The sequence below is a fragment of the Perca fluviatilis genome, chromosome 17 (assembly GCF_010015445.1).
Source record: "Perca fluviatilis chromosome 17, GENO_Pfluv_1.0, whole genome shotgun sequence".
Lineage (NCBI taxonomy): Eukaryota > Metazoa > Chordata > Actinopteri > Perciformes > Percidae > Perca > Perca fluviatilis.
The window spans coordinates 1444110-1505551 of NC_053128.1; the positions used below are offsets into that span (position 1 = coordinate 1444110).

Genomic DNA, 61442 nt, shown 5'->3' on the forward strand with positions numbered 1-61442 from the left:
AAACAAATACAGTGGCCCCCAATTTTTGTTGCCCCTGAGGCCCCAAGCTCCATCTTTGAATTATGAGTTGTATTCAAGCTCATACTGTAAATATTACAGTGCATAATATGTTCCTGCACGGAAAACTAATTGGTATGCAAATTGTTTAATTCCTTCAGCCATTAGGCTACTGAACACGTTGACCTTATCTTCCTTTGTGTTGGCGTTCTAATCTCTGGTGGATTTGTGAGGACTATGGTTAACTGCTCCTCAGATCTCTGCAGGGTAAATCCAGACAGCTAGCTAGACTATCTGTCCAATCTGAGTTTTCTGTTGCACAACTAAAACTACTTTAGAACGTACACACGTTCCACCAAAACAAGTTCCTTCCTGAGACTATTTAGCAGAGGCACCGTGGCTCCGTCTTGTGCTTAGCCCCGCCCAAGACGATTGTGATTGGTTTAAAGAAATTCCAATAAACCAGAGCACGTTTTTCTCCCATCCTGGAATGCTGTGTGGACTAGTCTGGACATGCCAGACTGTGCTTGTACCTCAGGTTTCCGAGCTCGAAACTCAGACAACCTCCGAGTACCCCGAGCTAAAAATCCAACATGGCTGCCCCGTGCATCAACAGTAGAGAAAGCTGTAGTAACGTACAGTTTATTAGCACTTCTGTCTTATTTGTGTCTCACTAAATCCGTCGTACACACAGTCCTGTCCAACTTCTGTCTGTGGACATGTTGCTACGTTGTTTGTATGCACAAAAAACAGCCTAATGCGTTGTTATCAATTGGTATTGCTAACAATGGCTAACCTGGCTAGAGCTACCCCCACAAGAATCCGACGGGTAAATGGAACTCATCCAGCTCGGTGTGACGTCATTCCCAGCTCCGGCTTCTGAGTTCCGAGGGAAATGGAACGCACCATTTGACATGCATGTAGCCAGCAGGGAATTGTGGCGGACTGAGCCTACAGAAAATGTGTATTGTATTCTGATTTACAATTTGTTTAAAATTAAAACAACATAAACTAATAGGCTAATGAATGTGATTTTTTATTTAGCAGAATTACATTATGTTGTTCTATCCTATCCAATATTTCTATTAGGGCTGCACGATATGAGGAAAATATCTGGACCTGGATCTGGATATATGGACCTTCAACAATTAATGTTAAAGGCTCTTCAGCCAAGCCAACTACCTGTCTCTTAGACCCTATTCCAACGAGGCTACTTAAAGAAGCACTACCTGTGGTCAACACCACAATATTAAATACGATCAATTTGTCTTTATTAACAGGTCATGTACCGCAGTCATTTAAAATAGCTGTGATAATACCTATTCTGAAAAAACCTACCCTCGATCCTGAAGTCTTAGCCAACTATAGACCTATATCTAACCTTCCCTTTCTCTCCAAAATCCTTGAGAAGGTAGTCGCTAACCAACTATGTGACTTTCTACATAGGAACAATCTATTTGAAGACTTTCAGTCAGGATTTAGAATGCATCATAGCACAGAGACGGCACTGGTGAAAATTACTAACGACCTTCTAACTGCTGCAGACAAAGGACTTGTCTCCATACTTGTTTTATTAGATCTTAGTGCTGCTTTCGACACTATTGACCATACCATCCTGTTACAGAGACTGGAACACTTAGTTGGCATTAAAGGAATCGCACTAAGCTGGTTTAAATCCTATTTCTCTGAGCAATCCCAATTTGTTAACATTAACGATAAACCCTCCATGTACGTTAAAGTTAGCCATGGCGTTCCTCAAGGCTCAGTGCTTGGACCAATTCTATTTTCCTTATATATGCTTCCTCTAGGTAATATTATTAGGAAACACTCAATTAACTTTCACTGTTACGCAGACAACACCCAATTATATCTGTCAATTAAGCCAGACGAAAGTGGGCAGTTAGCTAAACTTCAAGCGTGTATTAAAGATATAAAATCCTGGATAACCCACAATTTCCTGATGTTAAACTCAAACAAAACTGAACTTATTGTGATGGGACCAAAGCCCCTCAGAACTTCATTATCTAAAGATATAGCTACTCTGGATGGTATTGCCCTGGCCTCCAGCACTACTGTCAGAAATTTAGGAGTTATTTTTGATCAGGATATATCCTTCAATGCCCACTTAAAACAAACCTCAAGAACAGCCTTTTTCCATCTTTGTAACATTGCCAAAATTAGGAATATCCTGTCTCAAAATGATGCTGAAAAACTAGTCCATGCATTCGTTACTTCTAGACTAGACTACTGCAATTCCTTACTATCAGGTTGCTCAAATAAGTCCCTTAAGACTCTCCAGCTGATCCAGAATGCTGCAGCGCGTGTTCTGACGATAACTAAGAGAAGAGATCATATTTCTCCTGTATTACCTTCTCTGCATTGGCTTCCTGTGAAATCTAGGATCAAATTTAAAATCCTCCTCCTGACTTACAAAGCTCTAAATGGTCAAGCACCATCATACCTAGAAGAGCTCTTAGTACCTTATAGGGGTGGGAATCCCCAGAGGCCTCACGATACGATATCATCACGATACTTGTGTCACGATACAATATTCTGCGATATATTGCAATTTATTACCTTTTTTCCAAATTCAAATTTTTCCCAATTTCAAATGATGTCCCCAAAAGAAAACTTTGTCAACATCTGTTTTATCTACATTTCTCAGTTTGTTCATCTCACTTCAATTTTATTGCTGCAAAATGAGATTGTCAAGCAGACAGACTGACCAACACATATATAATAAAAGATCGATACTTGGCGTCTGTGTATCGATACTGTATTGCCACGGAAAGTATTGCGATACTATGCTGTATCGATTTTTTTCCCCCACCCCTAGTACCTTATTGTCCTAGTAGAGCACTACGCTCCCAGAATGCAGAGCTACTTGTGGTTCCTAGAGTCTCTAAAAGTACACTGGGGGCCAGAGCCTTCAGCTATCAGGCTCCGCTCCTGTGGAACCAGCTCCCAATTTGGGTTCGAGGGGCAGACACCGTCACCACATTTAAGAGTAAACTGAAAACCCTCCTCTTTGATAAAGCTTATAGTTAGGGAGTGAGGAGTTGCAGCGCCCGCCTAACCCGGCCCACCTGCTTCTCTTCGTAGTCATCAGTTTTATTTATTATATAATCAATAATATAGCAAGAGTAGAGGGAGGCAGGCCAGTACAGCCCGATCCGGTTGGGGAGAGTTCTAGCCCGACCAGGCACCTCTCTTTAACCTGCCTCTCTTAGTTATGCTGTTATAATTCTAGACTGCCGGGGAAGTTCCTTCCTTCCTATGACACACTGAGCTGCTCTCTCATCTCTGTTTTCACTTGTTTCCTTTTGTATGCATCCTGTCCCAGAAATGCTTGTTACTAACCTAGCTCTGGGGAGTTCACTCCCCGGAGTCCTTATGTTTCTTCTTCTGCAAATTCCCGGCCGCGTCCTGCTGCATCCTGCTGCGTCCTGCTGCGTCCTGCTGCGTCCGCCGCATCCACCCATGCTCTGCAGCGCCACATTACATCCCGCAATGCCCTGCTGTGATGTTCATACGCACAGAGTAGTCAGGATCCGGTATAGGAGACTGCACTACTCAGTATGACACAATGTGCCCTGCTATGACATGAACTTCCACGATGACCTTCAAAGTCACTGTTCCATTATCTTTAATGTGACTATTATTTGCCACTGTTCATCACACCCCCAACCGGCCCGTCAGACACCGCCTACCAAGAGTCTGGGTCTGCCGAGGTTTCTTCCTAAAAGGGAGTTTTTCCTCGCCACTGTCGCAATAGCCACTGCTAATGCTTGCTCTTGAGGGAATTACTGTAATTGGTGGGGTTTTGGAATTTATAGAGTGTGGTCTAGACCTACTCTATCTGTAAAGTGTCTCGAGATAACTCTTGTTATGATTTGATACTATAAATAAAATTGAAGTGAATTGATTTATGCGAGGATCTGTACCAAACAAAGATGTTTTTCTGTAGTCTGTAGAATAGGATGTGTAGGCCGGGACGTCTCTGCAGCACCACGGTACTTCATTCAGAATGGTTTGACACATATTTTGCCTTTAACAAATATTGCGCCTCTCTGCGATTTGGATATTGCACTAGTTCATATTGCAATTTCGATAAAATTGCGAATAATTATGCAGCCCTAATTTCTAAACAGATTTTCTATGCTGCATTCTGATAAAAATGCCCCAAACCCCAAAGACTATGCCATAAAGGCTAATCTTCATCTGCAGTCCCTTGGCAGGTTGATGGCTTATAACATTAGATAAGCTATACAACAATACAACACACATGCATACACAAGAACACATAGGCATAAATAAGTCAAATGACACAACCACTGTTCCAGATGAAGACAGCTGGCAGCTTGATGGCATGAGAGAAACAGAACCTAAGTAGCATAAACAGTAGACAGGTCAAAGTGCATAGACACACAATAAGACAGAAGCACCAAGCACAGAAGCACACCCAGAGACACTACTAGAGACTAAGACAGACCTCTTTAAGCATCTCTGCTGTTTCCTATGCACTGCTTAATAAATGATAAATGAGATGTGGCGGAGAGTGTCCCAGTGCTGGGGTTAAATGGCTCGGTATTCACTCACCCTGCTCTCCTCTGCATGTCTCCCAGGCAGCCGATCTCTGTCTCCCCGTGCTCCGTGTCCCGTGTTCTGTGTCCTGTAGGCTCGCTTAACGTCCCACCTTCCCCACCGTGTCTGAGAGGGGAGCGGGATCCTCGCGGCTCTGCAGCATCCTGTCAGCACTGCAATGTTCTGTTCCGGAGCTGCTGGATTCCCTGGCTCACTTCCTATTGGTCCACAGCCGTAAACAAGGAGCTCATTCAGCCGACCAATGAGGCTCGCTCAAACACATCCCCACGTTGTCAACATTTTAAATTAGGCCTGGATATTGTCTGTTTTCATTATTACATACATTTGTGTTCGCATTGTGCATCCATTATCAATTTACTGTGGTTAAAGAAGCTCGGCCTTAATATCACACTAGACAATATCAGATTAAAAAGGATGTAGCTTTTTTTTTTGTATCATGTGTTAAACGTATATCACCAACAGATGGTGCTGCTGCTAACTACAGTTGATTCTAACGAACAGAACCAGCTGCTCTGCTCTAGGGCTGGGACCATATGCTTCGGTCCTGATTCGATTCTTTCCCGATACATGGGTGCTGATTGGATTTGCATTGCCATTCTAGAAGTATTGTGATTCGATAGCAGAGTATTGGGATTTTCTTTTCTTTCTTTAACAAATACAAAAGTTGAATAATACACTTCTAGAGACAATATGTATCATGAGACATTGTCAGTCAGTCTGACATTTATTTACTTTGTGAAGAAGAACATAACATGGATATTCTGCATTTTATACTGTCACTCTGTTCTGCTGGAAACAGATGTGATGTAGTCGCCGTCAGCGGTACTGAATAAACAGGAAATATTTAGCTCAATCATTGGTAGAAAAAATAAATACATAAAAAAGAGTAGATTTTGAAAAAGACGATATGTACGATGATTTTTATTTTTTTCCCCACCCCTACTGTACACCTTGTCGCCTTTATTTCAGTTCATTTCAGATGACACATATAGCCTATATAGTACTACCACACATCACATTAAAGACCCACCTGCATATACATGATTACAAAAATCATCATGCATCAACAAACTTATTGCAATGAAGGCTTTATGTTTGAATTCAAATAAAGTGCACATGGTCCTGAGTAAAATAACAATAACTTCTTCTTTATTAAGCATCTTTATTGCTACTAGAAGTGCTGGGAGGTTTGGCTGTGTGTGTTTGTGATAGATGAGGTGTGTATGACAAAGTGCTGGTATCATCAGTTGCATCCCCTACATTTGGCATTGCAAAACGAGATTTCCTGTGAATATTGCATAAGAAATGACATTTTAGTGTTAGTTTAATACAACTGTCTGTATTGTGTATTTTTTATTTTATTTAGTTTTATCAATCATACTTATGTTACAGGCAGTGTTTTCGTCTCCCTGATGCTTGGACATTGTTCTGTTAGCTCTTTGGTTGTGCTAACTTCCTGCTTTTCTAATGCAGGCTGTTGAGCCGAGAGGGGCGGCTCTGTGACTATAGCATATTTATATCTTAACTAATAATCAAACTTTAAAAATAACTTTGAAATGCTGAGATATCAACAACTGTATAATGTTTGTTTGATTGAAGTTCATTTTGAACATGTTAAAAACAATAAAAGATAAATAGGAACATACAAGTTTTTAGTACAAGCAAGAAAACCAATAAAAACTAAATATTCAGCAAACATATCTTTCAAAATGATTGTAAATGATTCAAACAAGGATTTCATCTTGAAAAAGGAGTAGAAAGAAGTTAAAAAAATATTTTGTGGTCCTAACTACTTTTTCTATTTTTCTACTTTAGTTATATACAAACAATTTAATTCTTCACTTATTTATATTCTTTATGTATACATACACAAACATGCATATATACCTTCTTACAGGCACATGCATACACATACACATACATATACACTTTTTCAGCTATCACCTACTGTGTGTTTCATCTGTCAGTTAAATCAAACCAAATAATAACCCATCCAAAAAACAATAAAAAGTTGTCTTACACCATAGGCTCTCCGGTCCTCCGCTCAGGGCTTTCTGAGTGTACCTCGGACACGTTTTAAGACCGGAGGAGACCGTGCCTGTCAGTCGGTAGCTCCATCAGCTGTGGAATAGTCTCCCAATGAGCCTAAGGTTGTTAGACTCTGTGGGCTCTTTTAAAAAGCAGCTAAAAACCCGTCTGTTCGGACAGGCATTTAGGTAGCATGTGTTAAATGTGTGTCTCCTTATATATTTTTGTATTATTTGGTCTTTTATCTTTCTTTTATTTTATTATAGTAGCCTTCTTAATGTGCTTGTTTCTATGTGTCTATACCAGGGATGCACCAAATCCAGGATTCAGATTCGGACGAATATTGGGCTTTTTGACGGGGTTCGGTTTCTGTCGACTCTTAGAATTTTTTCCCACCGAACCGAACCCTACGCTTGCACTCCGCGCGCTACACTGGTCGACATAATGACGGCGCCGTTGATCACGGGAAGGTGTTTACCTAGGTGGAGCGTTCAATGCAGTAGGCTGTGAGAAAGTGGAAATGGAACTAGTGAGCAGAACAAGTTGTTGTTTGGCAGAACTTTCAGTCAAAAGAAGGCCATTCAAGTCCAGCTACATGTTCAATATGTTCAATGCTGATTGGTCTGGTGTTGGCGAGGACCCTAAACTATACACAACATGGCCACTGTTACAACATCTGGTATGAAACATCTGAAATAATACGAGTTGTGCATGAAGGAATCTCCAGACAGCAGCCAGAATGCAGCAACTTCAGGTACGGCAAAGGAAGGACAGCTAAAAACTGGTGTTAACCAGACGACCATTACCTTTTTTTTACAGTTAAAATACAATAAAATGAAAATTACACTGCTGTGGACGTTGCTTACTTCATTGATGTGTTTACTGTGTTAATGGACTGAGGATGGGAGGAGGATTCGGTATTTGGTTTCGGATTCGGCAGAATCTTAACCAGTGGATTCAGTGCCTCTCTAGTCTATAAACCTGTCTTTATGTTATCTGTTCATGTATTTGTCTGTGTATATTGCCACGTGCATGAAACAGACTGTGAAAACAAATCTCCCTCATGGGACAATAAATAGCCATCTATCTTATTTAAGCCTACATGACTGTATTAGATGGTATGTCTTTGATTGTGAAGCACTTTGGGACTAGTGTCTGTGAAAGGGGGTTGGGAGCCCCAGGTTGGCAACCAGTGCAATAGGCTACACAGGAAGACATCATCAGCAGACTATAAATCTAGAGGACTGCAGTACTATTCATGGCTAGTGAACATCACAGAGCAGGCCGGAGGGGGCCGTAGCAAGGATTTAAGAAACACTGAGATATGATGGGGCAGGGAATAAAAACCTCTGTATGTCATTTTATACTGTAATAGTGATCAATGATTATATAAACCAGATATCTTCAACAGGGGGTCCGGGACCGATAGGGGGTCCTCAGAGTTACTGCAGAATTACACCAAATACGTATAAGTTACACCAAATTATTGTTAATTTTTGAAAGTTTCCAAGAAAATTAAAATGTGTTAACATGAATCCAACATAATATAAATTAGCCTATTTGTGAAAAAACCCATTGACAATAGGCTGACTGGCCTATAGGTAGGTAGCCATCCACAGACACAGTTAATAAGAATTCAATGTGCCACATGTATGTTAAAACATGATTCATAAAATCATGCCAGCTATTATTATTTTAATAGCTTAGTAGTCTATACAAAACAGGTATGTATAAGGGCTTCAGGCAGCCTTACACGTTATTTTGTAGGCCAAGTTTAATATGCAACTTCATTTTCATACAATTTAATACATTTTCAACAATGTTGAAGACCCCTGATATAATGCATTAACAGATGGAAATATGTTTACTCGAAATCGGAGAATCATCCTTACTCTTAAAACAAAGTGAGCCCTGTTCTTCTTCTTGTGATGCGTATTGCAGCTGTAGGCCTGGAACAATTATGACATAATTGTAAAAAAAAAAAATATGTACATAATGGCGGTTTCTTTGTTTAACCGCAATGAATTGCTAACATGAGCTAAGGTCTTAAGGAGTATGACTATGATGGATTGTAATTTTATAATCTGGACCCTCTACAGTTTGCCTACCAGCCTTGTCTGGGAGTGGACAATGCTGTCATCTATCTTCTGCAGCGAGCTCATTTGCACCTGGATGGTGGTGGCGACACTGTGAGAATCACATTTTTTTATTTCTACAGTGCATTCAACACCATCCAGCCACTGCTACTGGGTGAGAAGCTGCAGATGATGGTGTCGGTGCATCCACAGTCTCCTGGATCACTGACTACCTGACAGGCAGACCACAGTTTGTCCATCTGGGCCGTGTTCTGTCTGATGCGGTGGTGAGTGGTACGGGGGCTCCACAGGGGACTGTGCTGTCTCCTTTTCTGGCAATACAACTTTTTAATACTTCATCACTGAGTGTTAGATAAGACTCAGCACAACTGCACTCAGTGCACCTTGCACAATAGGTTTATCTACAGCTTTATCAATACTAGTTAAACAGTTGTACATTTTTATTCCCAACTTGTATATCTTTTAAATTATTTGTTCTTATATTCTATCCCATTATTATTTCATGTATATTCTGTATGTGTGCTGTGTGTCTGATATTTTGCTGCTGCAACACTGGAATTTCCCATTTTTTTGGATCAATAAAAATCTGTCTATCTATCTATCTAAGTGATTATTGGTCAGACTATATGTTTTTATTATTATTACAATTGTTAGTTGTTGGAACTTGAGCCTATACACGTTCATAAAAAACAAAAATGACAAGGGGAAGGGCTATATTTAGAAGAAATGTTTTATGATAATAAAGAGGCGTGGTTTACTTCATAGGCTGTGTATTTGTGTTATTACATTATCTGGGTCACATGACAGTGATATTGTCAGGAATGCGGGGCTTGGACCCAAAAATGCAGAGTAGAGGAATTTTTATTAACAAAAGACTTAGAAGATAAGGTGTCCTGATGAGGGTAGGCAGGCAAGCACAAACAAAGATAAACAAAAAAAAAGACACAAAAGGGAAAAAACTAGCAGGAAGAAGGGACACAGGGGAAGCCAGGGAGGGAAGACAATGTACCGACAAGAGACACAGAACGCACAAAGACTAAATACACAAGGTAACGAGGGGAAAACGAGGGACTGGTGACATGAGGGCTGAAGAACAGGTGGAACACATCAGGGCGGGGCAGTCAATCACAAGGAGGGAAAATACAAGGCAGGAAGTAAAAAAGACATGACAAGGGAGAACAGAGAGACTACAAAATAAAACAGGAAACTAAGCATGAAACAAACAATAGGAAAAACAGAAAACAGAAGACATGAGACGTAAAACAACAAGGAAACAGAGAATAAATATACACAATAAAACAGGAAAAACTACAACCAAAACCACAACCATGACAGATATATAACTGAAAGATGTATCCTGGGATTCACTAAGAACTTTAATTTGTTTAAAGGTCCCATGACATGGTGCTCTTTGGATGTTTTTATATAGACCTTAGTGGTCCCCTAATACTGTATCTGAAGTCTCTTTTTTATAGGCCTTAGTGGTCCCTTAATACTGTATCTGAAGTCTCTTTTATATAGACCTTAGTGGTCCTCTAATACTGTATCTGAAGTCTCTTTTATATAGACCTTAGTGGTCCCCTAATACTGTATCTGAAGTCTCTTTTATATAGACCTTAGTGGTCCCCTAATACTGTATCTGAAGTCTCTTTTATATAGACCTTAGTGGTCCCCTAATACTGTATCTGAAGTCTCTTTCCCGAAATTCAGCCTTGGTGCAGAATTTCAGCCACTAGAGCCAGTCCCACAATGAGCTTTCCTTAGGATGTGCCATTTCTGTGTCTGTAGCTATTGAGGAGGAGAAAGGGGGGGCAAGGTGGATGGGGGATGTGGCCTTGACCAACTGCCACTTTGCTCGATTGAAAGCCATGATGTCTCTCTCTCATGGGGGGGCCAAATTCTCTGGGCGGTCAAAGCAGAGAAAGGGGAGGTAACCTTGCTCCTTATGACCTCATAAGGAGAAGATTCCAGATCGGCTCATCTGAGCTTTCATTTTCTCAAACACAGAGCAGGATACCCAGGGCTCGGTTTACACCTATCACCATTTCTAGTCACTGGGGGACCATAGGCAGGCTGGGGGAACTCATATTAATGTTAAAAAACCTCATAAAGTAAAATGTTCATGCCATGGGACCTTTAAAAAAAAGTAATAAATAATTGAAAGCGCTGTATTTTATGAGATTATTTTCCACTGTATGTTGAAGTTCATAAATAAGTGTTTTGGCATGGCTGGTCTACTGGCTCTATAACCATGGTATTAGAAGGGGGATTTCATTGTATGATCAAAAAACCTTTTCATGTGTGGGGTGTATAGCTCTGCAGATTTGCCCAATATTGTACCAATAATTGCTTCCTTCTTAAAGAGGTGTTCCCCCAACTTCCCCCTAAAGTGCTGACAGCACCGTCGACCTGACTGTCCCACAGCACAGCACCGAACACACAGCCTATCCAAATCTACAACTCATCTGTTTAAAGCAATAAAATTATTTTATTTAATTTATTTAATTTATATTTTAAAGCAATGTATCGGCTCCACAAGCAATGCCCGTCAAGCATCTCATCATGATATAACATTTTTTACATTTATCTTCTATATTTCCAATATGAATGTAACCATATTTGTAAAAAAGGGTTCATTTTTCCTAATCTTTGACATAAAGATCCAGACAAACATCCTCACTGACTTTGTTTCTTGCAAAATAAAAATAAAAGACAGTTGGAGATTTTTTTTTTTTTTACAGATGATTTAAATCCTTGCATCAGAGACCATTTTTTCAACTTTAATGATGGCTTCCTGGACTTTCTGCAGAATATATTCCTTCCTCTTTTTTTAAATTGCCCCATTATCTGCAAAAAGTGACTTGTCAGACTGCAGGCATGTCAATGGAACGTTTTTTAGGCCAATGACCCCTTAGCAGTAGGGGCCCCTTACTACACATATCTTATAAAATTGATGCACCAAATTATTGTTGTCTTTACATGAATCCAACATATTATTAGCAAATATAAATCCCCAGTGATGACAGGCTTACTGGCCTATACTGTAGGTGAGGTAGTAGCCATAATGTCAGATGTGAGTGGGGGGGTTTTCACATTCCACCATGGTACCATCCTAACTCTCTTTTTGCTACTGCTTTTCCCAATTGTTTGGACATCCCCGCTATTACAGCTGCAGTAATGGTTTCATTCATCTATAATTCCTGATATATCTATCCAACCAAACTCTGACTCACAAAAATGTGTACATTTTTATGTTATAATGTGACACCTAAACTAATTAGCTGGAAACCAGGCTAGGATCAATAGCTGACTTTACTCTGTTGCTAACATGAAGTAAATAGTAAATTGCCCATTATTTGAACAATCCAATCCATTTTAATGCATCAGCTCCTTTACAGTTTGCCCATTGTAGCCTGTTGTCCTTCCTCTCAATATTGTATTGAGCATTTACATCACCACGTCATAGGCTATAACTGGATTTACTTGTTCAAGTCCATCTGGCTGTCACTTGTTACTGGAATGTTCTCTAAACTCAGCCATTACTTACCAATACACTCTCATCTCAATTCACTGTGACTTCATACTGAATTAGTCCCCTCTCGCACCCTTCAATCTCACTTTGGTCCATTCTCTTTGATCTTCTTCCGATTCACTTGCCACAGATACAACTGTTTCGAAATCCAGCGGGACTCAAAGACGCCATTCTCTTTCCACCTGTCCTCCTGCAATCCCCTCGTTCGCAGCCACGTCCATTACCCTATTGTTGGGGTTGAAGTTAACACATCAGTGTATTATTCCATTTCGCTGCCAGATGTTCGCTGCTGATGCGGAGTAGAGAGGCGCACAGTCGTTACGTCACTGTCCGGGGTTTCCTACTGAAGTGAACCCTACGGCGTCATGGCGGAGGCCGGTTGTCGGAAGACCCTGGATTGAAATGCCAGCTTTCTACAATCGCATTTGACCAACGAGGGCTATTCTTGATTACATCTCAATCGGGAAAGGGGACTTACTTGATTTTTTGAAGTAGAGGAAAACCAACATTGCCCCAGTTTGTACCGAACTCAATCGTTCGGGGCTGCTCTCCCTATCTGGGAGATAGCTAGCTAGCTAGCTAGCTAGCGTACGGCAGCGTTAGCTAGCACATCTGCTAGTTAAATAAAAGAAGAAAGGACCTGTGAAGTGGAAAGGCGGATTTTAACAACAATTTCCTTGGAGTTTGCGAGGTAACATATAATAACACCAGGTTACATACAACGTGCAGTTACTTATCCCCTAGTTGAGTGTGAAAGGAAGCAAAAGTTGCATGTTGATGTGGTAAAAGCCGCGAGAAGTGAGCGGCGAATGAAAACAAGATGGAAGAGGTTGAAGTTAGGTTAGCTAACGTTGTGGGTTTAATAATGAGTACTAAATAAGTTAAGCACTCTACTGTGTTCCACTATTTGCACATCCATTTGCATAGCTAGTTAAATACTGGTGACGGCTGAACGCCGAGTAGCGGCTGTAACCGGAAAGGGCTCATTACAGTGGTTCCCTGCTAAGATGAACTAGCTAGCTAGCGTAAAGTTTTGTCATTTTGTTAGCTTCCGTGCTAGCCTCGTGCTTTATAGCGCTAGCCAACGCTACTTTCCTTGGCAACCTCAGTAAACGCTGGGCTATCACCCTTCTCACTTCTTGTTTATTGAACCCACGTAAAACAAACCAAACTTGGCACGGCATAACACTTTTGACCCACATTGTTGCGGCACGTGTTGAATTATAACAGTTGCTTTTAACGTTGCATTGTTGTGATTTTGTAACGCAGAGAATCATAATACTAGCACAACACATAAGAGCTAGCAAACAGTAAATGGTTATGGTTATAGGGGACAGTCCTCATAATCATGTAGCAATAAAGTGGCCATCATTAATCATTTCAATCAAACCGCTGGCGTTAACACGATTGCTCGAAGATAGAATACTGGCTGGCGCCTTGGCATGTCTGCATACATTAACGTTACTGCCAACCTACCCCGCCAATAGCTCGTCATTAGCCGATATTGGCTAGTTAGCTACAAGCCTAACTGCAGCAACACTAAGACTAGACGACACCGAGGTTGGCATGAGTCCGTTTAACGTGAGATGTGTTTGGGGCTTGGCTATGGTTGATGTGGTTATTTAGTGTTTAGAGTGGTCACGGGGCTTTGTGTGGCTGTGAAAAGCCGCTGCTGCTCCGCGGGCCTGATAGGCCTCTGCGGTGAGGGAACAGCTAAGTTCACAGTCCGTTAACGTTACATGTAGCTGCAGCCATTCGCACATCTCGTCTGTTCTGGTTTCAACTTGACATATCCATAAAAAATAAGTCTTTTGGTGAGCTACGCAGACAGTTAACCTCTCCTAGAACTAAAACGCAGAGCATAAATAACTTTTCACAAATGTTCACATAAAAAAAATATCTCGTGCGCAAGTGAATTGACAGCTCCACAAGGACACTTCATTGGTTGAACTTTGATGCAGGGGCTAAAGTTGGCCAGGGATGGTGTACTGGGGCTGTACATGCATCTTACTTTGTAAGCATGAGTATTTGTACCTGCAGTGGGATATTGTCCTTGTAGTGCCGAATTTTAACAACCACACTTGTCTGATCCTCTTAATACATATTGCTGGAAAAGCATATTGTTGCCGAAATTAGTCAACGTTGAAGGTACAGACCTGACATTTTCACAGACAGTATTGTCTAATGTTGTTACTGTGTATCATCTCATACAGGTTAACCACGTGGAACCTAATACTACAGGTTGTCAGGGGGGAGTCTAACTGTTGGACTTCAACATGGCTGGACGAAGCGAGGATGAAAGTGTAAGCAACAGTAGCGGAGAATCCAGGTAAATCAACTGTTTATCTTTCCCAAAAAGACATCAGCACAGTTTTGATGATATAGTGATTCAAATTGTTTGTTTTTATTGAAGTGTCATCTCAGGTGATAATATATCAGTATGTAACTTTGTATCTGGCCCCTTATTTTTACACATTAGACTGGAGCAAAATACTTCCTACCTCCTGTCTCCCATTTCTGTGTCTGGAACACTGCCATCTTCAGTTTGTTTACAATAAAATGTGTCATTTATAAAGTTACACACTGATGGTCTAATGTATCTAAGTATGTCACTGCTGTTTACAGTATTGTTGTTTCACACAAGACTGTTGTGTACACCACACAGCAGTATATACTGCATTGAGGCAGAATTGTACTGTTCTGAAAAGCTCCTGATCGTAATGGTTGTAGGTTAAACTGTGTAAGTAGCCCAATACCAGGTCATTTAACTCAAATCTGCACTTGCACATGTTTATACTTGCCTAACACATTGCATTGCCAGATGACATTGGGTTGCATTGTGGTAGAAGTTGTGCAAGGCTAAACTTCCATGCTGGACATCCCTTCCCCTTTGATGGCACTCCAGCTGCATTAACACATTGTCTTATATAATAAATAAATGATAGGGCCTCCTGTCATTGGCTAAATGAATAAGCTACATGCATGCAACACTTTAAGTGTATATGTGCCATTGTGTTTATCTGTGCACAAGGCCATATAATATTAACTACAAATAATGAATGTAGATGCATAATGAAAAATGAAGGATTGCTATTCTTTATTGCATGGGTGATTTTTGGGGTAATGCATGTGTAATAACTTTCAAAAACCAAGAACAGTGTTTCCCACAGATTAGAAAGCAATTTGTGGTGGTAACAATCAAGTATTAAAAACTGAGGAGGACATGCTGTTGGATGCTGTCCTCCTCTCCTACTCTTTCTTCAATGCCTCTTTCTCTCCCTGACCCTGTCTTTCACTGGTTGAAGCCTGAAAATATTGTAAACAAATTCATAACATAACTAATTACACTGGTCGGACTGTTCAGCTCTGTTTCAGACTGATACCTCCGGTTCAGGCTGGTCCTCATCCTCAACACGTGACTTTTTCAGCGAAAGAGTAACAACATTTATTATAAACGTTAATTATAATACGTTTATTTGATTCACAGCTGCTACATATAGTGTTTTGACCTCGACAACCCAACTGCATTTTACCGCAAACCTGCGACTAGTTAACTTTCTAAAGCAGGCAAGCAAGCATCGCTTGTTTGCTAAAAGTCGGGTCGGGACTCCAACATTAACACACTGACAACATTGTATTCAAAAAATAAAATAATTTTATAGCACTTTTTATTGTGTGAAGGTGTTCACGAGATACCAACCTTTTGTGAAATGGAGAATTTCGCCGGTCGTTTTGAATACATTTGAATACTGACTTTGATGTTGTTTACCATGGCAACGGTCAAAGCTTCGAATCATTGGGTCGGCCCTAGAGTCCAGTTTGCAAAACTGATTTGTGGATAATTCACTAATTATTATTAACTCTTCTCTTTACATGTGACAGTAATTCAGATGATGAATCCGGTTCTGGATCCGGCTCTGCATCAGGGTCCGCCTCAGGCTCCAGTTCCAGCTCCTCGAGCAGCAGCAGCCAATCAGGGAGCAGCGACTCAGGTAGTGGCTCAGACTCTGGCAGTGCGTCAGACTCTGACACAGAGAAGTCCAAGCAGAAGATGGAACCGCCAAACAAGTCTAACATCGACGGAGCTGAGGTAAAGAAATGTGATTTCATTTAAAATAACAAAGATAATTGTTATTAGGGCTGCACGATATGAGGAAAACAATGCAATAACATTGTTGAATATCCCGATAACGATATTACTTTTGATAAATAAATAGATATTAAAATGAACTCAGTTCTGCTGCTTTCAGTATTCTGCTGAAAAACAACAAACTGCTTGTTGGATTTTAAACAAATGATTCTTTTATTGAATTAATTGGACATTGAATTCAAGGCAATGAATTAGAAATTGCAGTTTTCCACTGATAGTTTCTTTTAACTAATAAAAAAAACATCTCAGCTTGTCTTTGGCGATATGTCCCAGCCTTTCGCGATGTTTATTGCGCCAGTTGATATTGCGATGATTAAAATCGATATCTTCCGCAGTCCATAATGTAATTAAAGTGGACGTGGAGAAATTATTCTGACATGTAGATATTTGATCATTATGTGTTAACTGTAAAGCAGCTGTTATATACAATATAATCAGCATCAGAGTGCTTAACACGGGGGGACTGCTTTAAACACGCAATACTAAGAGTTCAGATGGTTTGACCTTTGACCTAGTTAGACACATTGTTAGTGGCACACAGTTGTTTTGGGGTGTTTTAACACAGTGGTCGAACCGGTTCGTGTGAAATACTTTTTAACCTGTTGAGATATTCTTGGCTAACCTTCCGCTACACTCTTTGACCGCAGTTCTGGAAGTCCAACCCAAGTATCCTTGCAGTGCAAAGATCTGCTATGCTCAGGAAACAACAGCAGCAGCAGCAGCAGCAGCAGCAAAAGAGACAAAGCTCCTCAAATAGTGGATCGGATGAGGTTTGTTTAAAATGATCCCCAATACACTTTTTTTTTTCTCTGTTCTGTTTGACTGGGAACTAATCAACACCCATTAGCGATGTCATTAGTTTCAGGGTTTCTGCCTGAGAAGTTGTAAGGCCCAGTGCAGAGCAAAACTCTGATGAGCGGACTGTCGTTAAAATGAGAATAGCTAGTCCTACTTGAAGGTCAGTTCACCTTAAGTAAGCCTGGCTCTAAGTTGTCACAAACTTAGGGGCCCACCCCCTTCACTATAATCAACAGGTGGCAAGCAAGACACACACGGAAACTTGGCTTGGGTCTATAGGAGTTGAAGCATCTACTACCGAATAATAGCCTAAACTGTACACACACTGTACTGCAAACTGCAAGTTTCGATAACAATGTTGCCAAAGCGTCAACATACAATCTGTCCGAATATTTGGACAAAACAGTTACATGAACATTAATGCAATATTAGGATGATTTATATTAATTATATAAATCTATTTGTTTGGCAAATATGAAACACAAATATTAAAACAAAAGTTATTAAGCAATATGAAGGAAACACAAAAAACAATAATAAAATAAATTAGATTCTAAGACATCTTTACTATATATACAAACTATGAAAATAAACACAATATTAGGATTGATTTATTATATAAATAAATATCTAATAAAATAATCTCTCTCTCAAAAATATATCCCTGCTTAAGCCCAGCGGGGAGTCAACCAGTTACAATGTACTGGCGTAAATCCTGAGTTTACATAACTGTGACATCTGTAACTGGAGTTGCCCAATGAGTTGGTGCTATCTGATTATACATGAACTGTTTGTCTTTGATAATAATCTACTCTAGGACTCGTCAAGTAGCGATGGATCCGACTCATCAAGTGGATCCAAAAAGAGAAGAAATTCAGGCTCCTCTGACTCTGGGTCAGGTTCTGGATCTGGGAGTGGTTCTGGATCAGACTCATCAGCGGAGGACAACAGTGACGAAACGGCATCAGACTACGAGCCTAGTCACAAAATCAAAAGCAGAAAGCCTCCAACCAAGTAAGTGGACCGTAGCCGTTTAATGGCTGCCTGGGTACACAGGGTTACATTATTCTCTGAACTATTTCCCTTTTGTAGTGGTCACTCACCCCAGCCGTAAAGTTATTGATCATATGACATATGATCTTTTAATGGAACACAGAGAGTGGCGAGAGTTTAACTCGGCACCTATATTATCATTCTTCATCTCTTGTCATGTCTCAGGATGAATTTTCGGAATGGGAAGAAAAGCAGCAACCAGAAGAAGAAATCCCAGAAGTGTTCCTCTTCTGATGATGAGGATGAGAACTACAAGAAGGCGGCGTCTGCGGGGCCACGGCGACAGGCCACCGTCAACGTCAGCTACAAGGAGGACGAGGAGCTGAAGACGGATTCAGACGACCTGGTGGAGGTCCTGGGTGAAGATGTCCCGCAGCCTGAGGAAGATGAGTTTGAAACACTGGAGAGAGTGATGGACTGCAGGATAGGAAGGAAAAGAGGTAAGGAACACGGGGCTCAGACTGATGATTTAACCGTCGCTATAGACAGGTATATAGCCAGCTATTCAATTTCAGGATTGTGATTACATTTTAAGAGTTGTAGGGAGGAGGAGGAACTAGTCGGGGTATGAATCTTCACTGGTCTCACGATTCAATTGGATTACGATTATCCTGTCGATGATTCGAATTGATTCGATATCACGATGCCTCACCTCTTCAATAATAGTATTGCTAGACATGGTTTTCCATCGACAAATTCAAGCAGTCAGATATATATGGGTTATATATGCCCTTCTAATTGAATCTGCTGTTAAAAAAGACACTTCCTGAACGTAGAGTCTGACCACAGCAGAAACCGACAAAAGGCAGAAACAAAAAAAGCAGCGACCGGAAAAATCAGTAAGTACCATCAGTAGGCAATAATCGATTATGGTCGGTCTGTCACTGCATCCATGCAGAATCGTCCCCTAGGGATTAGGCCATTCTTTTAGGGGAAGTCAGGAGATACCAGGAAGATCGTTTAGTGCAGTGTTGTGACCAAGTCGTCTTTGCTGAAGTCCCAAGTAAGTCTAAAGTCATTTAGTCCAAGTCACAAGCAAGTCTTAAATAATTTTTTGGGGGTCAAAGTTTGAGGTTTTAGTCTGGCTCTCCGAAATATTTGATGATCAGGTCTTGCATTCAGCAGTTTGCTTATTTTCTTCTTGCGTGAAATGTTTAAATCCCAAAGTGATTACTCGTGGCACAGACTCAGCCATTGTTTTGGTCTGGTCCGCCAAATGAGGCTTCATCAGGGGGCTTTGATGGTATGTGTTGCCATAGCAATGAGTTTGACTGACAGCTAGTCATCCAATCATGACAGTTGATAGTTAGACAGAAAGAGACAACGTAAAATTATATTGTTTTATATTTAACAGATAACATTCAAACTTATGAATACACGCAAGTCATCATGCATCAAGTCTCGAGCCATTAACTTACCAAGTCCGAGTCAAGTCTCACGTCATTTATTTTTTTGTCAAGTCATGAAAACAGTGACTCGAGTCCTGTCCACATCTCTGCTTTGGTGTGATAAAAACAGATTGAATGTCCTGTTCCTCTGTACCTTCTTTTAGCCCAGTTCTAAGGATGAAAAAAAATATATATGTTACACAGTATTCTTTTATTTCTTCCTAACAGCAACAGGAAGTATAACCACTGTATACGCTGTAGAAGCAGATGGGGACCCCAATGTTAACTTCAATCCAAACAAAGAGGCTGGTGATATCCAGTATCTGATAAAGTGGAAGAACTGGGCCCATATCCACAACACATGGGAGACAGAGGAGACACTTAAGTTACAGAACGTCAAGGGCATGAAGAAACTGGACAATTTCAAGAAGAAGGAATCTGAGAAAAAAAGATGGTGAGAGCTTCCTGCTTTATTCAATTTTATCACAGTCTTACAAAATGCGGTGTTACCTTTTTCAGCCCTTCTGAGTTTGCAGGTATGAATATTCTAGTCCCTTCAGGGAACTAAACATCTAAGTCATCAAATTTTTTTATGATTTAAAAATAACAATTTGTCAAATGTAAAATTTTATTTAGTACCCTCTGAAAAATAGTTGGTTGGACTCAGATTAGAAATGGAATACAGACCATCGCTTATTTTTAAATGCTATTTGTCCTCTCCCCAGGTTAAAGGCGGCTTCACCAGAGGATATAGAGTATTTCAACTGTCAGCAAGAAATGATGGATGACCTGCACTCTCAGTACCAGCTTGTTGAGCGAATCATAGGTACCTTTTCTACAGGATGCATCACTTGTTGTGTGTATGAAGCATTTTAATCTGAATAAATTTGATGCTATATTTGTTTGACTAAATATGGGTCTGAATTCCTTTGAGCAGGACATTCAAATCAGAAGTCAGCGGCCGGTTACCCAGACTACCTGTGCAAGTGGCAGGGTTTGCCATACTCAGAGTGTAGCTGGGAAGATGGTGCTCTGATTGGCAAAAAGTTCCAGAAATGCATTGACGACTATATGTGCAGAAACCAATCCAAGACCATTCCATCCAGAGACTGCAAGGTAATACAATGCCTCCATTGACAGTGGCAGTATGTTTGTAATGCGTGAGAGTGATAGTTTTTAATTTAGTCTAGCTTGGTGAAGACTTTATCGACTATGGTTCATTTACGGGATAGTTCCGGTGACGCCGGAAGTTCTGCCAGATGGATCTAAATTTCCGCTTTCTTTGTTTACTTTAAAGTTCGGTCAGATCGAGCGACATTAACCGGAACCTCTGAGCAACGTTACGCGCTGAAAAAGGTTTTAAGGAAAGAATGATTGTAAAGATTTACAAAGAATACGTTTAGGGCATTTCCTCTCTAACTGGGACGTTTTGGGAGTGATTGGTGGCATTTGCTATGGACAAAATACACACTGCGATACACTGGTAAGAGCCAATGAGATTTAACCATGTATCAGCTAATTTAAATAGATCACGTTACTGTATTGTGTCAACAGTTAACTTCATTTAAAATCGTCTGAGGCGTTTTCTTTTGCGGGGTGCGAATGTTCCAAGAAAACAAGTTCCTTCCCGAGACTATTAAGCAGAGCCACATGGCTGCATCTGGTGCTTAGCGCCGCCCAAGACGATTGTGATTGGTTTAAAGAAATGCCAATAAACCAGAGACCGTTTTTCTCACATCCAGGAGTGCTGTGTGGCCACACCCTCCTCAGCAGTGCTGTGGAGGTCCAGTCTTAAATAAACTGAACCGTTATTTTTGACTTAAACACTGCTCTCATCAACTGCTGTTCTTTCCTGTAGGTGCTCAAACAGAGACCCAGGTTTGTGCCTATGAAGAAGCAGCCAGCGTACATAGGAGGTGATGGACTGGAGCTCCGAGACTACCAGTTGGACAGTTTGAACTGGATGGCCCACTCCTGGTGCAAGTATGACTTGACTTAAGCAATCCTTAATTCTCAACTGGAAACAACTACCATAGTAATCAGGGTTTAGCTGGATCCCAGCCAAGCAATAGTGCATGGTTCCTACGGGTCCTTAAAATCCTTGAAAGCTTTTTGTTTTTGAGAGGGGGAAATCATGGCCTTGAAAGTGCTTGAATTTATATATTTTGTGCAAGAATAGAAATTGAAGTTCTTTTTTTTTTTATATCTTTTTTTACTTAACGTTAGTAAATAATGTGTTGTTCTGCACTGCTGTATTAGAGAAGGCAATAGGCCAGATAGTCTGCCATAACAGAGACAGGTGAAATCCTTGTCTGTGAGCTTTTGTTAAGCCAGCTAGTTCTCATAAAAAATATTGGTGTTGTAATGTCTCAAACTATACCATGTTTGGTCCTTGAATTCGAGTGAATTTGAAGTCCTTGATTTGATGTTTAAGATGGTGTGGGAACCCTCATAGTGGCATCTAATATATAAAGTTGATTTATCCGATGGTCATATGCTGCATGATCCATCGTTTAGCAGTGTGTAGCAGGCCCACAAGCTGAGCTTATGGGTCTTCTCTCTTCCGCTCTGTTTTCATTCATAGAGGCAACAGTTGCATCCTCGCTGACGAGATGGGTTTAGGGAAGACCATCCAGACAATTAGCTTCCTCAACTACCTGTTTCATGAGCACCAACTGTATGGGCCCTTCTTGCTGGTTGTGCCCCTCTCTACACTAACCTCCTGGCAGAGAGAAATCCAGCTCTGGGCCCCTCTGATGAATGTTGTGGTCTACCTGGGAGACATCAGCAGCAGGAACATGGTATGGTGCTTCCAACACCTGTTACACATCAGGGTTCAAAATTAGCACTGTTTACCAGCCAAATGCTGGTGAAATATGCAAGTGGCTGGTAGCTTTGCTTCACTCACCAGCCAAAAAACCCAATGGTAATCTATTGAGTGGCTGGTAATATGTGAACATTCACTAGCCATTTTGGCTGGTAGACGAAAAAGTTAATTTTGAAGCCTGTTACACATACATACAGATAGGCCTGTAACAATTATTACATACAGTGGTGCTCATAAGTTTATGAACCCATGCTAAAGTTGACTAAAAAGAGGAATACAAAATCATCTTTTGGAAATTGATCTTAATGCCTTAATTAAAAAAATTTGGAAAAATCCAACCTTTTAAGGACACAAATCTTTGTGAATGAATAATGTATCGTAAATAAATAAATGTTCTTCCTTAAAATACAGGGGGCATAAGTCAGTACACCCCTATGTTAAATTCCCATAGAGGCGGCAGGTTTGTATTTTTAAAGGCCAGTTATTTCATTGATCCAGGATACTATGCATCCTGATAAAGTTTCCTTGGCCTTTGGAATTAAAAAAGCCCCCCCACATCATCACATACCCTTCACCATACCTAGAGATTGGCATGGTTTTATTTCAGTTAGCCTAAAAGCTGGTTTGATTTGCATTGAGAGATGATCTTATGGAAAGTACCCCATGCCTTCACCTATGGTGAAGGGTATGTGATGATGTGGGGGGGCTATTTTAATTCCAAAGGCCAAGGGAACTTTATCAGGATGCATAGTATGTATGACTGTAAACTTATGAGTACCACTGTAAATGTCTAATTGTCAATTTTGTTCTTTTTAATTCTTTGTTTAACTGCAAGGTTTACTTCATAGGCTGTGTATTTGTGTTATTATATTATCTGGGTCACATGACACTGATAGAACCAAAAGATGTATCCACTCAAATTTAATTTGTTTAAAAATAATAAATAAATAAATATTTTTAAATTTGACTGAAAGAGACAATTATATTGTTAATCACAATTGTACAATTGAGACAATTGTACAGCAACATTTGGAATTGTTACAGCTCTAAATAAAGCAGCAAAGGCATCAGTTTGTTAATGTCTAAACATGTTTTCCTTTTTTACCTGTTTTCTTTTAATAGATCAGGACACACGAGTGGATGCATGTCCACAGCAAGAGACTGAAACTTAACATCATCCTCACAACATATGAGATTCTTCTCAAAGACAAGGTCAGCAGCTACTTCACTTTATCATGGGCTGTGGGCTTTGCTGCGGTTTATCACTAGGGCTGGGTATCGTTTGGGTTTTTTCTTGACCTGCACATGTATAGTTTTTTCGTTTGTAGGTCCCAAGAGTTTTTATTTGGGGGCGGGGTCCGAGACCCGGTGCTAATACGGTACCGGTGCCTTAATGACTGTGATCTACTGGACCGAATTGCAATGCAGATTTCGGTGCCTTATTTAGATGCCACTTAAATGCCTGCGCTTCTCTCCGATGCTCCGAAATGGACATTAGTGGGAACTGAAACATCGCTGCATGTCACGCTAGTTAACACTACACCTGACAGCAGGTAACGTTAGCCTACCTTTAGCTAGCAGCTGGAGTAAAAACGATTAAAATGCTGACAGCTAAACGGTGTAAAAGTGTGTGTATTTCACTGGAGAGGAACGTATAACAGTGTGCAGCTGCTGTTGTCTGAAAAACAACACAGATGGTGCATTCACTTGAAACTCGCCTCGTGCTGCATTCAAAGTTATTGTAAAATACCCTTTTCCCATCCAGTGGTTGTTTTTGTCGTTTAACAGGAATTTACTGGTGAAATAAGTTATTGTTATTAAATTTTTAATAAATTATTTAATTTTGACCCTGTGGCCTTAGCAATAAACAAGCCATTTTTTAATGTCACCGACAATTTTTAATAAAAAAAAAAAACAATATATATATAATATAAATATAAAATCTATATCTCGGTTCAGGCACTGTTTTTGAAGTATCGTTTTATTTTCTTCTCCGGGGGGGCGGGCGGGGGTGTATAAAATGTGTCATCTTTTTCAGCCCTTCTGAGTTTGCAGGTATGCATATGAAATGGTAAAGGTCCGTTCTAAAACTGTGTAGTACATGTGAAACTTGTAACGTGTGTGTCTACAGTCATTTTTAGGCAGTGTTAACTGGGCCTTCATTGGTGTGGATGAGGCGCACCGACTGAAGAATGATGACTCCCTCCTCTACAAGACCATGATGGACTTCAAGTCCAATCACAGGCTTCTAATCACAGGAACGCCACTGCAGAACTCCCTGAAAGAGCTCTGGTCCTTGCTGCACTTCATTATGCCCGAGAAGTAGGTCATATCAGTTGTTATACTCAAATACTAACTCACTGCATGGTACTGTATGGCTCGGTTCAACTTGACTCGCTTTTCTCGATTTCGTTTCCACTGCAGATAGTACCCCCTCAATTAGCTGATCTTCCTAGCGATGCCACTTGAAACTGCTGTGACATCATCTTCAACGTGACACAAATGCAGTGTGCATCCAAACAGAGGAACGTCTGTACTTCATCAATTGATTGGTTTTGCAGGCCTCCATTTTTTAAAATCTGGGTAGAGAGATAGAGAAACAAACAAAAATACTGTAATGTAGACGTGATACAAAAACTGTCTATGATCATGAAGCTGATTGTTACTGTGCAATTCTGTAGTTTATAAGTCTATCAACTACACACCGGACTGGATTCTCTACTAACAGCGACAAACTGAGTGACGGCTGCCCTAACAGGGCAATTACAACTTCCGTGTGTGTCACATGATGCCATGGAGCCCAAAAACACTCTTTCCCATAGACTTAGATGGCAAGAGACGTCTGTAAATTAGTAGATAAATGTTTTTGAGCGTCACAACCCCTGCAAAATGACTCGTTTAACTATCAGAATTTGATCCATTCGTTCAACATTTGGAAACCACGAAATCATTTAATTCCCATCAAGTTAGCCGAAGCCTAAACAAGAAGTAACCTGCTTAGCCGGCGGAGGTCTCTAGTGTGCCTGCTCTATGCGTCACACAGTGCGGAAGCAGCGCTGATCCTCTGGGTCATATATGTGGAAAGTGAACCAGCCTTTATTTTATCGCCAATTGGATAATTAAAAATCCCAATTCCAATAATGGTAAAAATGCTGAATATCACAGCCGACGATCATCCTGGCCGATAATCGTTCGACCCCTATTCAGTACTCCTGAATACCACTGTCGGGTGTGGTTACAGGTGCAAAGTATCCCATTTCACCACAGAAAACATTTATGCACCAGAAGAGGAAAGGAAATAATGCTTTTCAGCTTGGTGTTGAAGAAGAACTCCATTGATTCTACAGGTCTGTATAGCCCTTTGTTTCTCCAAAGGGAGCTGTGTGAAGTCTGATTAAAAATGCCTCAGTTGAAGTCACTTGAGTCTCTGCCCAAACTGTCGGCATTCTAGTTACACTGGGGGTAAGGCATGCATCATTTTTTTTGGCAAGGAAGAATTATTCGTGGAGTAAAAGAGTCTGGTTCTGCTGATTCAATTTTTAGACTTTTTAACTAAGAAGAATGAATAGCTCTCCTACACAGATTTGTATTCTTTTTATTTTGCCTCTTTTCTTGGATTTTTCTCCTGTAAAATACGGGACAGTTTTTACTCTTTTAAGCCTAAATTATTTAAATGAGAATCTGATAAAAGAGATGGAGAAACTCATAGACACATGCAATGTGAGACCTGGGTTGCTAGGAAACTTCATTTTAAAGGGGTCACTGGCTAAACGTTTGGCAAATACTGTGTTAACATCTTTTTTCCAAAATGTATATCATGAAATTATTTATGATACAAACAAACCTATGAAGCACTTTTTACAACATAAAAATTATGAAACCTAATTAGTTTTTGCACATTTTGCTTCTTGGGGGAAATGAATAAGGAATTTTGTCCATTATCATGTGCCATGAGTTGACTGTATTGCTACACCACCATTAATGTGTGTTTGTCTTGCTTCTTAAGGTTTCACTCTTGGGAGATGTTTGAGGAGGCACATGGTAAAGGCAGGGACTCCGGCTACACCAGTCTGCACAAAGAGCTGGAACCTTTTTTACTGCGCCGAGTCAAGAAGGATGTGGAGAAATCTCTTCCTGCCAAAGTGGAGCAGATCCTCAGAGTGGAGATGAGTGCTATCCAGAAACAGTATTACAAGTAAGAGCTGGACACTACCATTTAAATCAAAAACTAAAAAACTAAACAATGATTTCTTGTCTTTAGGGCCTGATATGGGCTTTTGAAGACCAATGCAGGTTATAGAGGGGAAAGCGGCACCGATTACCGATATTGCGGCCGATATAGTGAATTTTGGAGCTGGAATGAAAATAGAATAACTTTATCGAAGAATATTTAACAATAATATACATTATAATTACATGTATTGTATTGTCAACCAATTCTAGAAATGAACACAAAGAAAAGAAAGAAAAAATTAGATAAACTAGTACAGTGCCCGTTGAAAATGTGCCTGTTTGGAACAGGCCGATTGCTGCATGTAGAATTCTTCAAAACCAAATTGTACCCCAAAATTACTTACAGAAGGACCCCAAACCACTTAATATGCAACTCTACTGTATACCCTACTACTGACTTACAGTGTAGGCTACTTCTACATCAGAGGAAGACATTGTATTTACCTGACAGAGAACGGGGCAGATTCAGAATGTAATCACAAAATATCACAATGACAATGTGGAGTAATCAGACATTAGCCTCATGGACTCATGGCAGTGCGCTACCCACCTGGCCCGTTATGAGAGCTAATCAGCACATGCCTGCGTTAATCAACCACCAGAACCGGAGCGAGTAGCCTACAGAGACAATCTCACATTTAGCTCCAGAGAAAACATTGTAGTGTTGTCTTTTTGGTCAACGATATTGCATGATATCGCCATAGTTTAATGATGACGGCGTTGTCTCGTCTCTCGTAGGATGTCCATGTAATCAATCAGCTGTTGATCTGGGAAAGTGAAGAAAAGTTTGGTTGTTAACGTTGTATCCAGTAATCATGCCGCAAAACTGTCAAAGTCAAAGCCGTTGGGAAAGACATTAAAGTATTCGATGTTGTGTAGAAGTTTGTTCCCCTGTCGAGTACTTTATTGTGATTGTAGTAATCTATTGGCTGTAATAAATATATTTGCCAGGTTTTCGGTTTTTGTGAGGAAAATATGCGATATAGGCGTAAAGTTACAGGTACCCTGGTAATAGGCGTATGATTCGCTTTTTTTTTTTAAACGGCGGTATTAATGTAATAAGTTATAAGTGGTGAAAGTTAGAGGCAAACTTACACAACAGTTGCGATGTTCTTGTATGCTATCTGCTCGTGCTCCAGGAAAGTGAAGACAAGTTAGTTTGGTATATCCAGCAATTAAATCATGTAACGTTGGAGGCGTTCTGCAGTTGGCGTCTGCCTGTGACATGCAGGTTACTTTCCCTTCAAACACACACACACACACACACACACACACACACACACACACACACACACACACCTACATGTACACGTCTCGCTTTATTAGATAGATGGCTAGATAAATATCATATTCATTTTCAGTCCAGTGCTGAAAAGTTAAGCCAATGGGGAAGTCCCAAAAACTGTTTGAATGGCCACTTGAGGCTGGCTCTGATCCCCATAGATCACCATGTTAAAATGCCCAACTTTATAGCAGAATTACATGTTTACAGCCTGGTACAAAAAACGGTTTTAGTCTCCATAGCCAAGTTAATCCTTCATGTTCCAACTGTGGGCGGTGGTGAATTTATTTTTATAACTCACCCTTTTAAATTGTATTCAGGCTTTGGGTAACAGGTGGCTGCCGTCACAGGGAGCCAACATAGACTGTAGGCTTTATTCAGCCCGCCTCAGCTCCATCCACGCTCCACCTCTCTGCCCATTTTTGGATTAGCCGAAGTCAGGCACTGCCAAGATGGCGATGGCCGCGGAGAGCCACCCGCTTTGAGCTTCATTTTAGCTCTTCAGAAACCTATGGTTGACATCACGGAGGCTACGTCTATATTTTATAGTCTATAGTCTCAACACAGCCTTACGTCCCACATCATACTCAAAAATCCTTTTAAAGTGCCCTGCAGCATCTTCAGTCAATCAGTTAATTCTTGTTCAACCCCTGCTTGAATGATATGGAGGAAATATTTATTCATAATTCAAATTGAAAGTCCAAAGAGAAAACGAATCGAGATCAAATAAAAAATATTATTATTTTACTACTCTACTAGGAAAAATCATGCCATAATTAAATTGAAAAAGGAAACTGAAAAAGCAAAGTTGAAAGTTCAATGTAAAAAGTCAAATTTAAAATGCAAAGCTTAAATATAAATGCTTAAACTGAAATCTTTTATTGAATGACAAACATCAAATATGAAACTCAAAATTTGAAATGGAAAAACTTTAATAGAAATACTTAAATTAAAATCTCAAATAGCAAAAAATAATTAATAATTTTCAATTTGAAGTTTTATCTTATGAATTTTACATTTGGTAATTGCCTTTTGACATTTTAAGATTATCCATTGCTATTTCTATTTAACATTAAGGCTTTTCATTTTGAAGTGACACTTGTCAATTCAAATGAGGAGGCGTGGCCCAACGGCTGGTGGGGGGGTTGACAGACTTCCAGCTGACAGTGGAGTCTCTGAGCTTCATTGGCCGGCCGGCGAGTAGGCAACGCCGGCCGCAACTAGCTGGCTTGTCACGTTAGACTGGAGGGTCTCAAGTCTGACAATTTTCGTCTGTCATTTCTCCCCCAAATTCACTTCTGAGAACGTTTTAGGTAAGAAATGAACTGTTTAGTGTTTGAGTTTCTGTGATTCAATAAAAGATTTCAAAGATTTCAGTTTAAGCATTTATATTTAAGCTTTGTTTGACTTTTTACATTGAACTTTACATTTTCAAATTATCATTTTACATTTAAACGTTTCCTTTTTCTTTTTTCTATTTAATTATGGCATGATTTTTCCTAGTAGAGTAGTAAAATAATAATATTTTTAATTTGATCTCGCTTCGTTTTCTCTTTGGACTTTCAACTTGAATTATGAATAAATATTTCCTCCATAGAGTGATGCAGAGATGAGTTTGTCATTAATGGAAGCTGACATTTCTAGTTAATCTAGTTCTGCTGCTAGACATTTGCGCATCATTTATAGAGTAGTACAGTAATATGTGTGTGTGTGTGTGTGTGTGTGTGTGTGTGTGTCTTGTGTGTGTGTGTCTTGTGTGTGTGTGTCTTGTGTGTGTGTGTCTTGTGTGTGTGTGTCTTGTGTGTGTGTCTTGTGTGTGTGTGTGTGTGTGTGTCTTGTGTGTGTGTCTTGTGTGTGTGTGTCTTGTGTTTGTGACCAGATGGATCCTGACCAGGAACTACAAGGCTCTGAGCAAAGGTACCAAAGGCAGCACGTCGGGCTTCCTGAACATCATGATGGAGCTGAAGAAGTGTTGTAACCACTGTTACCTTATCAAGCCCCCAGAGGACGAGTTCTTCAGCAGAGCTGAAGCCTTGCAGGTCGGTTTACTTTATCTTACTGTGTTCAGGAATTCAAGTTCTGCGTCGCTAACAACGGATTTCCGTCTGCTGGATTCCAGACAGGCCATGTATGAGATGAGTGTAGGCTAGGGCTGGGTACCGAATTCAATACTTCGTAGGCACCGACCGAATTGCCTCTAAAGTATTGAGTATCGAGAAATGCTTCCTCATTCAATACCCAATTTAAACCTAAGGAGTAAATCTCATCAGCATCAGTGAGCCTATCAGCATGCAGCATGCTTCTACCAAGATCTAATAATGTCTGTGATTGGCTGTCTAACATTACACGTTGTAGAGACACACAGGAAAAACTCTGTTACACAGAGACGGCTCACGTAGTCGGAGCTGAAACATAAATACAAAGATTTGTGCCGTAATGTATCGAAAAAAAGTATCGCTAGGAACCGTATCGAATCTCACGTTGTTGGTATCGGTACCGGTATTGAAAATCTTACCCAGCCCTAGATGCAAACATTATACATGTTGTTAAGATTATAGTCTGAGGAATAATCACGGTATCACGATTATTATGTATTTATTAATTTCACAACACTTCTTATGTATAAAAATCACATGAACACTCTTTAAATTTAGATAGATGTGTTATGTATTGCTGCCTTTTGAAACTTTTGAAGACCACAGTAACAACAGTTCTAGTAAAATGATGAAACTGAAAACATCTCTCGTGCGGTACAGTAGTAGCTTCCGTGTCTCTGATAAGCAGGGCACTTTAAGCTGCTGCACCACTGGTGTAACTTTGTTTTTGTTTTGTGCAAGTTGCAACAATTGCAATGATTGTGGAATGTTTTTTTTACATTTTCATTTGTTAGAATAATTGAAAGTGATCTTTAACAAAAATAAGACATAATAAAAATTATTGTATGATCAATCATCAACCTTTTTTATTTAAATTCATCAGAAAAGATTAGAGACTAGTGAATAATCTGTCACACCACAAACCAAGATCAAGATGGCAATAACAGTGCTGTCCTTCTTAAGAAGAAGTTGGCCCTATCAAAAAGCTAGGAACGGCCCTGCTAGCTGCTGTGTCTGAAAACTGCTGGACAAAATGCATCATGTCATGGGGAGATGACGCGGCATGTTGCCAAGAGAACTCTTTGCAGGTTTGAGCTATTGAAGAGTTTTGACTCTTAACGTAATGTTATTGTCCGCTCACTTACTGTAAATGGCAAACGTTGGCTGGCACGCTTAATAGTGACATCGGTTAATTGCTGTATCCCTAGATGAGTGTAGATAAAAAATATATTAACTTTAAAGGGGTGATAGAATGATTATATAGGGTATTTCACACTGTTCCTTATGTTCTCCTAATAGGGTATGTAACATTGGTTGGGCTGAAAATGGCCCAGGTGATATTTTTTTTGGCCCTTATGCACCCCTGTGTTTTGGCTCTATTTGGAGCAACAGCTTTTCTTCCAAATATGGTATGTTCATGAATATTTAGATGAGCTGCGCGCTGATTGGTTGAGGAGAATCCCAATACACACACATTAGAGACACGCGCTGATTGGTTGAGCGAATCCAATACACACACATTAGAGACACATACACACACACTGCTGCCCTGCGCACAGCACACACACACAAACACAGACACACACACACTCACACACCGCTGCACAGCACACACACACACACACAGACAGACACACTCACACACCGCTGCACAGTGCACACACACAAACACAGGCACACTGTCTGTTACATGCCCAGACATGCCCAGGCGAGAGCCGCAGTGGCTAAAACAGCCGAGACAAAATAAAAAAGTTTCGACACTTTCATTATAACTATAGTGTTGTTCTAACGTTACTCTTGCGACATAAAAAAACTCCACCAAAGAATTAACTCACCTTTTTAGCTAGTAAACGTGGGGAGAGGAGAGTGAACCCCTGCAAGCCTGTCCTCTGCCAGTGCCTCTGCAGCGCTGCGTTAGATCCACAACTCCCTCTCGTCCGATATACTCGTTCTAAACCCTTTTCTCTCGGCCAGTAGGCTATTCCGTTGTACAGTCTGGAACACTGCATTTACGACCATGGTTCATTTTCAATATCCTTGCAAAACCTCCAAACTTTCTTCTTTTCTAAAGTACACAGCGCAGCTCGTGTGGGAGATCCTGACACAGCTGACACAGCTCCAGCTCAGTGAGTCTGTGCCGACAGGGAAGGCAGCAAACCCGGCCAGCAGCCGCCGCCTGTCTTGGCAGATTGTGGAGCTTGTGAAGTCTGACACTGACTTACCAAATTTGCAGTTAGCCATCAATTTTCATAAAACGGCCCATATTTGAGTTTTACATTGAGTTGATTTCTCACATAAAAGTCTCAGAAGTGAATTTTGTAATGGAATAGCAGAGATCTGCACAACCTAGATTTAGAAGACTAACTGACCTCAGATCAGTTAGTGGCCTATGTAAATTTGGGGGCGTTGCAAAGATAGAAGGTTGAGCCAAATGAGGGGGATTTGGGAGGTTGACGTCAACTTCCAGCTTTGTTCAGATTCGCCCGTTTTCAGAAGCGAAAGAGAAAAGAGTTTCAAATTGTGAGATTTGCAGAGGAAAGGGGTGTCAATGGGATTTTGAGGTTCTATGTATGTCCTATTTACCCTCCAAACTGTCGTTACTCAACTATGACAGGGTAAAATCGGTTTTGCATTCTACCCCTTTAAAGAAAAATAACAAAACAGAACCAGCTTCCTAGAACGTAATTATGTCAGTAGTTGGCTGTAATTAGCTGTGAATTCGCTCGGGACTGGAGTCAGTGGGTACGCGTCCCTTACGTTTCTGGTATTTGGCTTTTCTGCATCGAGACATACTCTTTCAAGAGAGAATCGTGATGCATCGACGAACCCTTTTTTCCCCACCTCTATTAAATATGTGGCCCGTGTTGTGTGATTTTAGTGCCTCTGCTTGTTTTCCCTGAAAAAATTATTTACTTTAGTCGGATGGTCTTCATTCAGTTGGTGTTGTGCGGTTGTTACATTTGTATCAAACCTACAATAACTGATTATTTGTTTGGCCACCTGGAGGCAGCAAAACAGGTTGTCAAGACATTAACAAATCATCACCTTGATCATAGCCGATCACTTAGCTGCTTTAATTTCAAAATTGTAGGTGCAGGAGGTCACAGCAAAGGTTGTGTTATGTGGGTGTACACTACCGGTCAAAAGTTTGGGGTCCCTTACAAATTTCCATTCCACACCATTCTAGGCAGAATACCAGCTGATCTGAGTGGGTGGCTGATCTTTAATGCAATATCTACATTGCCCATTATCAGCAACCATTCATCCAATGTTCCATAGGCACATTGTGTTTACTAATCTGATATCATTTTAAAAGGCTAACTGAGAAAACATTGGAGAACCCCTTTAATTATGGTAAGCCATAATTTTTTTTTTTTTTTGTAATGTGATATTGATTTTTTTTTTTTTTGTTGTTTTTTTTTTTTTTTTTTTTTTTTTGTGGGGGGTTTGTTTTTTTTTGTTAAAAACACAGTTTTAAGTGTATATTGATTTCATAATATCACTTGGAGAGGACAGACCAGTACCTTTTAACACTGTGACCCTCTTTTCCTCCCACAGCAACTGGTCCGCTGCAGTGGGAAGCTGGTTCTTCTGGACAAACTGCTGGTGCGTTTAAAGGAGCGAGGACACAGAGTTCTCATCTTCTCCCAGATGGTGCGGATGCTGGATATCCTGGCTGATTACCTGAAGGGCCGACAGTTCCTTTTTCAGGTAGCTCCACACTGTTCTCATATAACCATCAGACATATACTGTACACACAGACACAAATATGCTCCATAAAAGCTCTCCGGAATTTAGCTCCAGCTAGAAAGATGAAATGCCATCTACATATAAATTCCTGAATTCTAAATGCTGTACGTTTGTGCAGAGATTAGATGGCTCCATCAAAGGGGAGATGAGGAAGCAGGCGTTGGATCATTTTAATGCCGAGGGCTCAGAGGTAAGTTCTACCTTTTATGTATCCAGTAAATGCTGTTTGTGTTTCGTTTGAATAAGTAAGGACTTTAACATAGCGAACCTCCATTTGCGCCCAGGATTTCTGCTTCTTGTTATCGACGCGTGCGGGTGGTCTGGGTATCAATCTGGCATCAGCTGACACAGTAGTCATCTTTGACTCGGACTGGAACCCCCAGAATGATCTCCAGGCCCAGGCCAGAGCCCACAGGATCGGACAGAAAAGACAGGTAGGCAACAACTGTCATAAACCTCTGCTCATCTTTGCTTCACTGTATTTTGCGGCCGTATGCCAGCTGTCACCTACATCCACGCACCAATTAGTAACACCATGTTGACTGTGGTAACAGGAAGCTGTAGCTGCTTCACAATAAAAGCCTTAGAATAGTTAGCCAGTGGAACACGGAAATAGTGACGCAGTGGCAGGAAATGTTATTTGGCATTGCTAAAAACTGCAGCTCCACTTGGCAGAGAAAACTGAGATCGTTACCATTAGTGTTGCCTAGTTACTGATGAAATTGTTTGGTCAAGATTGCGGAAAAAGACGTTAATGACTAATCCCACGGTAGGATACTATTTTAGAGGAAGAAACGGTCCTTAGATACTTTACTTTAGGTGGGGGAGTCATTTTTCTTTCTCCATAAAATTCTTTCAGCATATAATTCAAGTGGTCTGAGAGAAAACTATACTTCTTGACCACCTCACTGCCTCAAATTTTCAGGCTTTAATAAATCTAGTCGTCTCAGGAGACTTTGGCCAATCACAGGTCATTTCAGAGAGGGAGAGAGCGTTTCTATTGGCTGTTCTACCAATGCAGATTCATGTGCACGTTCTTTTGGTGAAAGTACATCATCCCTAGTAGACTTAAATGATCTACCTTATCTAAATGCACTGCCAGAATGTGTTCAAATTTGATTCCTGATATAAAGTATACTATATACAGCACTGTTTCCTTGTGGTTGGCAGGTGAATATCTACCGTCTGGTGACAAAAAGCTCAGTGGAGGAGGAAATCATTGAGAGGGCCAAAAAGAAAATGGTGCTGGACCACCTTGTCATTCAGAGGATGGACACTACAGGGAAAACTGTCCTCCATACGGGTTCTGCTCCCTCCAGGCAAGCAACACATGCTGCATTCTGCTGCTTTCATCCGTTTGGCTCGGCCCCTCTTGAACTAAACTGTCTGTGCTTGTTGACCACTAGGATTGGGCATCGAGAACCGGTTGCACCTAGGGATCGTTTTTTTTAATTATTATTGTAATCGATTGGAAAAAATAGTATTGAATCCAATCATCGGTTCCAAATTTAAGATTCGCAGGTTTTGCTTTCCGTAGCGGCCGCCGTGCTTCCAGGTGCTTATTGTGTTGCGGCCATGGAGCTCCGTAAGCGGCGCTCTAGTCTGGCTTTATTTTATGTTGAAAAAGCCCGGTAAAACTGTACACCACCACTGGAAATGTTCCTCTTATTTGTAAAATGAGCAGTGAACTGTTTCAACTCCAGCCCTCAAAGAATTGAGAATTGATAAGAACCGGAATCGAAAGGAAGAATCAGGATTGGAATCAGAAATGTTAAAATCAAAACGATGCCCAACCCTATTGACCACCTTGTTATTGACCGATGAGTTTGTCGTTTTTTCACCCCAAAAAAAAATCAAATCAAGAGATTTCACCCGTAGTGCTTGTACCCCCTTTTAAAGGTTGCTGCTACACATTGTGGTCATCTCACTTCAGTGTGTTTTATTGCATACAGTTCAGCACCATTCAACAAGGAGGAGCTGTCTTCCATCCTCAAGTTTGGTGCCGAGGAGCTTTTTAAAGAGCCAGAGGGTGAGGAGCAGGAGCCTCAGGTATGTAGTTAAATACTGAACTAGGGCTGGGCAATATATCGATTTTATATGGACATTGATATACTGTATGAGGCTAGATATTGTCTTAAATTTTGGATATCGTGATTTGACACAAGTGTTGTCTTTTCCTGGTTTAAAAGGCTGCATTACAGTAAAGTGATGTCATTGTCTGAACTTACCAGACTGTTCTGGCTGTTCTGTTATTTGTCTTTACCCACTTAGTCGTTATATCTACATAATTGGTGATTATTTATCAAAACTCATTGTGTTAATATTTTGTGAAACCACCAATTGTCAGCCCTACAATATTGCCGCAGTATCGACATCCATGTATTTGGTCAAAAATATTGTGGTATTTGATTATCTCCATATCGCCCAGCTCTATACTATTCCTACTAAATTATATATGTACATAATTACAACATTTTCTCTGAAATACATTGGAGAAGCATGTCATGGCCTTTTCTTCTCTGTAGGAAATGGACATTGATGAGATCCTCAAAAGAGCTGAGACCAGGGAGAATGACCCTGGACCCTCCACAGTGGGAGAAGAACTGCTGTCTCAGTTCAAGGTATACAAACGAGAAATATTTTTCTTTCTTTTGGGAGCAATATCCAAATGTGTGATGCTCTTGTTCAGCAATATAACATGTACAGTTGTTTATGACCTGAATTGTGCAGGTAGCCAACTTCTCTATGATGGATGAGGAGGAAATAGACATTGACTCGGAGCGTAGTCTGCGGAGTTGGGACGACATCATTCCCGAGGAGCAGAGGAGGAGGATGGAGGAGGAGGAGAGACAGAAGGAGCTAGAGGAAATCTACTTACTGCCACGCATGAGGAATTGTGCCAAACAGGTACACAACAGTCATGCCAAATACAGTCTATATAAACAAACTTTAATTTACGGGATAGTTATGGTGCCGCCAGAGGCTCCACCAGATGTCTCTGTGTTGGCATTCTAACCTCTGGTGGATTTGTGAGGACTATGGTTAACTGCTCCTCAGATCTCTGCAGGGTAAATCCAGACAGCTAGCTAGACTATCTGTCCAATCTGAGTTTTCTGTTGCACGACTAAAACTACTTTTGAACGTATACATGTTCCACCAAAACAAGTTCCTTCCTGAGACTATTTTACAGAGACACCGTGGCTCCGTCCAGCGATTAGCACTGCCCAAGATGATTGTGATTGGTTTAAAGAAATGCCAATAAACCAGAGCACGTTTTTCACCCATCCAGGATTGCTGTGTGGACTAGCCAGACCCTCCTCCGCAGAGCTGTGGAGGAAGGTCTGACAATGGGAGACTATGCCAAATACAGTGGCACTCATAAGTTTATGAACCCATGCTAAAGTTGATTAAAAAGAGGAATAAAAAAATCTACTTTTGGAAATTGATCTTAGGGTCTGAGGAAAAATCCAACCTTTAAGGACACCAATTTCCTTTGCGAATGAATAATAAATAAATAAATGTTGTTCTTTAAAATACAGGGGGCATATGTCAGTACATCCCTATGTTAAATTCCCATAGAAGATGTTTATTTTTAAAGGCCAGTTATTTCATGGATCCAGGATACTATGCATCCTGATAAAGTTCCCTTGGCCTTTGGAATTAAAATATCCCCCCCACATCATCACATACCCTTCACCATACCTAGAGATTGGCATGGGGTACTTTCCATAAAATCATCTCTCAATGCAAATCAAACCAGCTATTAGGCTAACTGAACTAAAACCATGCCAATCTCTAGGTATGGTGAAGGGCATGTGATGATGTGGGGGGGGCTATTTTAATTCCAAAGGCCAAGGAAACTTTATCAGGATGCATAGAATCAAGCTCAAACTGGCTTTAGAATAAACATCTGCCGCCTCTATGGGAATCTAACATAGGGGTGTACTTACTTATGCCCCCTGTATTTTAAGGAAGAACATTTATTTATTTATGATACATTATTCATTCACAAAGAAAATTGGTGTCCTTGAAGGTTGGATTTTTCCTTTTTTTTTTTTTCTTAAGGCATTAAGATGATTTTTTTTATTCCTCTTTTTAGTCAACTTGAGCATGGCTTCATAAACTTATGAGTGCCACTGTATAATAAGGACTCATGATTTAGGTTTTTTCTGGGAAAAGAATAACATCATTTGTGTGCTATTTGCACTTTGGGTTCTTGAACTTCCTGGCAATTTTCTTGCTTTTTGTTACCAGATCAGCTTTAACGCCAGTCAGGGCCGGCAGAGCAGGAACAGGAGGTACTCTGGGTCTGAGAGCGACTCCCCCTCAGACCGGAAAAGGCCAAAGAAACGAGGACGGCCTCGGACCATTCCACGAGAAAATATCAAGGGCTTCAGCGATGCTGAGATCCGGAGGTTGATACAATTTTATTTTATAGAGACGATGCAATTTTACACAGTTCCAATACAGAGCATGAAACTGATGTGCTGCACAGAGAGTTTATAGCTATTGCTAATTTTCAACTCTTGTCCCTAGTTGGGCATTTCATGTACAATGTAATTAAAATATACAGCTTCCAGTATCACAAAACCACAATACACTATAAATATGGAAATACATTAAAGTACACATCACACTTTGCTGCATGTCGTCCTTTCATGTTTTCAAGCTATTCTGTCAATTAAAGGCCATAAAAGCCCCAAAAACAATCTTAAAAAAAAAAAAAACATACACATCAGACAATACACATAATGTGGCTATCTATCCTCCTCACATATTCCTGTTAACATCTCTGTGAACTACTTACAGGTTTGTCAAGAGTTACAAAAAATTTGGAGGACCACTTGAAAGGTAAGCTGCATCAGATTTTCTTATCGTTTTTAACAGTTTAACAAATCAACATGCCACACGTCTGCTCAACGTCTAATCGTCACTCAGGTTGGACGCTATTGCGCGTGATGCTGAACTCGTGGATAAGTCTGAACATGACCTGAAACGCCTGGCAGAGACGGTTCACAACGGCTGTGTGAGAACGCTACGAGAAAACCCCTGCGGACCAGAGAAAACTTCAGGTAACCAAACCCATCTTTTTATCGCTTCAAGATTCCATCAGCCCCTGATGAGAAAGTTTTGTACATATATATTTAGTATTAGAAAAAAAGGGGCAGTGATTGGACTCAGGGCAGTTTCTCCACTGATGATTTGGGGTTGGAATGAAGGTGGGAGGGAGACGACGTCTGTTAAGTAGGGCTGGGCAATAATTCAATATGAAAATGTATCGTCTTTCTATGACGTGTATCGTCTTTCCTATCGTGATGAAATCATACATCGAGATATTGTGATACATAATTACATCATCTGAATTGATAATGACAAGCCCATACTTGCTCAGTTTTCTCAGAAAATCTGTTAACTGCTAACTTTTGGGGAATTTAGGAGAAATCTACAAAGTGTAGTAAAATAAACATCTGAATGTGTATTTAGGATTTTTTTTTCATGCCTGCCGTTACAGTTCAATGCATTGTGGAGAATGACAACGTTAGCTAACGGTATAGCTACACTATTGGTAGATACCTGGCTGGGCTAACCCGTAACTTTAGGTAATTGCTGACAGAAAGGTCTTCTTGAATCTTGTAGATTCCTTCGTGCAATGTACTCTGCTTCTGTAGCAATGAGTGACAGCGGCAGGTAAATAAACTTGCGTGATTGTCATCGAAACCAGCTTCCTCGGTAGCCTAGGTAACATCAGTCCGCCGTAGCCTTTTTCCTACTACCAACTACAAGGAACAAAGTATAACTATTGCAATGCGATACAAGGTAGTTTTATTTCTAACATTATTCTATCAACACAGACATTTACATTGATAGTCTGGCGTTATAATTTATTTGCCTCGGGTGTACTGTGGAGTGGGTAAGACTGTTTTTAGTGGCAGGCTAGTAGATACTGTTGACTTGCGCTAGCCTAGCACCAGCAAACTGCAACTGGAAGGACTGGATGAAACGTGTTAAACGGTCTCCACTGATAAACAACACACTGGCTAACTTGGAAATGAGGTCCTATGTCCAAAATTCTGAACCATCCCTTTAAAGAAGAATTTGATAACACACAGATGATCTGTTGATCTTTACAAATTCAAGACTCCTAAGTCTAACCATGGCATAGTTCAGTGCTGAAAAAAAGATTGAATTGAGAATTGAACCATGACACCCTAAATCGGCTTTGGACATTGACATTGCCTTTCTTTCGGAGGATTAAATGGGTGATACTTGATGAAACTGCACTGTTGTTTTTCCACTTGTTTGATGATCAGGGGGAAGAAGAGGGAAGGTTAAGGGCCCTACCTTCAGGATCTCAGGAGTTCAGGTGAACGCCAAGCTGGTTATCTCCCATGAGGAAGAACTGGCCCCGCTCCACAAGGCCATTCCTGCCGACCCAGAGGAGAGAAAGAAGTAAGCTTCCCGACACTGCATCATTTCTGTTGGACAGGATTGGCCATCACAGCTTATTTTTTATTGGTTTGTGTTAGGGCTGTCGCGATAACGGCAATATTAAAATACTGCACTATTGACATGCCGACCGCAGGGGATAGCAGCAATCTCCACAACCGCAATGTTCCCACCTACAGTGCCTTGCGAAAGTATTCGGCCCCCTTGAACGTTTCGACCTTTTGCCACATTTCAGGCCTCAAACATAAAGATATAAAACTGTAATTTTTTGTGAAGAATCAACAACAAGTGGGTCCCAATTATGAAGTGGAACGAAATTCATTGGCTATTTCAAACTTTTTTAACAAATAAAAAACTGAAAAAGTGGGGATATTATTCAGCCCCTTTACTTTCAGTGCAGCAAACTCTCTCCAGAAGTTCAGTGAGGATCTTTGAATGATCCAATGTTGACCTAAATGACTAATGATGATAAATAGAATCTAGCTGTGTGTAATCAAGTCTCCGTATAAATGCACCTGCTCTGTGATAGTCTCAGAGGTCCGTGTAAAGCGCAGAGAGCATCATGAAGAACAAGGAACACACCAGGCAGGTCCGAGATACTGTTGTGGAGAAGTTTAAAGGCCCGATTTGGATACAAAAAGATTTCCCAAGCTTTAAACATCCCAAGGAGCACTGTGCGAAGCGATAATATTGAAATGGAAGGAGTATCAGACCACTACAAATCTACGAAGACCCGGCCGTCCCTCTAAACTTTCAGCTCATACAATGAGAAGACTGATCAGAGATGCAGCCAAGAGGCCCATGATCACTCTGGATGAACTGCAGAGATCTACAGCTGAGGTGGGAGACTCTGTCCATAGGACAACAATCAATCGTATACTGCACAAATCTGGCCTTTATGGAAGAGTGGCAAGAAGAAAGCCATTTCTTAAAGATATCCATAAAAATGTCGTTTAAAGTTTGCCAAAAGCCACCTGGGGAACACACCAAACATGTGGAAGAAGGTGCTGTGGTCAGATGAAACCAAAATCGAACTTTTTGGCAACAATGCAAAACGTTATGTTTGGCGTAAAGCAACACAGCTCATCACCCTGAACACACCATCCCCACTGTCAAACATGGTGGTGGCAGCATCATGGTTTGGGCCTGCTTTTCTTCAGCAGGGACAGGGAAGATGGTTAAAATTGATGGGAAGATGGATGGAGCCAAATACAGGACCATTCTGGAAAGAAAACCTGATGGAGTCTGCAAAGACCTGAGACTGGGACGGAGATTTGTCTTCCAACAAGACAATGATCCAAAACATAAAGCAAAATCTACAATGGAATGGTTCACAAATAAACATATCCAGGTGTTAGAATGGCCAAGTCAAAGTCCAGACCTGAATCCAATCGAGAATCTGTGGAAAGAACTGAAAACTGCTGTTCACAAACGCTCTCCATCCAACCTCACTGAGCTCGAGCTGTTTTGCAAGGAGGAATGGGCAAAAATGTCAGTCTCTCGATGTGCAAAACTGATAGAGACATACCTCAAGCGACTTACAGCTGTAATCGCGCAGAAAGGTGGCGCTACCAAGTATTAACTTAAGGGGGCTGAATAATTTTGCACGCCCAATATTTCAGTTTTTTATTTGTTTAAAAGGTTTGAAATATCCAATAAATTTCGTTCCACTTCATGATTGGGACCCACTTGTTGTTGATTCTTCACAAAAAATTACAGTTTTATATCTTTATGTTTGAGGCCTGAAATGTGGCAAAAGGTCGAAACGTTCAAGGGGGCCGAATACTTTCGCAAGGCACTGTATAACCTCAAAACTCTGTGTAAAATTTGCTTTGGTGAATGGTGCATACATGAACAAACATATTAAACATTGATATGAAATGAATAATAAATACAGAAAAATATATACATACAAAATAACAAAGAAGAGAGAAAAAAAAGGCAGTTGCTCTCTTCAGACGCAAATGAATGTGTGAAACAAGTAGGCCTATGTAATTTAAAAAAACAATGACAAACAGCAGTGACACAAGGCTATTTCTAAATAAATATAGTATATGGGCAGGTTTTGATATTTCATCATGTAAAAATTGCCAGAATTAAAATTCCAGGAGAACAGCAGGCAGGAAAATCAAAAGGGTTGGTAAACAGGGGAAGCATATTTGATAATTTATCAGAATTGGATCATTTATATAAGTGGTTCCCAACCTGGGACTCAACTATTCTTAGACATAAGTAGGGGGGGCGCCAAGGAAAAAAGGTTGGGAACCTCATGTATGTATGTAGGTATGTAGGTATGTATGTAGGTATGTCGGTCGGTCGGTCGGTCGAATAGATTATCAGTGGGGTTTCATGGATGATTCGCTCGCGCCTCGCAGGAAAAAAATCGACTGCTGCAACAGCACAATTGTTCTAGCCTAGAAATCTAGACTCACCCTAGTGGCAGAACATTTAATTTGCAGCCAGGGAGGTCTAGCAACTCTCCGTTGGCTTGCAAGCTGGAAAAACCAAACTCTGGTCAGGCCAATCACATCGTGTATAGAGTCGGTGGTCTTCTGGAAGACTTGGAGTTCAGCTTTTCTTTGAGAGAAGAACAAAAAACGCCACTGAAGTCATTCTTAAAAAAGGAAGATGTGTTCGGAGTTTTGCCGACCGGATACTGCAAAAGTTTAATCTATCAACTAGCTTCTCTTACTTCTTTGTTGCTCTGCCTGGTTGTAGCGCTATCCTGTTGCATGCAGAGGGAATTTGAAAGACAACCGTTTGTCCCGCCCCTCGGATTGAGCACTGTCAATAGTGAGTTCCCAGACCCAACATCTTAATTGTCAGGCTATAATTCTTCAACATGGAAAGGAAGCAAGCAGCGGCCCGTGTAAACCCACTGAAAGATAAACTACTCTAATAACTAAAAGCAGTGTGTTCTTTAAAATAGAACCATCTGAAAGTAGTTCAAGGATGCCAGTGGGACTTAAGTTTGACTTTCACTTTCCAGTTGAAACTACATGTTTGTAAAGCAGCAGCAGCAATGTTTACAACAGCGAAGTCCCTATATAAAGTCGTACTGAGGGAAGGTTAGAAAGAATGAAGAAGACCGACATCCGTCAGCATCAGTAATTTCTCCTGTCCTCCTCCCTCTGCTGAGGGCCGATGACCTCATTGCATAATAATTAGCCATGTGGATTTACCACTAAACGAGAGTAGAGCCTAAATCAGATCTGCCACAGCGTTCGACGTAGGTAGGTTTAGGCATGGCGAGTGGGGATTGGTTAGAGTAGGAATACCAGGGTAAGCCAGTCAGATGCAGAATTTCGGCAGGCCACGAGGCACGGCCTTTGACCCTGACGTGTCTAGTGGATCCGATCTAGCATATACCCTGAAAGAGGTGGTTTCGGTTACCATCCCTAAAAAAATTATTTTCTATTTTCATCAGGTATCAGGCGGCCTTTTATGACCACACATATCGCGATAACAATAAAAATACTGTCATCACTAATACACATGAACATATAATATCTATATTCACATTATAGACACCACCGCTGACTATTCCTCTAAGAATTTGGCCAAAATAAAGCATATTGACCATACACAGTCCAGCCATATACTAGGTTTTGAAGGCAACACAATACCTAATAATAGCGTAACAATAAAGCTTATTTATATAGCATTAACAGGAAAAAGTCATTTGCAATGATGTGGAGCCACCCTAAATTACCGCAGGGGAAATCCCTGTCCAGCGGCAGGCCTTGTCTGTGTATATCCAATATTTTTTCCACAGTACCAGTCAAAAGTTTGGACACGCCTTCCCATTCAAGTGAATGAGAAAGCATGTCTGCACCTTTGACTGGTACTGTGTATATAAAGCAGCCTTGTTGCTAAACATGACATGACCAAATCTATTTTAGTGTCTAGATTTGAATTGTGTGTGTTTGAATAGGTATATGATTCCATGCCATTCGAAGGCAGCACACTTTGACATTGAGTGGGGGAAGGAGGACGACTCCAGCCTCCTCATAGGAATCTACGAGTACGGTTACGGCAGCTGGGAGATGATCAAGATGGACCCGGACCTCAACCTCACACACAAGGTCAGTTCAGGCACAGTACTTTTCCAGTCTTTTTGTGTGATCATAGAGGGGATCATGTGTATTATCCTGTTGTAGGGCTGGACGATTTGACCTAAAATCAAAATTCACAATTAATTGAACATTTTACCTTGATTACGATTAATAAACTTTTAAATTTTTTTTATTTTGTTCACTGAAAAGCTTTGTACTATAAATATGCCTATGTTATTTAGAAAAAAAACTATCACAAACAGCAGTGACACAAGGCTATTTCTAAGTAAATATAGTAAATGGGCAGGTTTTGATATTTCATCATGTAAAAATTGGCGGAATTAAATCTCCAGGAGAACATCAGGCATACGGGCAGAAAAATCAAAAGGGTTGGTAAACAGGGGAAGCATATTTGGTCATCATTTATATCATATATAATATGTCTTCTAAATCGTTTATAATAGATTAGCCGAAACAAGCGAGAGAGCCTCCTTTTCAATCGTGAAATACACACGTTGATGCTGGTTAAATTTCTTGGAGAAATATGATACCGGGTGCTCCACACCATTATCTCCATTTTGAAGGAGGACAGCACCCACCCTGCATCACTCGCATCAACAAATAGTTTTAATGGACGGTCGAATGCAGGCGCAACCAGGACCGGGGCGTGAGTCAGCAAAGCCTTCACACAGTCAAATGCCTGCTGGCAGGACGCACACAGCAGAGACGCACCTAACCGTGTCCTCCATGTTGCTTCCATGCTGCAGACTGGACGGGGCGGAGTTAGTGACTGAAGTACATGAACGCACACAGTGGGGAACGTATTAACAGGATTAAAAAACTGAAATGACATAGAAAAATGTGTGTCGATTAGAGGTTCTGAATAATTTTTCGATCAATCGTCCAGCCCTATCCTATTGTCTTGTTTTTAACATTACACAAACACTATATACTTTGGAGAACTTTATTTGTGAGGCCTCAAGTTCTGCAGCTTTATTGTTTTAGTTAACAGAGTTGTACTATACATAAATACATGTTTCCCAAAGTCACTATATTTGGGCAGGTCAGGCCCCTGCCCAAAAATATTTAATTCCTATTTTGTAATGTCTTCCTCTTAAATGTCAGTACAGAAGCAAGTGCAAACTAACATAACAGTGTGATGTGTTCAGGGTTCAAAATTAGCACCATCTATTAGCCAAATGCTGCAAAAATGTCTAAGTGGCTGGTAGATTTGTTTCACTCACCAGACCAAAAAACAACGGTAATCTATTAAGTGGCTGGTAAGATTTAAACCTTCACTAGCAGCTTGGCTGGTGAACGAAAAAGTGAATTTTGAACCCTGCATGTATTTGTATGCAGCCATTTCTAACTGTTCATTGTGTCCACTGTTGATAAGCTCCTACCAGACGACCCAGACAAGAAGCCCCAAGCCAAACAGCTCCAGACCCGAGCAGACTACCTCATCAAGTTGCTAAGCAAGGACCTGGCCAAAAAAGAAGCACAGAAACAAGCAGGGACAGTAAGTCTACATCTCAAAAAAGTCTAAAATTTCACAATCTAAGTTTTAGGCCTTAAATAATTTTAAACAGGTCTACATTTCATATATATATTATTTATTTATTTATTATTAATCTGTCGCTTTTATTCAATTGTTTTATATACCTTGCAGGTACTTTTGTGACTGCATTTTGTCATACTTCTATGGTGTGATATAGGTCTTAATTTTCATTCATAAAGGTCTTAAAGTCTTAAATTTGACTTGGTGAAACCTGCAGGAACCCTGATGTAATCTATAATATAGATATATTAGAATGTACACTACTGGTCAAAAGTTTTAGAACACCCCAATTTTTCCAGTTTTTTTATTGAAATTCATGCAGTCCAATGTCTTATTGTACTCTGAAATGAAAGAATGGAACAAATGAACAATTTAAGTTAAAGAAATCATGGAATCAATCAATTTATAAACCAAAATGTATTCTAAATTTTTGACTCATCAAAGTAGCTCCCTTCGGCAGATATAACAGCTGAACACACTCATGGCATTCTTTCTACAATGGAAATCAAATATTCTTCAGAAAGTTCTTCCCAGCTCTGTTGCAGAAGTTCCCATAAATGTGTGCCACTTGTAGGTTGCTTTGCTTTCACTTTTCTGTCCAGTTCATCCCAAACCAGCTCAATGGAGTTTAAGTCTGGTGACTGTGCTGGCACCTCCATGTTTTTAAGCTTACCACCTTGTTCTTTTTTCCTATGGTAGTTCTAGCATAGCTTGGACTTATGTTTTGGGTCATTATCTTGCTGTAGGATGAACCCCTGACCAACTAGGCGCATACCAGAGGGTACTGCATGGTGCTGCAAAATGCTGTGGTAGCCATTTCACTCTGTACAAATCACCGACCCTGGATCCAGCAAAACAGCCCCAGACCATCACGCTTCCTCCTCCATGTTTGACAGTTGATGTCACACACTGAGGAACCATCCTTTCGCCTACTCGACGGCGTAAAAAAATCCTGCTTGATGAACCAAAGATTTCAGATTTTGATTCATCAGTCCATAACACCTTCTTCCAGTCTTCAGTAGTCCATTGACGATGTTTCTTGGCCCAGGCAAGCCCTCTTTTCTTATTCTGACGTCTTAGCAATGGCTTTCTTGCTGCAACTGGACCTATCAAACCTGCAGCTCCAAGTCTTCTCTTTACAGTTGAAACTGAGACTTGCTTACGACCAATTATTAAGCTGTGCTTGAAGCTGTTGTCCTGCGAGCTATACCGCAAGCTGTTGACTCTCAGAAACTTGTCTTCTGATTCTGTTGTGGCTTTTGGGTCTGCGCAGACCTCTTCCTGTCAGAGTTTCCCGTTCTAAGTGCCTTGTGCCCTTTGATGGTGAAGAATACTGTACTCACTAACACCTTGACCTTCTTCGCAATTTCTCTGTAGGAAAGACCAACATTCTTAAGTGTTATGATGGTCTGTCTCTCTTTCATTGTTAATTGCCTTTTTCCCGCCATTTTTATAGCAACACACTACTTTCTGCAGTACAATACTGTTCAAATAATACTCACGAGGGTATGGTACCACAGTGTGTTCCAACAATACTTTTATACAAACAGAGGGGGTTGTAAGTAATCCAGACAAGTGTGAACACCTGTGGGAATTGGTAGCACCAACTTTCAAAGCTTGATCAACCTCCATTGCTGCAGAACAGCTTTACATTGTTTACCCATTTCTTGTTCCCTGAAAAAGGCCTTTTTGTAAAATTATGAAATGTACATTTTTCATTTTGGGTAACCTTACTTTTTTTTTTTACTTCAGGCAGTTCACCACTTACCTTTGTACCATTTCGAGCTATTCATTGGACTTGAACTGCTAAAATTTCAATAAAAAACTAAAAACATTGGGGTGTTCTAAAACTTTTGACCGGTAGTGTATGTCGACCAGAATCTACCATGCCCACTCTGTATGTATGTAGGCCAACTCACGGAAGAGGAAACCAAGAAGTAAAAAGAGCAAAACTCTGAAGCCAGCAAAGACCGAAGAGGTGCTGAAGAGCACGTCCTCCGATCCCCCATCGGACAAGAGGTCAGACGATGAAGACGAAATTGAGGAGGAAAAGGTACATTTAGATGCCACTCGTACTGCTTTTGTTGCCTAGCATGAAATGAATGCTTCCTTTTGTCAGTTTGGAGTGGATGTGTAGCGTGCTTTTTTTTTTCTCTCTCTCTCAAATATTTTTTCATTGTTATTTCATCACACAAATAACAGAGAAGATGCTATGAAAAATGACAGCCCATGCCTGTATATCCCTCCCCCAAACGTCATCTAACAGCCGGTACTTTAACACACACAAAGTCTGGAGTTTAAAAAAAATGGAGACAAGTGCTGGAAGTCAGGTTAAATAGCTAGAAGTAAAATAATGGGGGAACAGAATGTAAATGCATAGATGAATAAATAACTGATGATAATCCCAAAATAAAGACCGAAAAAGGCAAGTAAGAGAAAAGGTACATAAAAAGGGACATAACAATTTAAACAATGTGACTGAAAATTATATTACAGTGAACTAATGTAGAACAGGGAGAGAAGGAGAGTGCTTCTCTAAATTGACTGGAGCAGGGGTCCTTATTGGTTTTTAAGCCAAGGACCCCTTTACTGAAAGAGAGACAGAGCAGGGACCAAAGGACAAGTAAAGTTGCATATTAAACTGGGCCTACAACCTAAAGCCTTTACACATACCTTTTGTAGTACATAGAATACTAAGCTATTAAAATAAAAAATATGGCATGATTTTATAAATCATCTTTTAATGTTAAACATACGTGTGGCTAGGGCTGGGCAAAATGGAGATAATCAAATATCACCGTATTCTTGACCAAATACATCGATATCGATATTGTAGGGTTGACTATTGGTGCTTTCACAAAATATTTTCACAATTTGGTTTTAGATAAATAATCATCAATAATGTTTCAAGTGTAATGTAACAGTTTCAAGTGAAATTATAGAAAACAAAATTCCCAGCTTTGTACTGACTATGTTCACATGCATGCACAAAAATAGTGTGATCTTAAAACAAATTTGCAAATCTTCAAATGATATTCCCTCAAAATGTTTGACAACAGATTTTCTGAGAACATTGAGTTGGTTTACAATAATTTGGCGGCCCTCCTGCAGTAACTCTGAGGACCCCCTAGGGGTCCCAGACCCCTTGTTGAAGATCTCTGGAATAGAGATTGGGAAAGTGTGTGTGTGTGACGTGTTTGGACCCTTTCAGGAGGCGGCGCCGGTGAAGACAGCGAGCAGACGGGGCAGAGCGGACAGGGTGGCGCTAAAGGAGGAGGATGAAGACGAGGAGCCTGAGCAGGAGGAAGTTTCTTCATCAGGGGAGGGGGAGATTAAAGAAAAAGAGATCAAAAAAGAGAAGAAGGAGGAAAGTTGGGACATCAAAGAGACAAAGGAGACAAAAGAGAAAAAAGAAACCAAGCCTCTGGAGGCAGTACATAAACAGGACGAGAGCATGGAAAAGGTGAAATAATAAATGTCTATGTGATATATTGCTTTACTGCTATTTACCATAGTTGTGATTCATTAAATGAATTGCTAATTATGCTAAAGGCTGACAATGTGACGCCAGAAACACACCGCATGCTGAATAGTGGTGCTGTTTTCATTTCGGGGCCCATGTTGTTCAATCTGTTGGCCACACCGGCTGCGATCAGGCACGGAGCGGCCGCGCCGGCCCGAGCACTGCAGCGATCATTCCGCTGTCTCCTCTATTTCTCCCGTGAGGAAAATGTATCAAGCCAAGCAGGTAGTCACATACAGGAAGGCCACAGTGCAGCTAGATACTTCACAAAATAAAGCAAATTTCAAAATTAAACACCCCGGTTTGATGATTTTTAATGTCTTGACTTCTCAGCTGTCTCCAGCGAGACACGCGATCAGGCACTCGGAGAGAGACAGACGGACAAAGTGACGCACACTCACACACTCACTCACTGAGAGGGAGGGAGAGGAGAGAGAGAGAGAGAGAGACGTTTTGTAGAGTGGAGAGGAGAAGGATGGCTTTGTGACTGGCACGGAGAACTGCACGTCTGGTGTGAACAGCCAGGTGCGCGATCAGGCACGAATCTACACGTCACAGCTATTCACTGCGCTTCAGCGTGCGGTGTGTTCCTGGCCTAAGTAAGTTAGGGGGAAAAAAGACAATGGTTTGGATTGGAATTAATTTTTAAATCCTTCTCATCAGAATGAAGTAAAGACTGAGGTACGAACCAAGAAAGTCTCTGATGTGCCGGTCCATATTACAGCAAGTGGAGAGAATGTGCCATTATCTGAGGAGTCTGAGGAACTGGACCAGAGGACCTTCAGTGTGGTATGTTTCACTGATAACCAAATCTTCAGATAGAATATCTATTTAGTTAAATGTTCAGCTTATGGCAAAACAGCAAACAGTTTTAAGTATGTATTGTCTGTCGTATAGCGTAGTAATACAATAACGAAATTGTCTTAAAGGGTAATTTCCAACCTGGACCCTATTTTCACATGCATTGGTTCCTAAGTGACTGATGTGAACAACAATCTTTGAAATTGGTTCAGTACTGAGCGAGGACGCTGTAACCGGCAGCCATGAACCGGTCTGCAATGTAACACTAGGACAAAGCGTAAATTTGCGTGCACTAAAAATAATGTTTTTGCTGCCCGACATGCTCAGATTATTATTCTAAGTGTCTGTCTCATATAATATGAAACTGGACAATATCCAGAGAATCAGGTGCAGACATTGTCCAGAGTTGCTCTTTCTCACATGTAGCACACAACAAGAGATTGTCCGTGTGAGGCTCAACATGATTCCAATAATAAAGTTGTGGATTAGAGTTGCTGGAGTTGACCTTTGTTTGAACGTTGCAGTGTAAAGAGAGGATGCGGCCGGTGAAAGCCGCCCTGAAGCAGCTGGACAGGCCGGAGAAAGGGCTGTCGGAGCGCGAGCAGCTCGAACACACCAGACAGTGTCTCATAAAGATCGGAGACCACATCACCGAGTGTCTGAAGGAGTATTCAAACCCTGAACAGATCAAACAGTGGAGAAAGTTAGTACACACACACACACACACACACACACACACACACACACACACACAGAGACACAAGTTAAGCTGATCATCAAGGCAGATTTCATGTGGGTCAATGTCGGATTGAATGACTTATGAACGTCTTTGTTCATATGTCCTATTTGAATAGGACGGTACTGGATTCAATACTTTTTAGGCACCGACCGAATTGCCTCTAAAGGATCGAGTATCGAAAAATTCCTGGTCATTCAATACCCAACTTTAATCTCTACGGAGTAAATCTCATCAGCGTCAGTGAGCAAATGAGCATGCAGCATACTTCTACCAAGATCTAATCATTGTGTTAATCTGTGATTGGCTGTCTGACATCGTAGAGACAACCAGGAAAAACTCTACGTTACACAGATATGTGCCCTAATGTTGGAATTTCTTTTAGTTTTATAAAATTGTTAAGGAACTGGTATCGAATTCATGGTACCGTATCGGAATATTTTTTTGTGTGTGTGTTCTTGTTTAACTATATTTGTGGGGTCCCGACAGCTTTGTGGGGCCAAAATGCTGGACCCCACAACTTTAAAGGGCTGTTTGAGGGTTAAGACTTGGTTGTAGGATTAGGGTTAGAGTTAGGGTTAAGGTTAGGCATTTAGTTGTGATGGTTAGGGTAAGGGGCTAGGGCTATGCATTATGTCAATGACGGGTCCCCACAAAGATACTGCCAAAAACGTGTGTCTGTGTGGCCTGTAGTTTGTAGAGCGCTTGAGTGGTCAATAAGACTAGGAAAGCGCTTTATAAATCCATTTACTGTATTTAAGACCATGTTTGTCTTTTACAGAAACCTGTGGATATTTGTTTCCAAATTCACTGAGTTTGACGCCAGGAAACTACATAAACTCTATAAGCATGCAATCAAGAAAAGGCAAGAGAACGCCCAGGTATGTGAAGGCCCTATAGTCATTCTTCATTTGGATTACAGCATGACATCCTTTACTGACATTAGAAATCCATCATAACGATTCTTTCCTCAGGCAATGGAGCAGAACACGAGAAGTATAAACCCCCACGGCTATAAGCATGCAGGTACATTCAGCTTCCCTCTGTTGTACGTAGAGAACAAGATGAGCAAGTTGTCACTGTGTACTGATTGATTTGCGGGCTCGGTCCTCAGATATTGAAAGGCTGAAGGACAACTCTCACCAGGACGACAGCAGCAGGGACAGCTACAGCTCGGACCGGCGATACCACGAGAGCAGCGGCAGCAAGGAGAGACACAGCTCGGAGTCCCACAGGAAGACCACAGGAGGGGAGTCCCGGAAACGGCCGTACTCCTCCTTCAGCAACGGCAAAGATCACCGAGACAGAGACCACTACAGACCAGACAGCAGGGACAGGGACAGAGACAGACAGGACAGGTGAGGGACATGTGCTGCTCTCAGGAACAGAATGGGCCTGGGGGGCGAGGAGATATAAAATGTGGGGTCTGGGGGTCTTCTCCCAGGAAATTCTGAGCGCCAAAGACTTCATTTCATGCATTCTGATACATTTTACGTTTTTGAAACGTCTTAATTTATATCAAGGAAAACCCCAAATTCTGGTGCAGGTAACAGTTAAAAATATTAAAATATAATGGAATATAATGCAGTAAAGGGGGCTTTTGAGAAGTCTAACCGCATCACTGACTTCATAAAGTTTTGTATTTATAACACAGATTCAGTGGAACATTTAAAAACTTCTTCTACAACACCTTAATATTTTGTGCTGCGATAGTCTGCATTACAAAGAAAACTAATAATCCAATAATAAACCGATAAAAAAAAAAAAACTTACGTAAATTGTCTTTCCCATTTTAAATCCTTGTGTACCTAGCCTGTATGCTGTACAAGTTTATATGTTGTGTTTTTGTTGCTGCTGTGTATGTTCCTCCTCATGCACATTATGAAAAGGCCCCGCAGGAAATCACTACTGCTTTTATTGTGTAGTATACAGAGACTACAACTGTATTTCATTGTACAACCCTGTCGGGTCAAGGACTACCCCATCTGAGGGTTGTACCCCCCTAAAAATATCATTAAAACCACGCTGTGTATGGGACATAATAGTGTTAATTTCATCAGACAAGACAAGACTAAATATGTTCGTCAACGACCCTTTTTTTCCATAACTATGATGAGACGATGACGAGACTGCGCCAATGTCCAAAAACGCTGACTAAGACTAAATTAACATGCATTATTGTTGATGAAAAAAGACGAGACTAAAATGTTTTGCATAAAATTAAAACTAAGATAAAATCTCTCTTCATTTTCGTCTACAATCGTCTCTACTTTTCCATCATGAGCGAGAATATTCAGCTGTTACTAGGGTTGGGTACTGAGACCCGGTGCTAATACGGCCCCGCCCGGTGCCTTAACGACCGTTATGTACCGGACCGAATAGCAAGGCGGATTTCGGTGCCACTTAAATGCCTGCGCTTCTCTCTGATGCTCCTAAACGGACGTTAGAGGGGACCGAAATATCGCTGCACGGGACGCTAGTTAACGCCATACTTGGCAGCAGGTAATGTTAGCCTACCGTTAGCTAGTTAACACTACACCTGACAGCAGGTAACGTTAGCCTACCGTTAGCTAGCAGCTGGAGTAAACACAGTTAAAATGCTGACAGCTAAACGGTGTAAAAGATTGTCTGGATTTCACCGGAGAGGATTCCAACAGGGGGACGTACAACAGTCTGTAGCTGCTGTTGTCTGAAAAACAACACAGAGTTACATTCACTTCAAACAGGGCTGGACTGGGACAAAAAATCGCCCCTGGCATTTTTGGCCCAGGCAGCCCACACCCACCGTGATTGGTCAGACACGTTCCCTGCAGACAGTCCTCTTAAAATATGCGTGCATTCTATTATATGAGTTGCCTAGTGTTCAGCGTTCACGTGATAGTTTTGGAACCTTCAAGAGGAGTCTCAAGACTTATCTGTGGATCTTACACTTAAATAATTCATTCATTCTTAGTTATGATTTGTATATTTATGGTTTTTTTTATTATTGATATTTGATATTGTATTGTCATTATTGTTTTTATTACTATTTTGCTGGACAAAAGTGTCTGCTAAATACAATAACCCTTCCAAAAAAGCTGAGAGTAGTATGCCCTGGAAAAGAGCTAATTAAGCCATTCAAGGGACACTGATGCTTGTATCGCCACTGATTTTAGAGATCACACAGACTTTTCAGCTACCCAACAGGCTAACCGCTAGCATTTTCAATGTAAGCTTAAGCAGTTAGGTTACCTGACAGCCACCAACTTTAATGTTACAGCCAAACTGCTTGTTGTCGTTATGACGTGAGGCACACACACACACACAGCCTCCCTCCCTTCCTGAGAGTCCCTGTTGATTTGCCTACTCCTTACCACATCGTCCTCTACTCTCTCTTCCATCTTTTCCTCACTCGCTCCCATGGCCCTGTCATGGTCACTCGGCTTCTTCCCTGTCATGAAGCTGTTTCTGCTTCTCTGTATAGCCAGCCACCTCTCCTCCTCCTCGGCTTCAGGTAATGCTGATGTTGAAGCAGCTACTGCAGCCCCAAACATGTCAGAAATGTTGGCACATTTTGAGGAATCCGCCTGTAGATTCTTAATCTTTTTCTCCTGTAATCTCTCTGCACCTCCCTTGCCCTTTGGTGGTCGTTTGTCCATTTTAACGTGGATAAACTTCCAGCATAACTATTACAGCTCGTGTCTCAGGGCCGGGAGGCGTGGCCATAGTGGGATTCGTACATTTGCGGCCCGGAGTGTGGATGGGGGTTCCTGGATTTGATTGGGTCAGGCCAGTGTCAATAAAGAATATTAACCAATGGGCTGCTGTGAGTTCTTCCACAAAGAACAAACAAAAAAAGGCCTATTTATCTGCGACTGGGCCCAAAAGTGCGTCGGCCCACCGGGAAAATATATATAATTTATTTTTAAATAACTATTTGACTGAAATGGTTATCAGAAATAATCTCATAAATAATTTATTTAAAAAAAGACTAAAATTTTTTGACTAAAACTTGACTAAGATATATTGAGTTCTCTTTTGACTAAAACTAGACTAAAATGATGAGACTTTTAAACGACTAAAACTTGAATAACAAAAGATATGTGAATCACTAAATATGACTAAAACGTACACACATTGTACAAGGACATTTAGCACAAGACTAAATAAAAAAAATAGGTGACAAAATTAACACTAGGACATAATATATACTTCAAATAATTGTGTAAGTAGTAACAACACAAACGGGGCAAAAATGTGTTTAAGTTTAGAAACATTTTGAGTCCCCCCCCCCTCCCTTGCCTCACAGTGGCTTGGTTTTCTCCCTTAATGTTAACGTTAACTGAAGTCTGGTAGGAGAGAACGAATGACGTCAGTAAGTAGGCTGGAAGGCTGTTTTATTCACTTTAACATGGTCATTAATAAATTATTCATGACAAAGAAATTACACATTTTTCCAAGAGTCCCCTATGTTAGCAGGTATAAAGTTACTCAGCTTGTTTGGTAGCTTGATGGCTAGTTAGTTAGCTAATGCTAGCTTGCTAATTCCTCCCACCGTGCCTTCATGCTACACGCTGGTTCCAGAAGATGAGCCGGACAAAGTGTCCCTCCTCTGGTTAGAGCGCTGGGCTCTCCTACGCTGTGACACGAGAGGGTGGGAATGACCCATTAACTTGTTAAACTTTACTAATTTAGTCATGGGCCGGCTGGCTAGTTAGCTAGCTAGCTGGCTAGGAGGCTCAGTTCTCATTTCATCATCATCATCATCATCTATATTAGAGAAAATCACTTCATCTGATGTTTAAAGTGAACAAAACAGCGTTGCCGGCCTCCTTACTGGAGCTCCACGACTACACATATCATATACAAGTATGTATTATATGTGGCCCCTTCCATAATTGCTCTCAAGGATTTTATGTTAGATGAAATGTACGCCTATGGCTACAGAATATTTATACACTAGCACTGAACAGGTTTAAGTTGAATTTGTGTGTGTGTGTGTGTGTGTGTGTGTGTGTGTGTGTGTGTGTGTGTGTGTGTGTGTGTGTGTGTGTGTGTGTGTGTGTGTGTGTGTGTGTGTGTGTGTGTGTGTGTGTAGATACTACAATGACGGTAAGCACAGGAAGCTGGAAGAGTTCCGCTCCAGCAGAGACCATTCCCACTCGGACCACCGCTCGTCCTACCGCTACCACTCGGACTGGCAGGCGGAGCAGCGGGCCTCGGCCAGCGGGCCCCGCTCGCCCCGGGACCAGCGCTCGCCCTACGACTCGCGCTCGCCCCTGGGACACCGCTCGCCTTTCGACTACTCGTCGGACCACAAGAGCACACCGGAGCAGATCTGGAGCAGCCGCAAGACATAACGGCTGCTGCCCGGGCCTGCTAGTAGCAGCCATAGACTCCAGCACCCAGCAGATGCCTTACAGGGACGGTGGACTCCAACCGGAAGCCTCAGTCAGTTCAGCATGGCTGGCATCTCCTCGCTTTCAGCTTCACCTTCATCTCGGGAACCTCGGAGATGGACGCCAGGGAGCAGCTCAAACCAGGCAGCAGATTCAAAATAAATCAAAGCATATTTTTCTATCAAAGAGTTTAAAGCTGCATCGTTGTGTTCCACAGCACGCGGCGCTGTTTTTTTGTTATTTTTATAAAAAAAAAAAAACTTCTGGAAAACTGACACAGTTTGACCCTGAGTGCTGCCTCATATTCCCCACCAACCAATGACACTGGATCCTGTATATGACTGTTGTCTGTTTGTCCGTGCGTCTCTGTCTGTCTCTCTATCATGCTTACTGTGATTATCTACCTTATTTAAGTGTTCACTCGATGAGAAGTCGGTTGTCACACGAATCACGTTACATGTCGATGTAAAGGTGTCCGGGCTCAGGCTCACCTCCTGAAGTACCTCATTCACAGCGTTTCTCATTTTCCTCAGCAGGTTTTCTTTTTCTTCCAGGCGTGAATTATTTAATAACATATCTTAGCTGTAAAAAAATAAAAATAACCTGGATTGGGGTTTTTTTGGAGAGCGAGGTGTATCATGTTTTTTTTTTTTTTTTTTTCTTTTAATAATACTGTTGTAAATTTTGTAAAATAGTAAATCAGTGGTCTTTTTCCTCAGGCTTTTTTGGATTTGTTATGACTCTACTTTCCCCCATCAACTCAGGCTTTTTTGTCGTTCTACGAGTAAGTTTCTGTATAATAGTTCTTTCATGATAATGCTTCAGAATGTAACTTTTGGTAAAGGGAAAGTTCTTTAATGATGCTCAGTTTTATTCACTAGTGCTTAGTTCTTTTGCCTCAGTGTGTTGAAAATCAGAAAGTTGGAAGGAACGGACTTTTGAAATCAGTCTGTCTTTCAATAGAAGCACCTGTTAGATCTTAAATAAACTCGACTTTTTACATAATTTTTTTTTTCTTGACCTTTCAGTTTTCTTTTCTACGTAGGCAATAATGTCAATGTTTCTATGCAGCCAAGTATATTTGTGGTGAACCACCCAACTGAATGAAGTCACTGTTACGGTTCACACTGTTGTACATAGATTTCCTCTATATTTCAAAATGAATTTACACTGAAAGTGCATGAATTTTTATGAACTGTTTTATATAGTTGTTTATGAAGCCATTAAAAATCAATCACTGTACTCACTCGTACCAACTCTCTTCAACACGGTGTCACGTTTTTGATTTGTGCCAGCGGTCAGGCGTGTGTGGACGATGACCTTACGCTATCACAAGCAACGCCTGTCAGGATCCAATCCCTGCATCAGATCAGGGATCTTTAAGGTTTTTTAAACCAAGGACCCCTTAAAGGGGAATTTAGTTTTTTTTTTTTTTTTTTTTTAAACCTGGACCCTATTTTCCTATGTTTGATGTCTAAGTGAGTGATGGGAACAACAATCTTTGAAATTGGTCCAGTATTAAGTGTGAATGCTGTAACCAGCAGCCACAGACTGGGCTGTAATATAACTGTATGGGGCAAAATCTTCAGCATCAGTTTGGTCCACTAAGTTCTGTTTTTGCTGCTGACAGACTCAGATTAATATTCTAAGTGTCTCTCAACATTATGAAAGGATCCCTACAGAGATAGGCCTTTTTAAAACCTCTTTGAGACCTTTCTGTTTAACCCGAAACAGGTCGCTAACGCTAAACCCACCAGACTCCATTTAAAAAAAACAATACTTTTAGCGTGTATAGAGCCAACATATTTATACATGTAAATCAGTAAACTGTTTATTTCATTTTTATTTTATTAGAGTTATGATGGTTGGAAAAGTGGAAAGACGACCCAATAGTTCATAATTATATTTAGTTTCTGTCGACTTTGAAGTGTATTTTATGAGGCTAAAATCACTGATTATTTACATGGAGTCTGGTGGGTTAATGGAACCCAATTTCGCAGATGTTTTTATGTTTAAAAAAAGGATCTTACTCTATACCAGAAAGGTCGACCTCCTCAGAAATCCTTTCCATAATTTATCAGACACTTAGAATATTAAACTGAGCAAAACGAGCACTTTAGTGAAGGTAAATACAAGTTGGGCAATTGTCCTATTAACTTACATTGTAGCTTGTTTCTGCCGACTGCAGCGATCTCTCTTGACCCTTGTGTTGACTTTGGGTCAAATTGATCCGTTTTCAATTTTTGTTTATCATAAAATATGGGACGTAGAAATAAGTGCTGAAAATGTGTAGAAGAAAAATGTAACAATTTAAAACGGAAAAGGCAAAACAAACTGAAAAAAGGCGTCAAAAACGTCGAAAAAAACAAACAGATTGTTGTTCCCATCAGTCACTTAGACACAAACACAGGAAAATAGGGTCCAGGTTGAAAAAAAACAGTAGTTACCCTTTAAGTACCTGAATGAGAGACGGAGCAGGGACCCCCTATTAATATTATATGAATTAAGTTGCATATTAAACTGGGCCTACAATAACATGTATGGTAGCCAATAGCCTTTACACATACCTTTTTAGTGCACAGAATACTAAGCTATTAAAATAATTGTCTGCATGATTTTCTAAATCATGTTTTAATGTTAAACATACATGAAACACTGAATCTTTAGGATGAACTGTATCTGTGGATGACTACCTTACCTATAGTAAGCCTATCATCAGTGGGGATTTATGTTGACACATTTTAATTTTTGAAAAAACGTTCAAAAATTAAAAATAATTTGGAGGGGCCCCAGACCCCCTGTTAAAGATCTCTGCATTAGATTGTTACTTGCCGTATGTCACTGTCATGACATTTGTGTGAATGAATCGGGAGATAGCTTTGTGGCTTCAGGGGTCTGAAGTGCAGAAATGCTCTCGGCTCATCGATCCAGCTGTGCAGCACGTCTCTGTCCGAACCAATACATCCAGTTTACTGAAACATCTGTCTGCTCCATGTCCACTATATGTTAGTCTCGCATTGCCAGCTCTGTCTCCACAGCGCTGTGGAGTAAGGTCTGGTTACACCACAGATGCATTCTGGGATAGGAGAAAAAAAACACTCTGGGTTGTTTGCATTTCTTTCACAACCGTCTCTGCCAGAGAATGTCTAATAAGGCTTCTGAACTGGTTGCAGTTCCACTCTGGTTCCATATGAGGGCGCTCACAGGCGAGTGCAGAATGAATGGAGGTCTATGGAGCTATACCCCTCAAAATCCACTTTTCTCAGGATATGTTTTGTCTAGTAATTTGAAATGGGAGGCAAAGACAATACACACTGCTGGGTGTTAGTCGCTTTTTTTTTTGTTCTAAAAAGCCTTTTAAAATGTCAATGACGTCATACACATATACGGCCAGATATACTGCTTTACGGCAAGCTCTGAGTCGCTTTTCTGGTTCCGCTTCGGATGCCATCAAGCGGGATCTCTGGTCGTAATCAGTCCTTCACTGACCAATCAGCATCCATTAGCAGAATGCTAGCGTGTTATGGGCAACAACGACTCAACCTGTAAGAAATCAAAAGGACATAAGCACTCTTTCCTTCAACTTTCGACCTATAACCCATGTTGAACTTGCAAAAACTACAATCAAATCTGAGATTTCTCAACGACAATCAGGCGAAAGAGCCACATTTAGCCGTCTAGCTCCATAGAGTCCCATTCATTTTGCACTCGCCCGCGATCACCCCCAGTGGAACTCTGGTGGAACTGCAACCAAATTCGGTACAATGGGGCTGAATAGCGAGTGAACAGGCTCTCTGTAGACGGGCTCTGGCTCTGCAAAATGGTCTCAGGAAGGAACTTGTTTTGATGGAACATTTGCAACCCGCACCCTGTTGCACAACCCAAATTTTCCTTAAAACTCGACATTTTCAGCTTGTAGCTTGAGTTTGTTGTTTTTGCAGCACACAGAGAGAGTGGACATCAGGCTTTATCCTGGAAATGTACTTCCGTTGATCCAGACTAAGTTCATGTGGTACTGACCTAAAACTCCTGTAAGGAGTGCACCTGCCCTTGTACACTAAATTAGTGATAAATTGCACAGATTTCTGAGGATGTTGTCAACATTTGTGCTTGCAAAGTTATGACAGCATTTACACATTATGTTAATGAACACATCTGAGAGTAAGGTTCAATAGAAAATCAGTGTGATCCGTTTTGCTAACTCGATGCATCACTGACGATAATTGTATTACACCTTTGAAATGTGTGTGACAGCAGCACAAAATGCATGTATATTATGAGAAAATGAGGAATAGACGTGAGAATTTCACACACTTCTGAAAACAGTGATTGCCATTTGCAGATGGTGCCAAAGTTAACGGAGAAAAACTTGTGGCAGTCTTAATTTGTTGTCTTAATTCGACATAGGAGCCCTCAACATGGTCTTAGTGATGTCGTCCGTTCTACAGTGGAACCTCTTATTAGCCATCTCTGTTGTCCTTGACTTTCGGGTCAAATTGACCCATTTTCAATTTTTGTTTTATATCATGAAATATGGGACGTAGAAATAAGCGCTGAAAATGTGTAGAAGAAAAATTTTACAATTTAAAACGTTGGAAAAAGCAAAAAACTGTGAACTGTTTTTTTTCAAGGTTGACGGGAAGACAACACAAGGGTTAAAGTGATGGTTCGGAGTAATTCACCCTAGGGTCCTTTGCACCATGACCTCGAGCCAAACACCCCCCCAGAAGCTTTTTTCACCTGGGTCTAACATTGGGCGAGTTAGCGTAGAGTAGCGTTAGCCGCTGAATAGCTTAGCGCGGGGCTAATGGACCCACGTTTGTATCTCTTAAATGACCCCACTAATAATGCCCGAAATGATACCAAAGGTCTACACTAGTATATATAGGTTATGCTGCCTACAAGCGATGGATTGGAAAGTTTGTAAGTTACCAGAAGTTTATGTAAATAACACTTGCCTGCTGGCTTCTGCTCTCTGTTGTTGTTGTTGTGCTGCTGTAAGACGAGTGCTTAGGGCCGTCTACAAATTACAACACCGAAAGAGATGCAACAAAAATATTTTTTAATTTAACTTATTTTTTAAAGTAAGTGCTGTAATATAACTAGCA

The 61442-nt window shown here is 40.8% G+C and overlaps 1 protein-coding gene across 1 annotated transcript; it reads left to right on the forward strand.

Moving 5' to 3' along the window:
* The first annotated feature begins 12830 nt into the window (after nucleotides 1-12830).
* Nucleotides 12831-57600, forward strand: chd1 (chromodomain helicase DNA binding protein 1). The gene is made up of 36 exons (XM_039779187.1): nucleotides 12831-12949; nucleotides 14472-14587; nucleotides 16141-16348; nucleotides 17056-17178; nucleotides 18024-18220; nucleotides 18425-18699; nucleotides 19876-20101; nucleotides 20373-20473; nucleotides 20585-20763; nucleotides 21506-21630; nucleotides 22232-22448; nucleotides 23597-23686; nucleotides 24606-24796; nucleotides 26481-26669; nucleotides 29869-30028; nucleotides 33644-33796; nucleotides 33955-34026; nucleotides 34121-34270; nucleotides 35007-35155; nucleotides 35789-35885; nucleotides 36362-36457; nucleotides 36567-36743; nucleotides 38091-38251; nucleotides 38646-38687; nucleotides 38775-38908; nucleotides 40148-40286; nucleotides 44218-44368; nucleotides 45735-45857; nucleotides 47806-47949; nucleotides 49108-49359; nucleotides 50083-50208; nucleotides 50745-50923; nucleotides 51738-51837; nucleotides 51931-51982; nucleotides 52071-52314; nucleotides 56034-57600. The coding sequence occupies exons 2-36, from the start codon at nucleotides 14535-14537 to the stop codon at nucleotides 56293-56295; spliced, it is 5337 nt and encodes a 1778-aa protein (XP_039635121.1). The 5' UTR covers nucleotides 12831-12949; nucleotides 14472-14534; the 3' UTR covers nucleotides 56296-57600.
* Nucleotides 57601-61442: the final 3842 nt, after the last annotated feature.

Bases quoted from the DNA above. Each gene is read 5' to 3' on its own strand.
- chd1 (XM_039779187.1), top strand. From the start codon at position 14,535: ATGGCTGGACGAAGCGAGGATGAAAGTGTAAGCAACAGTAGCGGAGAA. The intron at 16,349-17,055 runs GTAAAGAAATGT...CTTTGACCGCAG, and splicing joins CTAACATCGACGGAGCTGAG to TTCTGGAAGTCCAACCCAAG. The intron at 17,179-18,023 runs GTTTGTTTAAAA...AATCTACTCTAG, and splicing joins CAAATAGTGGATCGGATGAG to GACTCGTCAAGTAGCGATGG.